At 32.2% G+C, this 72,089-nt stretch overlaps 2 protein-coding genes, 1 non-coding gene and 2 pseudogenes across 3 annotated transcripts; 4 read left to right on the top strand and 1 right to left on the bottom strand.

Annotated features, from left to right (window-relative positions):
- Positions 1-10,384: 10,384 nt before the first annotated feature.
- Positions 10,385-11,338, top strand: LOC101973333 (olfactory receptor 6C6-like; annotated as a pseudogene).
- Positions 11,339-25,555: 14,217 nt separating this feature from the next.
- LOC101973042 (olfactory receptor 6C1) lies at positions 25,556-26,512 on the top strand. The gene has a single exon (XM_021721468.3). The coding sequence runs from the start codon at positions 25,556-25,558 to the stop codon at positions 26,510-26,512; it is 957 nt and encodes a 318-aa protein (XP_021577143.3).
- An 8,153-nt stretch (positions 26,513-34,665) lies between these two features.
- On the bottom strand, positions 34,666-35,430 carry LOC101972754 (ubiquitin carboxyl-terminal hydrolase isozyme L5-like; annotated as a pseudogene).
- An 8,822-nt stretch (positions 35,431-44,252) lies between these two features.
- LOC120888730 (U6 spliceosomal RNA) lies at positions 44,253-44,363 on the top strand. Its single transcript, XR_005732423.2, has one exon. It is a non-coding gene; the product is annotated as a U6 spliceosomal RNA (small nuclear RNA).
- Positions 44,364-45,967: 1,604 nt separating this feature from the next.
- On the top strand, positions 45,968-46,936 carry LOC101971589 (olfactory receptor 9K2). Its single transcript, XM_005342435.3, has one exon. The coding sequence runs from the start codon at positions 45,995-45,997 to the stop codon at positions 46,934-46,936; it is 942 nt and encodes a 313-aa protein (XP_005342492.2). The 5' UTR covers positions 45,968-45,994.
- The last annotated feature ends 25,153 nt before the right edge of the window (positions 46,937-72,089 follow it).

A 72,089-nucleotide genomic window follows, 5' to 3' on the forward strand; every position in this document is an offset into this window, starting at 1 on the left:
TTAATCTCCATTAAAGCTGACTTTTTCTTTTGACTTTATTTCCTCTCTTCTCTTAGTTTCTTTCTATGGACATATGAAAATGTTGAGCTTCCATTTTCAATAAGTCTCTTTTGTCCCTTAAAAATTTCAATAAGGTAAGACTATAAAAGTTTATCTCATTTAAAATTGCATTTGACATATGACCCATCAAACTAATTTAGAATTAATATTTATTTTTATGCTTCCAATTAACTGATGTATATTGTATTTAAGTAAATTAAAAGAAAATTATAGCAGAGCTTTCCATGTTTGCCTTTGAGCACTATTTATCTTTGACATGTATATTCAAATATTTTATATGTGTGTCTCTAAGTGTATATTCACACATATTTATGTATATGTGCATATGCTCTAAAATAACAAATCACTTAATTTTTAGATGAAAGAATTTGCATTTATAAATGATTTTTATCATGGTTAAAAGAAAATGTGATTATATTACTGGTTCATTTTGAAAATCAATAATAAATATAATACTTATTTGATGGTCTCATACTCCCCCAAATTCCTCTGATTAACTTGAAATAATCCTAAAGCAAATTCTAAATGATTTGTGAATCTTTGTGAAATAAGAGAAAAGCTAATTCTATTTTGTTTTCAATTTTATTTGTCTGACCTTTATGTCTTACCTAGGTATATATTAGTAGAGATATGCAGATTAATATAGTTATAGATATACTTCCTACTAGTGATACAAGATAGTAGAAGATTCAATTTCTAGCTTACCGATTTCCTAGCTTATGACTGAATCTATTAGGAGACTCTAAAATTTAAATTTTGTGGAATAAACAGAACTTCAAAAGAATAAAATATAATAGTATTTTTAAAGATACACATCTAATTTCAGGAACATTTTCCTATAAACATCTGTATTAGATTGGATTTCCTTTTTTCATTTCATTTTTTAAAAGTGAGAATCTTAGTTGGAAAAATGCATTTGAAACTATCACCCAATGGGATGGGATTAAATATAACCAGGGAGAAAAAATAAACATAGCATATAATTAGACAATTATATAAGTTTCTGTACAATTTGTAGAATGAATTGAATATAAACATGATTTCAGGAAAAAACCTATTTAAACAATTGATTATAAATTATTTATAGTTTTTCTTTTCATTTATGTATACATTTTTTTCTAAATTGTCCATTTACACCTGATTTTTGTAGAGCATTATCTAAGGTTTAGATATATTAAGAGAACACAAAATTATATGTGTGCACATACATACATATTACATATATACACACACATATGTATAAATATCTTTTGACAATGTAATAAAAGTCAAGCCTAATGAACTCTCAATAGATTCACTGATTTTGATTCTGTTATGTATCAGTGAGGACCGATTTGCTTAAAACAATATCATTCAAGTTAAACGACCTGTCATTTATTCTGAAATACTTCTTATATTAGCTTTTCTGAGCCTTGTAAGTATTCAGCTCAAATATCACTTTTCTTAAGTATCTGTTTTTTCATTTCAATGCAGAGTTATCAATCAGTTCTCTGTGCTACTTATTTCATAACTTTTTTTTAGTAACTCAATGACCTATCCCACAAGTCATTCTAATTTGCCAGTTGATTTACTCATAAAATTAACTATTTTAAATTAACTTCTTTCAACATAGATTCTAATAGTTATATATTCCATTCTGACTATGCATACAGCCATGTTTTTTTACTCATCAACTTAATCTTCCCGAATTGAAATAAAGTATTTAAAGTGAAAGACCTTTATTTATTATTCAAAACAAACTGTCAAATAGAGGTAGCTTGGATTAGGCAGAGTGGGGTAAAGGAGGGTAGGGGGTAGAGGCATAGGCAGGATAGTAGAATGGATTGGATATCCTTTCCCTGTATGCATGTATGACTACATGGCTGATGTAGTTCTACATCATGTACACTCAGAAAAATGAGAAGTTATTCTCCATTAATGTATGATATGTCAAATTTATTTTAATGTAATGTAACTAATGAGAATAAATAAAAAATGTATAAATGAGTGAAAAATGGAAATATAGGTAAAATTTGTAGGAAAGTTTATATAAATATATTTGATGTCACAACATAAAAAAATAAAACTATCAGAATGTTTATTATTATATCAAAATAAAAATCTCAAAATTGTGATCAGTTAAATAGTAATACAAAGTCCCTTATCTTCTAAATAAATAATTTTATCTGTACATTTTAATGTAAATATTTCTTCAATAATTTTAGTAAGTGAATAAGAAATTTAATATTATGTTAGCATTAATCTATGATTAGACTCCTTAAAAGCTCTATGTCATTTACACATGAAATAAATTCTCAGAATTTTGAAGTCTTCTTTTGAATAATACAAAATATAATTTTCTAATTTTTAATTTCTTATCTTTATTGCTCTCTATCTCCAAACATGTCATAATCACCATATTCAGATGTTCTTACAAATTATATTTATTTTCTAAAACTGGTCATAACTTAAAAGTTTTAGTAACAGATTCTCTTGTTTGCTAACTTACTTATTGAGCTAATTTTACATTCCATTCATAATATTTTAAATTTAAAGCTGAGTTGGGATTTTTATTATGATCAAAATACTTGAGATATTCTGGCTTTTGTATCACAGTGATATCTCAGAACATGTATTTTTGAGTATTCCCTGTACTTCTATTTTTTTTCAAAGAATTGAAGAATTGGTCTTAATTCTTCCTTGAAGTTTCGTGGAATTCATCTTTCAAACTATTTTATCTTGGGCTTTACTTTTTGGAGGGAAGTTTGGTTATGATTTCAATTTCTTTATTTTTACTTAGTGTTTTCAGACTATTCATGATTCGGTTTTGGTGGGTATATATTTCTAGGAATCTGTTCATTACCTCTGGTTTATTCAAATTGGGGGGCATAAAATTTTTCATAATAATCCATTATGATTCTTTTATTTTTGAGGCATCTATAGTAATGTTTCTCTTTTTCATTTTTGATTTTACTAATTTTATTTTTCTCTCATTTTATTTTTAATTAGACTGGCCTTTGATTTGTTGATTATTTTCAAGAAAATAACTCTTTTTTAGAAAAAGTAAAACATTATGCACATTTCCTGAAGGTAGAAACAAACAAATCCTTTTTTTGTTATTCAATAGAATAATTATTTACAAAATGATAAAAGTTCTCAATTATTTTACTAAAAGTTCAATAAAAACTCAATAAAAATACCAACAAGATTTTTCTTATGGTTGTAAGTAAAATCAATTATATATGAAAAAAATAGTAAAGCAACTATTGCTTAAAGAATTTGTCAAGAAAAGACAATCTACAAGGAACAACAATTATTAGGTTTTGAATATTTAATAAAATATCAAGTTATAGGATATTAATAAATAGGTAAATTGGAATAGAATGAAAAGATTTATATATACTATTTTATATGTGAAATTTTGCATATAATTAAGATAGAAGATTACAGGAAATGTATGAAATTTTAAATACATATTGTAGGACAAATTGATAAGTTAGTTGGATATAAAAGTCACTCATTTCTTAAAATATAAATAAAAATTGAGTTCAAGTGGCTTAGGGATCTAAATATAAAAAATGAAAATAAACATAATTAAAAGAAAATGTGGGTAAATTTCTTTTTTTAATTTTTAACTGATACATAGAACATAATATTATATTTATGGAATATAATCTGAAGTTTTCATGTTTACCTTATAAATTATTTAAATAAGGGTATACACATACATCTCCCCAAATATTTTTTATTTTTTCATGGTGAAAACATATACTTTTCTTTCTCTTAGCTTTTGAAATATATAGTGTCTTTATATTCACCCTACTGTGCAATAGCAAAGAACTTCTTACTCCTATCTAAAAATTTATTCTGCATAATCAAATATTGTTCATCATAAAGATGAAAAAAATCATTCAACACGTGAATTGATAAATGAGATATACTATGACATCAAAATAAAGGACAAAAAAAATGATAATTTAATACATACATAAGAAGCATTTGATACAATTTATTATCCCTTTGTGATTTAAACTATGAACAAATTAGATTTTGAAAGAAAGTAACCCAACATAATAAATACTACATCATACTGAATGGGGAAAAGCTTAAAGATTTCTAAGATCTGGAACAAAATGATGATGCCTATTTGACTAATTTTATTCAACCTACTACTGGAAGTCCTAGTCAGAGCATTTTGGCAAGAGAATAAGTAAAAGGCATCCAAGTTAAAATTGAGGAAGTCAAATTGTTCATGTTTGCAGATGAAATGATCTTCCTAAAGGTTGTACCAGGAAATAATTAGAAGTAATAAATGAATTCAGCAAAATTACAGGATACAAAATTAATATATAATATCAGCTGCATTTCTATAAGTCACGGGTGAATTATCTAAAAATCAAGAAAGACATCCTTTTATAATAGTTAGAAAAAACATAAACTGTGTAGGAATAATCTCAAAATGAAAAAAAGTATTAATGAAGGAAATCAAAGATGAAAGTCACAAAACATAAGAAGACATTTCATGTCTTTTAATTAAAGGTATCAAAAGTTAAGGTGTTTAAATTACACAAGGTGGTCTACACACTCAATGCAAGCTTTTTCAAAATACCAGTGGCATGCTTCAAAGAACTAGGAAAAAAATCCTAAAACTCATATAAAACTACAGAAGACTCTAAATGAAAGGGTTCTGTGTTTAGGTCTCTGATAACTTCATGACTGTGGCATGCTTGGTGGCTAGGAAGCTTTTGTGCAAAAACACAGAATGCCTAGCTGCTGCAGCAATGCCCTACATGAGGAGGCTCTGTGCTAGAGTATTGTCAGCCTTGACTTTGATCTCAGGCACACAGCTCTGAAACTTTCTTGTTAGACAACAACAATATTTTACCAAGCTCCACTGTGCCTGAATATGCCCACATAACAGTAACTTTAAACTATAGACTTTCTTGAGAGCTAATCAAAGCTTTGATTAACATTGATTAACTTTTGATTAACATTGCATACTGCAACTATAGTATGTAACTGAGGAATAAACTGCATAATGTTGCTAACTCTATAACCTTCCTAATGAAACAATGAACAATAGTGTACTACCAATGCCAGAGACCTAAAGTAACTTATTGATATAATTAAAGCTGGTTACTTGGCCATTCTGCCATTCTGCCATTTTTTTTCTGCCTCTGAATCTTGCATATGTGTCTCTTTTTTATTTTCTTTACAACACCTAAATAACCAAAACACTTTAAAGTAAAAGGAATATAGCAGGAGGCATTATATTTCCTGCCTTCAAAATATACTGAAAAATTATAGCAATCAAAAGAGCGTGGTAGTGAGATAAAAACAGATACATGGACTAGTGGAGCAGAATAGAAAGCCTAGAAGCAACCCTGAGACCTATACCCACTGACTTAAGACAAAGATGTTAACAACAAGCATTGGAGAAAAGATAGTCTTTTCAATAAACAGTGCTGGTAAATTTCAACATACAAATGCTAAGGAATGAAACTAGATCCCATCTCTCGCCAGTTCCAAAAACTAACTCAATGAGAAGGAAATAGTTAAATGTGAAAATTGAAATTATGAAACTACCTGAAGAAAATAGAGAAGGCATTTTTAAGTCCTTGGAATGGACAAAGATTTTTGGATAAGACACCAAAACCACAGACATAAAAGCAAAACAAAACAAAACAACAATAACAACAACAAAAAATGAATGGAATTATATTAAACAAAAAGCTATACAAGAAAGAAAACAATCAATATGATGGATTATTTTACATATTTGATGTAAGAAAAATATTTCTAGCTGTTATAATCAAATACAAGTACAATAAAAATGATTGACACATTTGAAGACACAAAAAATAAAGATCTTTTCCCCTACATCTACTTAGACACAAACTCATAAAAAATCAAGTCATAGTCAAATAGGAGGAAATATCTATCACACAGCAAAGATGAAAATATGATATTTATAATTTATAAACAACTCTTAAAAGGTGTAAGAAAATAAAAACTTGATAGAGAAAATTAGCTAAAGACATATAGACAACTCATAATTATATAGGAAGTGGCTGTTTGATTTGTGAAATGATATTAAATCCAACATATAATTAGAGAAATGCAAAGTAAAATGATTCTCAACTACCATGTCTAAGACATAGGATAGCTAACATTTTGTAACTATATGAATTTACTCTGTTGTTAAGGTTAATGAAAAACAAGAACCCTAATAATACAATATTGATGGGAATTAAAATACTGTGTATAGAAAATGGTTTAACATTGCTAACTGAAAGTGAATGGGGTTTGCTTTTGATTCAGAAATCCAAATTTTAATAATTTATATTAGATTATGTGATTTAAATTTTATTAAAAAAACTTATGAAAATATATATGCACAATTTTATTCATTTGTGGTCTCTACTTGTCAAAATTGTAAACAATCTATTAGCCAAATATGAGAGGAATTAAATCAACTGTGACACATCCTTACAAAGAAGAACTATACACCCATTAACAATTTAAAATATCTCCATGTGTTGATGTATGTATTTGAAAGGATATTCTTGTTTAGTGAATAAACCAAAAGGAAACAGGGTATCCATCATATAACTTATTTAGCTTGAGCTTAATTAGTCTGTAAGAGGCTATATTTTTATATCTTATATTCTCACCTCTCATATCAACCTTAAAATATTATTCTGTCTACTTCTAAACTCCTAACTGTGTATCTGGGACTGGATGTGTGGTAGGCAATCAACTAGTATAGCAACATATACAGCATTCATTGAAAGCATAGTTAGAACATATAAAAATGTGTGCGCGTGTGTGTGTGTGTGTGTGTGTGTGTGTGTGTGTGTGTGTTTGTAGAAAACAATTTGGCCATTTCTTAGGAAATGATATTCTGGAACGTCAGTTATCCAGAGATTTCTTTGTTCTTATTAGATATTTTCCTGTAAAACAGAAGACATAAATCCTTCACAGTATCAAGTGATAACTAATTTTTATATTGTATAGCACATCACATTTAGCAAGTGGTATAATACTTCAGATAAGTGGGTTATAGTAAATTTTAGAAAGAAGTTAGTTTGATAAGTTTTCTAAGAACATATAATAAATTAGTCAAAATTAACAAATTTAATTAAAATAACATTCAAATCAGTCATGTTTATGTAGAATTAAATGCTTAGGGAGAAAAATGAATCCTCAGTGCTTTCTGCTCACCAGGATGATTAGTTAAGTATGGAAGTGCATAAGGTTGGCCCACAGAAGCAGATACAAATCTGTGTTAAACTATTAAAGGTTAGTATTTTAACTATTATCTGTACTTCAGCTTGTAGATATGGGTGAAAGGTAATTGAAAAGATAATATAATGATTTTAAAATAACTAGCATTTTAAGTTTCAATTTTATGTTATATTTACTATTTCAACAAAACTGCATATAAGTGTACTTATTGGCCCATGTCCATATGATGTTGTATTTTTTCCCTCAAAATATGCATTGTAAGATACATGGTATGTGAGATTGTTGAATCAGGAAAAGTCAACCATGAGAAAATTGTAGTTTACTATATAATTAAACATTTATATTAGTGTTGCCTTTGGGATGGTTTGTGTAAATGAGATAAATTTAAAATATACAATTTACATTAATTTTAATGTGGTAAAGAACTCTGGACATGGGCCACTGCTCTTTCCACTGGTTTATACTTTTATTAAATATGATTAAACAGGGGAACTCTAAATACTATTTTCAACCAAACTATGTTGGAGCCATTGATGTTCTTTGGCTTATCCTGCTTCATCTGTCTAGCATATCTTGTCTCATCTTTTTATCTCCTTCTAAGGCCCATCTAAAGATCCAAATACTCAAATATCTACTTCTTTAAATTCCTGTACAGAACACTGGTAAGACCTCTATTTTTTTGGTTCACCTTTGGTTCTTTTATGTTTATTTTTATATGTTTTCTGCTGTCTTAAAGATAAATTATGCATTTTAGATTGAAAGTAATTCTGTTAATATCCTCAATGCAAAACACAAGATTTTACATAGCAACCATTTAAAATAGGTTTAAATATTTTGTGATGATCATAAAACACCTAAGAAAGAATTTTTACATAGGGGTATCACTAATTCTTTTTAGAAGTATTGTACTATAATTCAGCTTCTAGTTAAAACTTTAAAACAAAAAGCTTGTATAAAAGCTTTTAGAAACCTGTGCAGTTTTAAAGCCAGGACTTCTGAAAATAACCTCTATTAATCTGACCCTTTGCTCTAAATGTAAACCTGAGCACATTTCGTTAATATTTAATCTCATTTGTCCCATATAACACATGCAGAGCATTAAGAAAGTAATTGTTTTATATATAGTTCTCAGTGAGCAACAGAGTATAGGCATAGACTTAGTAGCTTGTTTGCCTGACATATGAATATTATTATGTTGGGAAGGCTCTACATGCTATCCAAAATTTGTCTGAACTACAGTCCAACCACCCAGTGTAAGTTTAAAATTTATCACTAACTTTTCTTCTCCTTCTAAATTATGCTGACTTAAAGTATATTTATTATTGTAGTCTACACTTCATGGAATCAACAAAGTGGTATGTTATTATAAAGAAGCATATTCTGTTTTAAATTTTCTTCCCTTATTACATATATATCTTTGTGTATTTTAATCATTCAATTTTTTCTTAAGCTAATTCCCCTAACTTTTTTCTTTAGGTTACTATGACCCTTTCTTTCTCCTCACATTATACTTCCCTTCTCATAGCACATCTCAAACACATTTTTATATTTCTGTGCTTCTGAAAATCATTATAGTACATTTCACATTATTAGATCTTATCAAGTTTCAAATTATAACTAGAAGAAAAACATTTTTTGTTATATATAACAGCATTACCAAATTGTTCATAACGAAAATATTTTGGGAAGTGTGTGTCATCTGGAATAGATGTTATCAGAGACAAGGAGATAGAAATTGTCACAAGAAAAGCAAATAGATTGTACCTTGGTTGTTTGGAAATAGTTGAGGACCAGTGGTATAATTAGCCATAAAAGTCATGCAATATTCAGGTATATTAAACTTTCATACAGCAGAGATGGCCACACTCTGGTTACTTGTCTGGACTAGATTTGTTTCTCTGTGTATGTTAAATGGCAAATATAGATTGCTGTGTAAATGGTTCTACTTTACAAACTACTCAAGAACTGATATGCCATCTCAACTCTTGTGTATTAATCAAAAAGGTGCATTCTCCAAGATTTATGGGTCTTCTAAGTATTCATATAAATAACCAACACTCATTACATTTATAGAATTATAATATTGCTAAAATATATAAAGTTTTAATTTTCTGTCAAAGTATTCTGGAAATTCAAATTATTTTTCTTACTAGCAAATTACCTGTGCATTATGAATGAGCATTGCATAACTCTACCTGAAACATAATTTTGCCAATTGTAACTTAAACACTAGCTATTGCTGTTATTTGATAGAGCTTCTTCCCTAACCCCCACCATTCAGACTTGATAAAAGTCAGAAAATGGTAATGGGAAACCATACAGTAGTGGCTGCATTTATCATAGTGGGTTCAAATGATGACCCATATTTGAAAGTTGTTTTATTTGTTTTCTGCTTCTCAGTTATATGCTAATCACTATTTTGATCTGATCATTTCCACACGGACCCTGATGGATACTCCCTAGACCCTCATATATATTGTCTTCCTAGAAATCCTATACTAGTATATGTATCTTCAAATTTTAGTTATTATGGCTACAGGAAAAAAACAGTATTTCCTATTACCATTGTATCACTTGAATGAAAATTTGTTTAAAATATTAGTTAAATTTAGAAATTTAAAAAAATTAAAAATAACAATCCAGGCATGGTGGTGCGTGCTTGTATTTCTAGGGGCTTCAAGGCTGAGACAAGAGGATCTGGAGTTCAAAACCAGCCTCAGTAACTTAGTGAGACCCTAAGCAACTCGGTGAGACCCTGTTTCTAAATAAAATACAGAAAGGGGTTGGGAACATGGCTCAGTGCCCCTGAATTCAATACTTGGTTCAAAAAATAATCAAATATTTGAATAGTTTATCATAATAGCCTATTTTAGTAAAGCCTTTGAAAGATTGGTCATAGAAGGATCTCTCAGTGTTCTTATAAAGATGATGACTGAAGTGAAAGATATGTTCATTGTGATGAACTCTCAGCTGATTTGAGAAATATTTGTGAATTGGTAAGTTTCTGAAAATGGAACTTTATATAGATGAAAAGGAAGAAATAACTTCTTGTAATATTAATTTTTATTTTATGTCAATTAGATAGAACAAAAGAGAAATGAAGAATCAATCAGTGGAGATAAAGTTAATTTTGCTTGGACTCACAGATGACCCTCTGCTACAAATTGTGACTTTCCTCTTTCTGTTTTTCAATTATATCTTGAGACTGATGGGGAACTTAATTATCATCATCCTCACCCTGCTGGATCCCCACCTCAAGACTCCAATGTATTTCTTCCTCCAAAATTTTTCCGTCATGGAAATTTTGTTCACAACAGTCTGCATTCCATGGTTCCTGATAAGCATTCTCAGTGGAAACAAAACAATTTCCTACAATGGTTGTACAATTCAGTTACTCTTTTTTTTTTCCTAGTAGGGCCTACAGAGTTTTACCTCCTGGCTGCCATGTCCTATGACCAGTATATCGCCATCTGCAAACCTCTGCATTACCCAGTCATTATGAACAGCAGAGTGTGCTACCTACTGGTGCTCAGCTCCTGGGCAGCTGGATTCTCAATCATCTTTCCCCCTTTGCTTTTGCTACTCAAGCTGGATTTCTGTTCTTCCAAAGTGATTGATCACTTCCTGTGTGAATCTTCTGTCCTGTAGATCTCTTGCACAGATACACTTTTCATAGAATTGATGGCTTTTGTCTTAGCTGTGATGACACTTGACATTGTTATTAGTGATCCTCTCCTACACATTCATCATCATAACTATTCTCAAATTCCCTTCTGGTCAACAATGAAGGAAGGCCTTTTCCGCCTGCTCCTCACACTTGGTAGTTGTCTCTATTACTTATGAAAGTTGTATCTTTATGTATATGAAGCCATCAGCAAAAGAAAGGGTGACTTTAATTAACGATGTAGCTGTGCTCAATACCTCTGTTGCCCCTTTGCTCAACCCTTTCATTTATACCCTGAGGAACCAGCAGGTGAAAGAAGCTCTTAAGCATATGCTCCAAAGGTTTTGTTCTTTTAAAAAGGAAAAGTCAGTGGTTATACATAAATAATATGCTGTTGGAACTTGAATAAGAAAATTCAATATGATTATTTATTACATTAGTTTGTATGTATAATATTTCACCCCTTGAATATTTATGTCTTATTAGGTTTCATGTGTCTATCTACTCTTCTCTGTTCTTCTTTTTGAGTGAATTTTCTTAATTTCTATTTTTCTATTTTATTCATTCATAAAATGAATAGATTGTCTTCTTTAATCCAGAATATTAAATTCTATCTTGACCTAGAAATGTGTATTCTCTTAAAAGGTAGTTATATACATTGAAATTTTTTGCAAGAGAATCTTACTAGACATACTTAGTTCAATATTTTGATATATGTGTTACTTGCTAAGCATTGCATCTGCTCTTAAGTATTTTGCATTGCTAAAATTGTCAGAGACACAAAACATGATCATTTATTATGTAATATAATTGCTGTTGTGATAGAAAAGTAGTAAAAAAAAATCTAAAAAATTTTAAAGTTCAAGGTAAACTTCCTAGAAGAATCAATATTTATGTTGAACATTGAAAGATGGATAAGGAAAATAAAAATGTAAGGATGTTGTGATGAGAGCTATAACATATGAAAGGAATGGATATTCTACTGAAAACTTTTCTTCTGTGGAATTGTAATAGTTAAGAATAAGTTAAACATAAAGATGAATAGTTGTCATTTGAGGTAAAAAAAATTAAACTCTAGGCATTGGTTCTAACTTTACAGTTTCTGAACACTACAGGTGATACTATTCATGAAAGAAATTCAACCTACAATTCATTTATATATTGGTTTGGAAAAATATTTATGTATTTAAAGCATGTGTATAAAATCACCTCCATCAGCCACTGAAAGAAACGATACACTGATGATTTTTAGTCACTGTAGATTAGGACCTATTCTGAATTTCATATAAATGAAACTATGGTTTGAATTTCATGTCTGACTTCTTTTGTTCAATATAACAAAGTTCACCCATGCTATTGGATGCATTCATATCTTCTTCTTTATGCTAATGTAATTTAGCAACATGTCTTCTGTTCTTTTGAAATTGCCAGTTTTTCCTCACTTGATCCAATAGTTTGGTGTTTCATTGTCTGAGGAATCTCTCCACAAAAGTAAATTATTTCCTTGATTAGTGTGAAAAGTGAGTAAATTGAAATGCCAATCCCTGAAAATTTCTATCCTTACATATGTCCTTTTGAAATAAAATCTCTCAAAATGAAATTAATAAGAATGGACTTCTTATTTTTTGATGATTCCATTCTCCAATTCCCATCATGGAGGCAGAGAAGCTTTAAAAATTGTCTCTCAAGGAAAAGAAGAAGTAACCTTAACCCTAACCCTAACCCTAACCCTAACCCTAACCCTAACCCTAACCCTAACCCTAACCTAACCTTACTGGGCCACGGGCCCACTTCACCTTAAAATAAACTTGATAACTTGTTTTTATAATTAAACAGACTCCAAGACTCAACTTGGTTTTGAAGACCTGAGGGAACCAAAAGCCAAAGTATGAGTATTGATGACAGGATGTTGAGCAAACTAATACTTAAGATTTCAGGATGAAGGTCTGCAAAGAAGGTGAGGCAGGTGTGAATGGGAAATGGCAATGCATTTCAGTAATTTCTGAGACTGTGTTTATCGAAAGCCTTAGCAGTACAGTAGGTAATTCCCAAACACTTAGTGAGAAGATACTCTGGATGTCACATTGGCTCAGCTGCCTGACTACAAACACCTCTGGGGAACAATAAACTTTGCAAGTTTTTCACAAAGTCCTCTCCTGGTTTTAACTTACCATAGTGAGAAGGAAACACTGGGAAATGGCCTCCCAGTTGGTCCTCTGATCTTAGAGAATAGCTAGAAAAGTCATGTGTGATGTTGACTCAGCAATATATATATAGTTCAATGGAGATCCTATAAAACCAAAGCTATGGTATTAGAGAGTGCAAATCATTGCTTTTATTGCTGACTCTATTCAAAGAATGATGTTAGTGTTGTGGGCAGGCTGGAAGGATTGAGATGCATTTTTCATCTTCTTGTTCAATTTAAACCAATTATAAGGACTGTTTGAAGTTTCTGTCAATTATGAATGCTTACATCCATGAAATCTACTCATGCTATTTCAGATGCCTTTGAAGTCCTGGTTGGTGAGAGTAGTTTTAGAGGGCATAGAAGATGATTTCTGATGCAAGGAAGAATCAGAAAAAAGAGCAACAATCATAAGCACATATATATTACTATTAAAGCAGTTTAATTTTTCCAAGCCAAAACAGGTCTAGATTTTAAGATCTATATGTGTCCCTTGTAGAACAATATCTCAACTCCAAGCTCTTCTGGGACAAATTCTTCTGAGTCATCAAATCACAAATCCTGGAACAAACCTATGCTCATTCTTTCATTCATAACCTCACCAAACAGCTATCTAGGAACTTGTATCATACTAGATAAAATAGGCATGCTCCTGGAAATTGAATGTTGGTAGTTTCATTGACAGTAGATTGAGATCCATAAGATAAAATGCTAAAACACATGATAGAGAATTCTAAGCAGTTAGAGCATCAGGAGTGTTTTCTTTTTTTTAAATAAATTTTCCTCTGCTTATTCCTTACCTATAGAAGTCACAGTCCTCTAACCATAAGGAATTTACCTTTCAATACCAGACAGTTAAAGATGCTCTCTAGTCCAGTAAGGCTTAGTCAGTGATGGATAGGATAAATAGGGATAAGCAGGAATAATGGGAGGTCACAGGGACATAGTCACAGAGGGAGATAAAATCAGCTTTCTCAGGCAGACAGTAGGTTCAGTCAGCTCTTTCTAGAGAACAAAATATCTTAGCCCTGATTACAAGGTAGGATTACAAACCACAAGGGCAGAACAAGGACTTCCCCCCTTACCAGATGGAATTCAGGCGTTGAAACATAAACCAATTAGTAAATATACCCATGCAACCTGAGCACTTAAAAAGGGACCTAGCAACATACCACCATGGTTGTTCTTTGTTAGGTATGACAAAACCAGGAATTAAATATGTATGTGGACAGGACTTCCAGGGAACACTGGGGCTATTCTCTGTCTACAGATGGACCATTCAGTGTCTACACTGCATATACGTTTGCTTTCAATAAACCTTAAATGTGTGCAGTCATGTGAGAGAGAAAGTTCAGGCCATCACTAATCTTGCCTGGTCAGGACACAGGAAACAAGGAACCCACTTCCTTCTGTGATATTCCTGGCCTTCCTATGACATTAGGACCATGGACTCAGGCAAATGCTTCTTGTCTGTGCTCTTTGGTTCATAAACTCTAGATAGACATCTGCAATATTCTCTGTAGTGACACTAATTTCAATATTTACACTTATAAATGAATGAAATGGGCCAACTCAGTGTTATTTTGAAATGCTCTTCATAATAATCTTGTTTTCTGGGAAATCAAAGTAACCAAAGAGGAACCTTTCAGAAGAAATTGAAAATAAAACTCCAGGAGTAGGTGAATTGTACTCAAAATTTAGCAGTTTGAGAAGATTCTCAGAATTATTTAATGATAATAATGTTAATCAGATTTTACTAATAAATAAAACTTTACAAATTTGAATACTAAATAGGAACTTCCTGTTTCTCCAGAGTTTTTAAAGGGTCCAAAATAAAGAGCATAACTTCTCAGATTCTAAAAGTTGTCATCAAAGAGGTAGAAGTATTGACCTTATAAACAACAACAACAAAAAAGAAGTGGGTTGAAAAATTTATGAGGTTTTATTACTTTCCTGAAGGCAAGTTAAAAGCCAAGTTAATGAATAAAGTATCTGTACAAAAAATATGTGTGTTTTCTGGCTGGAATCTGGCTGAAATATTGAATATTCAGACCTACAGTCATGCTACCTGAGGAGAGTCTGTGTGTTATATTCCCAGGGTAAACTTACTGAACACAGCTTTTTTTTTAATGTATTTTTTTTTTTTTTTTAGTTTTAGGTGGACACAATACCTTTATTTTATTTTTTATGTGATGCTGAGTCTCGAACCCAGTGCCTCACGTGTGCCAGGGGAGCATTCTACCACTGAGCCACAGGCCCAGCCCCACTTTTTTTTTTTTATACAAAAGGGACCATGACTGAGAAGATCACTTTGTATTTTAAGAAATAAACTTGTATCTGCTAATTGACACTGTCCTGATGTGAAATATTAGATTTTTTTTTGTTAATAGTAAGATTTTAGAAAAGTGGATAGATTGTATGGGCAAAAGTCATATACTTATATGCAGTATTCTTTCAACATGATGGTTCAGTTTTTGTCAATACATTTTTTTAAAAGATTTATCAAGGTATACTGCACAGTAAAGCACCTAGGTTTACAGTGTTAGGTAATCTTTGTTGTATAAAATATTTCATATTTTCTAAGAATTCTATAAAGTTAAATCATTACCACATCAAGATAATGAAGATAGCAATTGAAGCCAAAAGATCCCCAATTCAACACTGTAATCCCTGTTTCCATGTCTAAGCATCCTTCTGAAATAGTTTGTACATTTTATGTCTCTATAAATTTTTTTCCAATTTCTAGAATACTGTAGGAAGGAAATAATAGAGTATTCCTTTTAACTATGTTTTTTTCAGTCTGATTATTTTGATATTTATCCATACTGCTGCATATATAGACAAGTTTATCCTGATTGCTCACCAGGATTTCATTTCATTGTCATAACTTATTTATTTATAACATCTCTTGATCGGTGTTAGGGTTGTGTCCTGTTGTTGGTTACAGTAAAGCTGCTATGAACATTTGACTACAAAATTTTATGGGGCAAAACCCACATACATATGTGCAGCATTTTTTCAGCATGAGGGTTCAATTTGGGTCAATGCATTTTTAAAAGCTTATCAAGTTATATTTTATTTTTCCAGATTAAATATCCAGAACTATAATAGCTTAGTTAAATGGTAGGTAAATGTTCGAGTATTTGAGAAAATGAGAAATTATTTTCAGAATGGTGATATAATTTTATATTCCATCAGCAGTGTGTGAAGTTTTCAGTGAGTGGTTCCACATTCTTACCAACAGTTGTTTTGATAAATAAATATATATATATATATATAATATTTAATAATTCCAAAGTATATATAGTTGTATCTCACTGTAATTATAATTACAATTCTACAGAGGTTAGTGATGCTGATCATTCTTTTTATGCTTACCTGCCATTGCATAATTCCTTTGATAAAATGAGTGCTTAAATATATGCCCATTTTATTTTTATCACTCTTATTATTATTTGGGATTTTTTGTGTATTGCAGATACAAGTTCTTTTTCAGATATGCAATTTTCATATATATTTTTTACATTGTGACTTGTACTTCCATTCACAAATAATGTGTTTTGAAGAGCATAATATTGATTATTTATATTTATCAATTATTTTTCTTTATAGCTCATGTTTCAATTTAGCCCAAGATAACATCTACTGTCAGTTTTGTGTTTATCTGGAAGTTTTATAACTTTATTTTTATAGCTATGATTTATTTGAGTTTTATATATGGTATGAGTTACTGATCATGTGAATAGCCATTTTTTCAGATATTTGTTTAAAGATACCCATAGAGAAAAATATTTACCATGTTGGCAATGTTAATAGTTCCAAGATTAAAATCGCTAATCTATACAAACTCACATGATTGAGAGAAAATTACAAGACATAATTTATCAAATGCCATCTTATACATGCCTCGTTATCATAAATATTGTTTCATAAAGTGCTAAAAATTTAGCTTAAAACTGAGCATTATGACATTGAACATAAACTAAAATTTAATGAAGTACTATGGTAAATAATTAGAGGATTTTTTCTGCTATGTCCATATTTCGTAAAACAAGAGAATGAACAGAGAGAGGTGATGATAATCTTTGTGTGTCAATAAAAACTCACATCAGTTTTGTTATGCATACATTTGTCTTTGAAATGTGATCATGATAATGAAGAAGATAAACATGATGATAAAAATAAAGATATGTAGATGGTCCCAATAATACAAATACACTTACAAAGGGTGAAGAAATTTAAGAGATCATGGAACATGAGCAAAGACAAACACATTAAAGAGTATTTTCGTAGTGAAAATCAAATGATGTTATAATTTAAATTAGGAATGTGTAATATAGTTATACCAGACAAAAGCACCAAAATCACACACAGGAGAAAAGATAGCCTCTTCAACAAATGGCTGGGTAAACTGGAAATCCATATGTAATAGAATGAAAATTAACTCCCATCTCTCACCCTGAACAAAAATCATCTCTAAGTGGATCAAGGACCCAGGAATCAGAACAGAAAGATTGCACATACTAGAGGAAAATGTAGGCCCAACAGTTCAACATTTTGGCATAGGAACTGACTTCTTTGACAAGAGTCCTAAAGCACAATAAATAAAGAATCAATACATGGGTTGGCATCAAACTAACAAACTTCTTTATAGCAAAGGAAACAAGAGCATGAAGAGAGAGCCTATAGAGTGAGAGAACATCTTTGCTACCTGCACCTCACATACAGTATTAATTCCTAGGATATGTAAAAAAACTCAAAAAGCTTAACACCAAATAAACAACAAAACAAAACAAAACCAGAAAGGAAAAAAAATCAAATAACCCAATTAACAAATGGGCAAAAGAACTAAGCAGACGCTTCTCAAAAGAAGAAATGTGAATGATCAACAAATATATAAAACATGTATAACATCTCTATCAATTAGAAAAGTGCAAGTGAAAATTACAGAGATTCCATCACACTCCAGAAAGAATGGCAATTATCAAGAATATGAGTAACAACAAATGATTGTGAGGATGTGGGAAAAAGGGAACTGTCATGCATTGTTGTTGGGACTGAAAATTGGTGCAACCTTTCTGGAGAGCAGTATGGAGATTCCTCCAAAAACTAGAAATACAACCACCATTGACCCACTCCATGGCATATATCCAAAATATTTTAAACCATGGTACTACAATAAAACAGCCACATCAATGTTTATAGCAGCACAATTCACAATAGCTAAGTTATGTAAGCAACCCAGATGCCCATCAACAGATGAATCAATAAAGGAAATAATGGAGTATTACTCAGCTGTAAAGAAAGAATGACTTTATGGCTGGGGTTGTGGCTCAAGTGGTAACATGCTCACCTGGCATGCACGGGGTGCTGGGTTCATCCTCAGCACCACATAAAATAAAATATAAAGATTTTGTGTCCACTGAAAACTGAAAAATTAATATTAAAAACTTCTGTCTCTCTTCTCTCTCTCTCTCTCTTTAAAAAAAAAAGAATGACTTTATGTCTTTTGCTGGTAAATGTATGGATCTGGAGACTATCATGCTAAGTGAAATAATCCAATCCCCCCAAAACGAAGTTTTAATGTTTTTGCTGATATGTAGAAGCTAAATCACAATAAATGTGTGAGAAGGGAATCAGAGAAGCTCAGTAGATTATACCAAGGAGAATGAAAGGAAGGGAGTTGGGAAAGGAATAAGGAAGAAGGTAGAATCAATCTAACATAATTTTTCTAAGTACACATATTAAAATACCTAAGTGAACCACACCATTGTCCCCCTACACAAGAATGGGGTCTTAATTAAAATAAGATACATTCCATCCTTATATAATTTTATCAAAATAGAGTCTACTCTCATTTTTAACTAAGAAGACCCAATTTAAAACAGGTGTATAGTGGGCTTTTAGAAAGTGGAGAGGAGATTTATATAAAATTAGAATTTGAAGACAAATAACTTTTCTAGATGACATGAAAAAATTGTCATAATTTAAAAATGAAATAGTCCTTGTCAGAATTGCTGTGTACTATGGAGTAAAAGGACTGAGGCACAAGTAATTATTGATCTAAGTTCACATACACTTCTACTTTCACACTTGGAGACCCAATTGAAAATGCACAATACGAAGTAAATTTACCAAGGACACAGGAATATAATTCTCAAATTTTCTGGGGCTATTCCTGATGCAGTTACAGGGAATGTGAGTGAGTTATGCCCCAGGGCCTGATAAGTGAGCACAGTGGCACATTTATTCCTGCATCACTCTCTCTAAACAGAGTGAGGATTCTGTCCTGTGGAGAGAAACTTTCAAAGTCTAGGGATACTAGGACAGAAAGCTTTGTGATTTTATTGTAGACATAAGTTAATAAAATATTCCAAATTAATAAACTAGACTTTTTGTAATTAGTTATGATTTTAAATCTGTAGCATAATTCCTAAAGCTCAGCTAAAAGTTGTTTTTTTGTTTGTTTATTTTTTGCTTTATGAGACATGTACTATAACTGTCTCATATAAATTTATACATGTGTTTAAATATATACATGCTTAAATATATACATGTGTTTAAAATTAGACAAATTTCTAAAGTATTGCTTCCATAGTTTTATATTACAGTAAATCATGACCCCCTTATTGCCTTTCATTTCAAACTTCAGTAGTAATGTGTATTGTGTTTATATTCCTTTGAGTTTTGTTTACATTCTTCTTCTGGCAGTCTTCACTGAATTGGTCCCTTGAGTCAGTGACAGAAAAAAATGGATAAAAATATTAAGTAGCTCATGATATATAAAATTTTTATAGAAACCACATCAAACCATTTTAAAGCACTTCTGATACTGTTTCTATTTATATTTTTGCTTCTTTCTCATGATTTATAGTCAAAGAGTTATATCTGCTCTGGATAAAATGGAAAAAATAAGGCAAAATTTTTGACAATATAAAAATTGACTTGTATTTTAAGTGGTACATAACCTGCAACAATTAAAATCAGCATACTAGTTCAGTAGAAGAAAGATGGAATGTTTTTAGGGATACTGGCTTCCCCGGATTACAACAAAGCCATTGTCTATTTTTTTTATTATTCCAGTCATTCTGGTTAGTAGTGAAACTGGATGAAAACCAGAGGTAAGTTGGATACACAGACAGTGGAGGAAGACTGTCAAATCTCAGCATTGATTCAATCCTTAACAGTCAACTTTTAATCAAGGTTAAATAGAATATACTCAGGTATATTTTGAAACTTGACATATTAAAAGTCATAAAATGGTTAGCATGTTTTGCTTTACTTAATCTATTCATTTTCTATTGATTTAAAGCAGAAAATCACTATTTGTATCTCTGTATTTTAAACTGAATACCGACCTGTAGTACTGTGTTAAAGGAATAGACTTGAGTTGTACATAGTCTGAGAGTGTATTCCACATTTTCTAGCTGTGTGGATTAATGGAAATTTTACAATTTTGAGTCTCAATGTTTCTTTAGGAATAGGTGGAACAATTTCACATTTGTGTTATGATAACTGAGATAAAATAAAAATGTTTTCAGTCACTGGAATAAACTTTTGTTTAGTAAGCCACAATTACTATTAGTACCCTTCCAAGAGTTGAGAATTAATTCCAACCAAAAGAAAAATCATCAACACAGCTATTTTTAGAACCTAAGAGCCGCATGATTTATGGAGTACATTTGTTTACATGATTATATTTAATTATCAAAAACAGTCTTGAAATTCCATTTGCATTTTAAGCAGAGACTGAAGCTTAATGAATTTAAGTAATGCGTCCAAAGTCACCAATCCATTGCATGACACATCTGTATTTTTGATCTACATCTAAAACCTAAGCTCATGCCTAATGTAATAAAGAATAATCTAATCATGTTTTGAGATGATTATTTCCTCCTCCTTTCTTGTTTAAATTATAGATAACTAGGTAATGAAATGAAAATATAAACACTGACATGAGTGTTAGTATTTATGAAATGATCATCAATTGTAATTCTATGATCTCTCTTTTCCCTTGATTTCTTTCTCTGTAAGCTGATATGATTACAGAGAATTGAATCTGCCCATCATTACTGAAATTAATAAATATAAATTATTCTTATTTCTATTACTTTTTAGGCAAAAATTTTCTAAAATAATTGAAAGAAACAGTAAAAATAAATTCTCATAAACAAGTGTTTTAACCACTTATTTGGTGTTCCTAAGGAGTCTTTGTTTTCTTCATGCTGACAGACTTTTTCAGGAACCATCATCTCCCATGTCCTGGATCAGAGGCTGAAATGCCTAAGAAGTGTAAAAGTGCATTTTAGTGTGGTTACAGAGCTGAGCTAGAGATTGCCCACATGTCAAATTCAATAATTAGCTTGTTCTGTAATGTACTAACCTAGACACTGAACAGATCCTGAAATTTATAAAGTAGAAAGAAAGAGTGTAACAGGATCAGATGCTCTATGAAACTTTACTAATGATTTCCACTGGGGTTTAAGCAAAAAAAAAGAGAATTGAGCAAACAAAATATTGAAAAACTAGAGTCCCAAAGTTATTGCATTATTAAAGAAGATTTTAACCCAGTGCAATATATATATATATATATATATATATATATATATATATATATATATATATATATTTAACAAACAACCAAAAGAGAGAAAGGGGGTGGAGATCAGAAATCAAATGGAACCAAAGTCTTTTATCTCATTCTCTAAAGAACATCCTTTGATCCTTCACACCTAATATATATTTTAGTATAGTGTTTCTAATTAAATAATATTGCCCCTATCATATTGGCTTTATTTATATGGTCATTATTAATATTCATTTGATAGTAGAGATTTGGAAAGTGCAAATTTTATTTAACAAGTTATAAATATCACTATTAAATTTCATTTTGAATGATTCAAAGAATCTATCTCAGATTCTTTGGAAAGAATATAAGAAGAAATTTTGATGTAATATGTAAAATGAAATGAGAACTAAATAACTAAAGACATATATTTTCAGGAGAAAATATAGAGTTTACATTCATAAATAATAAACTAAAATGATGAGTTAGATCTCTGCAGATACTCATCATCCTCCATATAAACACATCCTTAGTTTAAGGATCAGGAATCATATATATTTTATTTAGTATTTAATTAATTTTCTTTCAAAGGAATAAAAATACTCATAATTTTTCATGCTCATTTTATATTAACAAATGAAAACAATCCATTGAGTATTTACAAATTTTTATAGAAAATCACAGTATACCTCACTTAATTATTGATGTTCAATCTCCTACTGCTAGAGTTTCTATAAGTCTATTTCTTTGGTCTTTGGAAACTTTCTATACAAATGTTCATTTTTGTGTGATGTGCTCATAAAACCTTCTTCTGTTTATTTATATCATCCTTCACAGCTCCTTCTACATTTCCACAGAACTTTAAATAGTAGAAAAAAAATAGTGACTCATATTATTAATATTCACAAAAATGTTAAAATTAACAACAATTAGAAAGATATATAGATATTCAATAAAGTTCGAAACAAGGATAAATAGAGTGCATTCATACATTTTACTATGGAATAGCAATAATGTAAATATACTTTTAAAAGTATGAGTTCCCCATATCAGTAAGTTATTATAAGAACTTTAAAATTGAGACTGTCACCAAATCTGGTCTATTTGATGGGAAGGTAGTTTATTACTTCAAGGTATTATGAAAAACTCTCGATTTCAATAAAAAGAAACACAAAGGAAAAGTAATATTACTGGAGGAGGCATAAAGAGAATTGAAAGAAATGTTACAAAAGTAATTTAGAAATAATGTCTAATGAAGATTTAAAAATTTATGTATCAATAAAATGTGATTTCCCTTACTTGTTTTGTTTTAAATTCATTCCATATAGGGAAATTGGGCTAAGTGTTTAAGTATATCTTGTAAGGTAATGTGTGAAAATACATCTTATAAGAGAAAAATAAGACATAAGTACTGCCCAGGCTAGAATAGAACATAAAATAGGGAACTGAGCCTGATAGCAGCATTTGTTTCAACAATAAACTCAGCATTAACTGGATGAATCTTTCTTTTAGCTTTGAAGATAAGATCCTGTCCTTTCAAGAATGAGTAGGGTAAGGACAGAGTTCACAGGAGACTACAGCATAGTAAAGGTGTGGTGCGTTGGGAGGAAGGACTAGGGGTTCTTATAACATTATACAATGGATATTACCTCCTGTGATGGAAAGAGGTGATTTAGGATGTCATTACAATGAGCCACTCACAATGCTAGGTATAGCTTACTGAAATCTTCACAATAACTTCCAGAAAGATTATTACTAATGAGTATCAGAAAAACAAACTAGCCATGGATAATGTTAATATGCTGTGAATACATAATTTTTTTCAGGTACAATGATCAAATCCTTCTAGGGATGTGAGTAGAGTGTGTGTAAAATCAGATAATTCCTAGTCTATTGTTGTTGTTACTCTTGTGTAATTCTCTTGGGATAAAATGTATTTGTTCCTATTTATCTAAGATAGCCTTTGACTCAGAACATCATTCTAATCCCAAGGTATTCTTCTCAGTGGTTAGAGAATATTTTATGCATAGAAAATGTCTATACAACTTCCATTAAATGTTAAGCATATTTCCAAATGCTTCACATATATTAACTTATTTAAATCTTACAATTATCACATGAGATTGATTTGTATTGTAGATAAGGAAACTGAGCACAGAGAAGTGATTTTAAGACCTAAAGAGTAAATTGGATTTACAACCAGACATTCCCATTCTTTCATATAGAAATATCTTTGGTAATAACATTAAACTTTACCTCTAAAAAAGCATGAGAACTTATTATTTTTAAATAAAAATAAAAATGTTAAAGCAAATTTCCTTGGCCATCCTCAAATATTAATAATAATAATAATAAGGATATATTGCTTCAATTAGAAAACAAAATAAGTTGACTAGTAATAAACAACATAAAAGTGACACAAGCAGACTAAAATGTCATAAAATCTTGCAAGGGGTTTACATTCAATAAACCTAAGATTCAAACCTTCCAGTGTTCATTGTTTCCTGCTCCTTTCTCCCCTTTATCCTTCATTTCTAGGCTGCTTATGGCAATGGCATTAGGATTTCTAACTTCCAATGAGATAGGAGGAAGAATTGGAAAGTTTATTAGCATTAGTAAATGTTAGTAGATGGCTAAGGATAAAAAAATCACTTTAAATAATTATATGTCTTTTCCATTTTTGGTAATTTTCAATGAAACTAAACTATTACATAAGGGGAAATGTCTATAGAGAATAGAGCATTGTCCTAAAAGGAAGATATTTTGCAGACCCAGGTATGAAAGATAAGACATAACATTTGGAATCAGAAAAGTCTGGCTGAAACCTTAGTTAGCCCTACCATTTCAAGCTGTATATTACCAAATTATTTTCTTTTTATACTTAAACTTATTTTATGCACACATATTAATTATACATGTTAATTAAATTCAATGTGATATTTCTGTAGATATATACAACATTCATTGATCATATTCAACGACCCTTCTTCCACTGTCCCATCAACCCATCCCTGCATCCTTCCTAATTGCTACTAATCACTATTCTACTTGGTTGTTTTTTTAATTTTGTTTTGTTTTTTAGATTCCACATATGAGAGAGTACAGTGATACTTGTCTTCCTGGGTCTAGCATATTTCACTAAAAATAATGCACTTCATTCCATCCATTTTGCTGCAAACGATTTCATTCCTCTTTGTGGTTGTATAATACTACTTTGAGTATACATACTACATTTTATACATCCATTCCTCTGTTGAAGAGCACCTAGGCCCTTAATATTTTACAACTGTGAGTTGTGCCACAATAAACATGGGCATGCAGGAATATCATTAGTATAATGACTTCATTTCTTTTTTATATATACCCTGTAGTAGCATGACTGGATCATTTGGTAGTTCTATTTTTATTTTTTTAGCACCTATGTGCTATCCTTCATAGTGGCTATACTAATTTACATTCTTACCAACAGTTTATAAGAATTCTTTCTCCACATATTATCCTCAGTATTTCCTCCTGTGTGTGTGTGCTTGTGTGTGTGTGTGTGTGTGTTTGTGTGTGTGTATTTGACAATAACCATTCTAACGTGGTGAAAGGACACCTCACTGCAATATTGATACTAAAGCAGTTTTTAATCTACCTTAACTAAAGAGTTTTTCACTGTAAAAGAGTGGAAATTAAAGGGTCGTTGTCATTGTCAGGTAGCTTTCCAATTCCTTTGAAAGTGGAAATGGCATAATATTTCAGCAAAATTCCAGCTTCACACTGGGATACTTATTAATCATCAACCCAAGTTTTTTGTTTGTGCTTTCTCCTATAGGTTTGACAAGAGCAAACATAAACAACTGAAAGCCAGATGAGAAACCACACAGAAATAAGAGCGTTTATCCTCCTGGGCCTGTCAGATGATCCCAGGCTCCAGGTGGTAATATTCATCTTTCTCTTCCTCACCTACATGCTCAGCATCACTGGGAACCTGACCATCATCACCCTTACTCTGCTGGATCCTCATCTTCAGACTCCCATGTATTTCTTCCTCAGGAATTTCTCTCTATTGGAAGTTTCATTCACAACCGTCAGTATACCCAAGTTCCTAAGTACCATTATTTCAGGAGATAAAACCATTTCTTTTAGCAACTGTATAGCTCAGTTATTTTTTTTCATTCTCTTGGGAGTCACTGAATTTTACCTTCTGGCTGCCATGTCCTATGATCGTTACATTGCCATCTGCAAACCTCTGCACTACATGACTATCATGAATCGCAAAGTCTGCACAATGCTTGTCTTTGCTTCCTGGCTGGCCTCGTTTTTAATCATCTTCCCTTTGCTCATGATGCTGCTACACCTTGATTACTGTAGGTCCAATATCATTGACCATTTTACCTGTGATTACTTCCCCCTACTCCATCTTTCTTGTTCCGACACTAAATTCCTGGAGATAATGGGGTTTTCCTGTGCTGTGTTTACTCTGATGGTCACTTTGGCCTTAATAATTCTGTCCTACGTATATATCATCAGAACAATTTTGAAGATTCCTTCTACTAGTCAGAGGACAAAGGCCTTTTCCACGTGTTCTTCCCACATGATTGTCATCTCCATCTCTTATGGCAGCTGCATTTTTATGTACATTAAACCCTCAGCAAGAGAGAGAGTGTCTCTGAGCAAGGGAGTGGCTGTGCTAAACACCTCAGTGGCTCCTATGCTCAACCCCTTTATTTACAGCCTGAGGAATCAGCAGGTCAAGCAAGCCTTCATGAACACGGCAAGGAAGATTGTGTTTTTTACAAGTACACGGAAAGACGTGGTGTCTTGAGGTAAAGGCACATTAATGTGTAATTAAAAGCACAAAAGAATGAAATTCCAGTAGCCAATTCAAATCAGCATTTCCCTCTCTGTCCTTCTTGTTCATTCACTCTTTTTTCTTAATAAGTTTACTGTCACATTTGTTTAATATATGTCTCACAAAATTTAAATTATTTTTGTATACCTTTCTGACACCATGTTTTTCTGGTGCTTGTTTATTACAACTTCTCAATTAATAATTATTTTACAAAGAAAACTGCAATTTGAGTTGTGGTCAGGACAAGAAGATATACATATACAAGTGACACAAATTACAAATATTTATACATTTTATTTAATACACACCAAAATATAAATTGTAATTTTATTTATATTCTACAGAAATTTCCTTGCACTTTTTTTTCTAGGAAACATCTTAAATGTTACATAAGTGAATAAAAACTGTAAATTTTACTCATTTAAAAACCAAGAAATGGTCTAGGGTTGGAGCTTGATGGTAAAGGACTTGCCTGGCATGTGCAAGTTTCAACTTTAGTCCCTAGCACCACAAAAATAATGATAATAATAACAATAGTTCATAAGTTAAAAACTAAAATAAACCAAGAAAAATACTTCTTGTCTATTCACCAAATAGCATTGACCATTAATAATGCATCTCTAGATTTAGATGCTAAATAGACTTTTATATTTCCAAACACTACAATCTCTCAGTAGATGCATACGTAGACACACATAAAAATATATGCATCCATACATATATATACACATACAAGGACATAATGAACAGATGCTATAGAAAATAGTGAAGAAATAAGCATTGGATACATGGGATAAATTTATTTTCTGAAATTCGATTGTGATTAAGCTCTTTTCTGAATATGAACATGCCTGTGTTTACATTTACATATGTGTATATATATATGTGTGTGTGTTCATATATATGTATATATAAATAGATTCATATGCTCCTTGAAAATAATAAAAACATGGTATATAAGTGTACATATGCATATATATGAAATCTCTTAACATATAGATCTTTTGAACATGTTATATATGTGAAAAAAATATATATGGGTATATAGGTATCCTCATGTTTTGGACTCAGAAACAGGTCATATAATCAGATTAGCAGATATTTAAGTAAAATTTAGAAAATTTCTGTCTTGTAAAAAATAAAAGCTTCATTGCAAAGAAAAATATTCCATTATATATAAAGTCATTATTTCATTTGTTAAAATTTCTCTTCCATACATTATGCTTAAAATACTTAAAACGTTTTTAATAAATATGTGGCTTTGTCTGTGTGTATGAAAAACTTTAGAATATGGATGCTGAGAAGTATTCTAACATGTGAGAAAACCTACTGTAATTCTCTTCAATGAGGTACATTTTTAATGTTATAATCAATTGAGAGATTGAGTACAAAATTTGCTGAAAGAGATAAAAAGGGATACCAAATTTTGGAGGAAAATTTTACATGATATGTAAATTACATTTCTTCCAAATGAATTTCAATTTTTATGTTAGGAAGTAAATATTTGAAAAACCTATCTTTCTATAACCTCAAAGTACATAGTTCCCCACAAATAAATAAGGAATATTATCAAGTAAATGAAGCATAAATAACATTATAAGGATGAAAACAAATCTGTATGTAGATCACATAGAATAATTACCTATATTAATGACTACCAGCAATTATTATAATTTTCTCTAGACACAGTGAGGTAATTTTGAACAGTTTCAGATAAAATTTGTTATTGGAATAAGAAAACTTAATGTAAGATCTAATCACATTGGCAAATTTTAAAATCACAATACAGCATGATTAAATAGAGGCACAATATTGTACAGCAGATCTCTAGAATTTATTCATTTTGGAAATTCTATACACCCCTTGAATAGAAACTCCTATTTCCTTTTCTGCCAGTCCTGTAGCATTCTATTTTATGCTTCTATGAGTTTGCTTTAGATACTTCATATAGGTAAAATCATTCAGTGTTTGTACTACAATGATTGGCTTATGTAACTAAGTATATTGTCCTTCAGGTCCATTCTCATTAAACATTATGGTAAGATTAAGTTTTCAAAAAATAGTGTGTGTATGTGTGTGTGTGTGTGTGTGTGTGTGTGTGTGTGTGTGTGTGTGCGTGTATATATATATATCTATATATATGCATATATATCTACATATATGCATATATACACATATATAACATATATATGAAAAATTGTATGTCAATTATCTTGGGTTCCCCACCACACCCTTTCTCCCAATTATTTTGCTTTTTCTGCTGTATAAGATAACAATATTTTGACCATTGACTTTCTGAATATGGACTATTTCACTAAGCATGATGTTCTCCAATTCTACCCATTTACCAGCAAATCCATCCTTCTTTCTGACTGGGTAACAACACAAATGTGCCTATATATCACATTTTCTTAATCCATTCATCTGTTGACAGGCACCTAGGCTTGTTTTATAACTTGGGTAATGTGATTTGCACCACTATTAACATTGGTATGCATACATTACTCTCTTGGGCTGATTTTAGTTCTTTAAGATAAATTCTGCAGAGTGGAAGAGCTGGGTCTTATAGGTCCCATTCTTAAGCATTTTAGGAATCTGCATACTACTTTACAGAGTCCTTGTATAAATTTGCAGTCCCACCTACAACCAAAGAGTGTACCTTTTTCTGCACATCCTCACCAGAATTATTATTATTTGTACTCTTGATGATTTCCATTCTAGTAGAAGTGAGATGAAATCTCAATATACTTTGATTGTGTTTCTGTCATCTCTAGAGATGTTCATTTTTGTGTGTGTATTTGTTGACTATTTGTATTTCATCTTTTGAAAAGTATATGTTTACTTCTTTTGCCCATTTATTAATTAAGGTATTTGTTTTAATGGTGCTAAGTGTTTGAGTTCTTTGTATATTCTTGGTATTAATCCCCCGTCAGAGGAGTTACAGGCGACAATTTTCTCCCATTCTGTGGGTTCTTCTCTTCATGCTCTTAACTGTTCCCTTTGTTATGTGGAAGCTTTCAGTTTTCATTCCTTCTTGCTCATTTATCTGGGTTTTATTTTGTGAGTTTTATAGGCCTTCTTAAGGAAGTTGGTGCCTGCACCAATATATTGAGTTATTGATCTTATGTTTTCTTCTAACAGTTGAAAAGTTTATGGTCTAATTCCTAGGCCTTTGGTTCACTTTGAGATGACTTTTTTGTGCAAGAGGAGAGATCAGGATCTCATTTCATTATTCTACATATGGCTGAGCAGTTTTCCTACCACCATTTTTTAAAGAGGCTATCTTTTCTCCAACATATATTTTTGACGCCTTTGTTAAGTATCAGATGATTCTGTCTTTGTGGGTTTGTCTCTGTGCATTTTATTCTATTCCATTGGTATTGGTCTTTATGTCAATTTTCATGTTAACAACATGTTGTTTCTGTTACTATAAGTCCACAGTATAATTTGAGTTCAGGTATTATGATTTGTTCACCCATGCTCTTCTTTGCTCAGGATTGCCTTTGCTATTCTGGGTCTCTTAGTCTTCCAAATGAATTTCTGGAATGTTTTTTTTCTAGTTCTGTGAGTAATGTTATTGGTATTCTGATGGAGATTGCATTAAGTCTGTATGTTGCTTTTGATAGCATGGGCACTTTGACAATATTAATTAGCCTATCCAAGAACATAGGGGGCCTTTCTATCTTCTAAGATCTTCATTTTTTTCACACAGTTCTATAATTTTCATCATAGAGCTCCTTCTTTCTCAACAACATCACCATTGGAGTATAGAAAAGCTATTGATTTATTAATGTTGGTCTTCAATTCTGATATTTTGCTGAATTATTTTTCAGCTCTCTGAGTTTTCTGGTGGAGTTTTCTTTCTTTCTTTCTTTCTTTCTTTCTTTCTTTCTTTCTTTCTTTCTTTCTTTCTTTCTTTCTTTCTTTCTTTCTTTTTCTTTCTTTCTTTCTTTCTTTTCCAGGGCAAGTCTTATAAATTTAGGATCATATCATCAGCAAATAGAAATAATTAGACTTCTTCCTATATGTATTCTTTTAATTTCCTTCTCTTACCTGATTGTTCTGGTTGGCTCAACATATATAAAACAACAAATGTAATTTTCCACATAAATAGATTTATAATATCATTTCAATAGATGTAGAAAAAGCCTTGGACAAAATCCAGCACCTATTCATGGTAAAAATGCTGAAGCAACTAGGGACAGAAGAAATTTACCTTAACATTTTAAAGGATGTATATGACAAAATTAAGGACAGAGTTTTATCTTAGATTACCATTCCTCATTGTGAAGGAAGACTGGGGAAATTACTAATTAAAGGCATAATGCAGGAAAGTGCTCTATTATGAAACTGGAAAATGTAGTAGATAAGAAGAAAGCCATCAAAATTTAAAATGTATGTTCAAAAAACATCAAAAAACAAAACAAAAGCAAAACAAACAAACAAACAAACAAAAAAAAAACAACACTTTACTCAAAATTGAAGCATTCCAAAGAGGTCAGATTGTTAATTTTCTGTGATATGTTTATGTCAAATACTAATGTGATCTAAAAGAAATTTCAACATTATAAATTCATATGTCCATATGATTCAACATAATATACATGAAACCAACTCAGAATACTGAATAGACAACAGAGAAAGCATTTATCTAATCTTTTCTCTAGGATTTGTAATAATAATAAGCAAATGGTAAATGATACATTGGAAATATTACAATTTTGTAGCATATAATGAACTAATGGAGTCAACTGTTCATCACAAATGGGCTGCTCAGAAAATTTTGAAAACTTTGTTAAGCATGTATTCCCTTTCTGAAACAGTTTTAAAAGAACAAAGGGAAAAATGCTATTAACCCGAATTAAATATATAAATCTAAATATTTACTATGGGAGATTTATACATATTGAATAATTTTTATTACATAATATATTATTAGTTTGTGTAATTATATATTAAATATACGTGCTATTATTTAATGTTATGATTTGAATATGAAGGGATCCATTAAATTCATATAAAATAAAATAAAGGAATGTTCAGAGGTTAAATGATTAGATGATGATAGCTGGAAAGTCATCAGTGGATTAATACATTTGATGAATGAATAATTTGAATATAATTCTGAATGGTCACTACAGGCTGGTAGGATTGGAGTGGAAGAAGTATATCACAGGGGTAATGTCCTTGAGGACTTTATCTTGCTTCCTCAGATCCTCTCCTGCCCCTTCTCTGTCTCCTTTCTCTCTCGCTCTTTTTTCTCCTCCTCCTCTGTCTTGGCTTCCATGAGGTGAGAGGTTCTGCTCCACCATGGCTCTTTCACCATGACATTCTGCCTCACTGGGGCCCAGAGCAATGAAGTTTGCAGACCATGAACTGAACTTCTAAAACCATGAACCCCAAGTCACATTCCTCCTTTAAGTTAGTGTTGTCAGGTATATGAACCACAGCAATGAAAAATTAACACATCTGATATTATATTTTCATTGTTGAAATATTTGAGAAGCATGAAGAATGTGAAAGAGAATAATATGTGTGATACACTACCCAGAATGTCATATAAATGAAGTTTAAACATTTTGTGGTTATTTCCTATTAAAATATTGAAGTGATGATAAATAAAGGTAAAGCCAAGATGAGTAGAAAGATGAGCAAATTTGACAAAGCAATTAAATATTGCAGTCTGCAATGAGGATGAAATTAGTTAAAGTATTTAATAACATTTTGTTAATTATGAAAAAAATATGTACTTCATAATAGTTATTTTTAAACTGACCATTATAGAATAACCTTTAGTTTACATGGGACCAACATCTAACAAAGACAAAAGTATTAACAATCAAAAAGGATTATGTAGAAATTTTTTATATTTAAAAATATGATGAAATATTTAGATTTAGAATTCAGGTTTTGTAATAAAGTATGGTTCATAGTTATTTTTATTGTGATAAAATATTACATAATAATAAAATATTAAGTAATCACAATTAATGGAAATACATGATTTGTCGAAGACAACATTGTAGATTCTCTGTGGGAAAAATACCATTTCAAGGGAGATCCACAATAGAGAAGAGTTAAGAGGCTTCTGAGAAACTGAAGGATGGCTAACAAAAATCCCTTGAGGTTGATAAGATAGCAGAGATGTGGCCTGGCCTTTTGCCTAAGAACATCCTTAGGAAACGATTTTTAAAAATTGTTTCACAGTTTTGAAATCTCCATAATTATTACCAATGAAGAGCAAAATATATTTATCCACAAATAAATAAAAAGTACATATTTTTAGTACCTTCAACTGAAATTTTAGATGAAAACTATTTTATTAATTTTTCTACTTAATTTTACAAGTCTCCCCACATTTGTTATGTCATTTAATAATATCACAATTATTAAGCTTTAAAAAAAATCATCAAAACATCATGTGTTGAAGCTGAATTATAAGTACACATTCTCCCTAATAAAATAAATGATGTTAAATTTATTTTACAATAAATAATATAATGCTAAAAAGTCACAAATCAATTTTTAAAAGTGTACTTGGTAAAGAAAATAGTACATTATTTCTTTTACAAAAAAATCTTTATAAAATTTCCTTTAGCATTTATCTTGGAAAAGAAAATTGTAAGCTTGAATACAGTTCAGTAGTATTTTATAAAATAAAAACCAAAATAAACCCCTTCCCCCCAAAAAGATCCTTTGTGAGCAAATCGTACATTACATGGCTCTTGGAAACTAATCTATACTAATTTTGTTCATATTGGTGTAGAAGGACTCTCTATAATCACTACCATCATTTCTTAAAACACACAAGCCTCAAATTTTCCATAAAAACACACCTGAACAGCTTGAAAAGTTTGTCAAATTGAGAGTAACATCAAAACTCTTTAAGCATTACAATTTGTTCTTAATTTAAAATTTTGTTTTGAGGCATATTATTAAGATCTTCCTATAATAATTCTATAATATGTTTTAAAAAATAATCCAAACACTAAGAGAATAAAAGGAGACACAGAGACAAGATGCAGAGACCGGAAAAGAAGTGGCAAAATGGCAGAGAGGCCAAGCTGTCAAGCTTTATTTATATCAACAGGTTACTTTAGGTCATTGGCATCATTAGTACATATTTTTCATTGTGTCATTAGCCAGGTTATAGAGTTAGCAACATTATGCAGTTTATTTCTCAGTTACATATTGTAATGTGCAATATTAGAAGATTTGTGTAGCTCTCAAGAAAATCCATTGTATAAAGTTTCTCTTATGAGGACAGGTTTAGGCTCAGTAAAATATTGTGGTTGTCTAACAAGAGAGTTCCTTTATTCCCAGGAGCTGTGTGCCTGAGATCAAGGGCAAGGCTGATAAGACTCTAGTGGCATTGCCACAGCAGCTAGACATAGCACATGTATTAGTTATCTTCTGCAGGGCTTTCTAAAGTGTGGGAAACAGAGCCAGTTGCCCAGCAGGAGTTTGCTCACCAGTGGAAGACTTCCCTGTATATTCCCATGGTCAGATTCCCTACAAAACACTTGAAGAAAGTTTGCTAAAATAAAATTACAATGCATAACCATATTTTTTCTACTGACAGCAATGGAAATTACTAGAAACTTCAGTCATCCTCTTTTCAAATGACCTCCATTAAAATCAAATAAGTGGTATAAGAGAAAAAAGTTCAGTTTTAAGAGCCTCAAAATATATACAAAAGATGGAAATATTAATTTTTTTAAATTAATGATAAGAAGTGAAGATCTGACATTTAAAAATCAAAAGTATTTTTGCTAAAAAAAGATGAGTTAGAACAATTACAGGTAAAAAATATCATTTGTGCATTTTTTAGTTTCATTAGTGTAGTTCTATATTCAGAATACCAACAACAGTTCTCAGATCCAATGGCTAAAAGAATGGAATCTGGGCAAGCATTCTCAATAACACTTATATTTAATACTCACTGTATACATATGATTCAAGTAAGGAAAACATTTATTAATCATGCATTAAAGACAAGGCAGACTGGTACTATTGGCAAACATGCACTGAGTCAAATAGGATGTTGCTCAAAGTTCCTCATACTTTGTGTTGCCATGAAAATAAGTGTAAAAGCAGAAATTTGTGCACATCCCAAAGTATTCTCTTCATTTGCTTTCCTGAGCTTTCTCTGCATTCTATTTTTCTTTTGCCTTTTCTATAAGAGGTTTTAACTGCTGGTGTTCTGCTAATGTCTTGAACAATTCCATTATGCAAGGCAGATAATTATTCTTTCTTCTGATTTTTCAATCTTCTATCTTTTCAAATTTTGTACTGGGGCTGGGGATGTGGCTCAAGTGGTAGCGTGCTCGCCTGGCCTGCGTGCGGCCTGGGTTTCATCCTCAGCACATATAAAGATGTTGTGTCCGCAGAAAACTAAAAAAAAAAATAAATATTAAAATTCTCCCTCTCTCAAAAAAATTGTACTTCTTCTTCAATAATCATCTGATTTTTGGCAACTTCTGATTGAATAGCATTTAACATATTACTACCCTGATCTGTGACCATAGGTTCCTCTGCAAGTTTACTTTGTAACTTTGCTACCTTAAGCTGATGCATCATTTTTCTGTCAGACACATGACCATTAAGTTAAATCCAATTTCATCTTCACTGTACTTTTGTGTTCTTTTTTCTCTGACTGGTGATATTGCTCTGATCCGATCATCTTGATTGTATGCAACTAAATCAATTGGTTCTTCTCTTAGTCCATCCAATTCATACAGTCTTCCATTAACAGGAATATAACTAAAAAAGTGAAAAGCATCTTCTTCTTTGGCTGATGTATTTGCATCAAATTCAAACGTTTGCTGTCTAAAAATACTGTGATGTATCTGTGGAATCACATCCAAATTGCTGAGGGCCAAACCTTTCATAACTGCATCAAAACTTTGTGAAAATTCTTTAAACTCTGATAATGCCTCTCCTAAATGGGCATATTGATGGGTACGGTTCAATACACACTGACAATAGCTTGAGTTGCACATGCATTTTTAATTACTGGGTTTATGAAATATATCTTGTAAGTCTGAACTCCTTAATACAGTGTATCCTGGTTCTTCTAGCTGCCACTTGAGAAGAAAAATTAAGCCATGAACTGGTTTTAATTATTAAAAATTCTCAGGTTCTAAACTCCATATTTCTTCTACCTGGGCCCCTTGGCAACCGAATCCTTGAATGAGTTCAGTAAAGACCCAGGAGAGTCTTTCCATGAGGCACCACTCCCGGGGCTTGCAGGGTTCACTGGCTTTCTCCGCTGCCCCCAGAACCAGGTGCAGTGGGTCATGGATCTCAGCAAACCTGCAGGGGAGCACTAATTCTTGAAACAGTTTCCATTACCTACGAATCTAGAGTGTAGTTTTTGATACAACTTTTTTCAATAAAACCTAGGGGCTCATTTAATTCTTTCAACAATTTTATGAGGTATATATAATTAATATTTTTCATTACTGCAAGGTATTTTTCTTTAGGTATATTAAATAACTCCAAAATTATATACATATGAGAGTGAGAGAACATAAAATGTAAAACTTAACAAGAAAAATAAAATCAATTAGATTAAATCATGTTATAAGCATGTACAAAATACCATAATGAATCCCATCATTCTGTATAATTAATATGCACTAATAAAAAAAGTGCACATGAAAAAAATGACTGAATTATGATAAATTGGTGAGAGTTTAACTTAACTTTCTGGAGAACTCAAATTGAGAGTCTAGAAATGACTTTAGAGTTTATAATAGTAAGGGTAAGAAATGACATCTCTTGTGATAATATTCTACTTACTTTATTTTTGTATTAAGCAAATCATATGCATGATTTATTTTATAAATTCCCTTAGAAAATAAGTAGTGCTATTTGTAATTTATAGTGAATGAACTAAGTGAAGTAGATGTTGAGAATTCAATATTTCAGAGATTACACCTTGAAATTACAGGATAAGTCTACTTCTCTAATATCACAAACCAGATTCATAAATTTCCAACACTGACATTCATTTGGGATGTTGTATTAAAAGTTTCTGATAAGTACCGGAATTGTTAGAGAAATTTCCATTACTTCTATCATTATTATACAGGTTATCATTAATTATATTATGACAGGTTTGGTGGATATTGTGAGTAAAAAGGCTGATTCTGCATGAAATGTTCTAAAATTTTTATGATGAGAAATTGTCCGGGCAATGTTATCATTGATGATGATAGGAGGTTGGATTTTCACCTGTTTACCCTACCAGAGTTATGATCAATTCTATATAATTGCTAAATGTGAGCATGTTTTTGTCCTAAGCCTATGATAAATCTTCTCTTCTTTTGTTGTCTCTTTAGTTTTTATTCTTATCATATTATATTTTGTGTTCTAAAATATCACATAATTTCTTTATTAAAATATTTACCAGAAATTATCTCACATTATTTAACATGCATGAATTGTACTGTTTTCCTGATTGCTTTGTGCATGGACTTAAATCAGAAAGTAAACCCCAGTGTTTCCTGCATTTAAAATGAGAATCTGATATTTATTAAGATGAGGCTTAAAAAGTTCACAGAAACATGCCACTCTCTTTCCAAGTGCTTAATAAAGTGTCATTATTAACATTATCTTAAACACCATAACATACAATCATTTACATACAATTTGCTCAAAAATAATTCACTTGTATGAAGCTTTTATATTAAATTTTATTTATATTAAATATAAATTTATTTTTATATGTATAATAATAAATTTTATTCAATTTAATTATGTGAATTACATTTCTTTTTATTTATTTATTTTTATTTATATATAACAGTTAACACATTACAATTATTATTACATATATAGACCTCAATTTTTCATATCTCTGGTTGTACTCATAGTATACTCACACAAACTCGTGTCTTCATACAAGTACTACAGATAATGATTATCACATTCCACCATCATTAATTACCCCATAACCCTTCCCTTCCCCTCCAAATACTCTGCCCTATCTAGAGTTTGTCTATTCCTCCCATGCTCCCTCTCCCTATCCCACTATGAATCAGCCTCCTTATATCAAAGGAAAAATTGGCATTTGTTTTTTTGGGATTGGCTAACTTCACATAGCATTATCTTCTCTAACTCCATCCATTTACCTGGAAATGACATTATTTTATTCTCTTTTATTGCCAAGTAATATTCCATTGTGTATATATGTCACATTTTTTTATGCATTCATCTATTGAAGAGCATCTATGTCGGTTTCACAATTTAGCTATTATGAATTGTGCTGCTATAAACATTGATGTATCTGTATCCCTGTATTATGCTGTTTTTAAGCCATTTGAATATAGATCGAGGAGTGGGGTAGATGGGTTGAAGGGTGGCTCCATTCCCAATTTTCTAAGAAATCTCCATACTGCTTTCCATATTGGCTGCAGTCCCACCAGCAATGTATGTGTGTGCTTTTTACCCACATCCTCACCACTTATTGTTGTCCATCTTTATAATAGCTGCCATTCTGACTGGAGTGAGATGAAATCTTAGTTTTGATTTGCATTTCTCTAATTGCTAGCGATGATGAGCATTTTTTTTATATATTTGTTGATTGATTATATACCATCTTCTGAGAACTGTCTCTTCAGGTCCTTGGCCTATTTATTGATTGGGTTATTTGTTGTTTTGCTGCTTAGCTTTGTGAGTTCTTTATATACTCTACTGATTAGTGCTCTATCTGTTGTGTGAGTGGTAAATATTTGCTCCCAAGATGTAGGCTCTCTATTCACCTCACAGATTGTTTCTTTTGCTGAGAAGCTTTTTAGTTTGAATCCACCATAGTCATTGATTCTTGATTTTAATTCTTATGCCAAAAGAGTTTATTGGGGCCTAACCCCACATGATACAGATTAGGGCCTACTTTTTCTTCTATTAGACTCTGGGTACTTGGTTTTATTCCTAGGTCCTTGATACATTTTGAGATAATTTTTTGACATGGTGAGAGATCAGGATTTAATTTCATTTTTTTGCATATGGATTTCCAGTTTTCCCAGCTCCATTTGTTGAAGAAGCTATTTTTGCTCCAATGCATTTTTTGACACCTTTGTCTAATATAAGATAATTGTAATTTTGTGGGTTAGTCTCTGTGTCCTCTATTCTGTACTATTGGTCTACCAGTCTGTTTTTGGGCCAAAACCATGCTGTTTTTGTTACTATTGCTCTATAGTATAGTTTAAGATCTGGTATAGTGATGCTTCACTCTTTCTGCTAAGGATTGCTTTAGCTATTCTGGGTCTTTTATTTTTTCAGATGAATTTTATGACTGTTTTTTCTATTTCTATAAGAAATGTCATTGAGATAATGATTGGAATTACATTAAATCTGTATAATGTTTTTGGTGGTATGGTCATTTTGATAATACTAATTCTGCTTTTCCACGAGCAAGTTAGATCTTTCCATCTTCTAAGCTCTTCTTTGACTTCTTTCTTTAGTTTCTGTAATTTTCATTATATAGATTTTTCACCTATTTCATTAAGTTGATTCCCAAGTTTTTTGTTTGTTTGGGTTTTTTTTTTTTTTAGACTACTGAGAATGGGGTAGTTTTTCTCATTTCCCTTTCAGAGAATTTGTCACTGATATACAGAAATGCCTTTGATTTGTGGGTATTGATTTTATATCTTGCTACTTTGCTGAATTCATTTACTAGTTTTAGAAGTTTTCTGGTGGAACTTTTAGATTCGTCTAGTGTTGGGGATGTAAATAAAGTCTAGATGGCGCCTGACACTTTGCCAGGAGGAATGGTTTGTGATGTAATGCCAGCAAGTCATTAAGATGATGAGGATTCCTTAATGACTGACTGCTGTATCTAGATGATGTTACTTAAGTTAAGCTATGTGTAATTATTTGTTTATATGTACCTCTGCTGTCTTGCAGAGAAGTGGCTCCTGCTATCTTGGTTCCCCGCTATTTTGAGTTCTTTCTCAGTTAATGCTGAGTTCACTCGCAATAAAGTAGTTCCCGCTTCAACCTTCAAGTTGCTTGTCACCTCTAGGTTATTTAGCCCAGCTGGTCTAAGGCATTCTAGGTATAGAATCATGTCATCAGCAAATTTAGTGCCATTTTTTTTCTATGTGTATTCGTTTAATTTCTTTTGTCTGTCTAATTTCCCTGGCATGGCCAGTATTTCAAAAATATGTTACATACAAGTTGTAAAAGAGAGCATCTCTGTCTTATTCCAATTTTTAGAGGGAATGCTTTCAATTTTTCTACATTTAGAATGATGTTGTCCTGGGGAATTTCATTCCACTTATTATGTTGAGGTATGTTCCTGTTATCCCTAAATTTTCTAGGTTTGAACATGATGGGGTACTGTATTTTGTCCAATGCTTTTTCTGCATCTATTGTGATGATCATATGATTCTTATCTTTAAGTATATTGATGTGATAAATTACATTTATTGATTTCCATATGTTAAACAACCTTGCCTCCATGGGATAAATCCCACTTGATCATGATGCACAATCTTTTTGATATGTCTTTGTATTCATTTTGCCAGGATTTTATTCAGAATTTTTGCATCTATGTGCATTAGAGATATTGGTCTGAAGTTTTGTTTCTTTGATGTGTCTTTGCCTGGCTTGGTAATCAGAGTGATATTGGCCTCATAGAATGAGTTTGGCATGCTGCCTCTTTTTTCTATTTCCTGAAACAAATTGAAGAGTATTGGAATTAATTCTTCTTTAAGGGTTTTGTAGAACTTGGTTGCATTTCCATCGGTCCTGGGCTTTTCTTGGTTGGTAGATTTTTGATGTTGTCTTCTATTTCATTGCTTGAAATTTGTCTGTTTAAATTCTGGATATCATTGTGTTTCAATTTGGGAAAATTATATGACTCTAAAAATTTGTCAATGCCTTTGATATTTTCTATTTTATTAAAGTACAAATTTTCAAAATACTTTCTAATTGTGTTCTGTATTTCTGTAGTTTCTGTTGTGATATTTACTTTTTCATCATGTATCTTAGTAATTTGAGTTTTCTCTCTCCTTCTCTAAGGATCTGTCAATTTTATTATTTTTGCAAAGAACCAACTTTTTGTTCTGTCAATTTTTTCAATTGTTTGTTTTGTTTCAATTTTGTTGGTCTCAGCTCTAATTTTAATTATTTACTCTGTTCTACTGCGTTTGGAGTTGATTTGTTCTTCCTTTTATGTGGCTTTGAGATTTAATGTTAACTCATTCATTTTGACTTTTTCTTCTTTTAAGGAATGAATTCCATGCAATGAACTTTTCTCTTAGAACTGCTTTCATAGTGTCCCAGATATTTTGATATGTTGTATCAGTGTTCTCATTCACCTCTAATTTTTTTTAATCTCCTCTTTGATGTCTTTTGCAACCTATTGTTCATTCAGTAGTATTTTATTTAGTCTCCAGGTGTTGGAATAGCTTTTGTTTCTTATTTTATAATTGATTTCTAATTTCATTCCATTATGATCTGATAGAATTCAGGGTAGTATCTCTACCTTTTTATATTAGCTAAGAGTTGCTCTATGGCATAATATATGGTCTGTTTTAGAGATGGATCCATGTGATACTGAGAAGAAAATGTATTCTCTCACTGAAGAATGAAATATTCTATATATGTCAGGTAAGTCTAAGTTATTATTTTTATTATTGAGTGTGGTGAGCCGTTTCTGTGAACTGTGGCCGCCATTACAAGATGGCACTGATAAGCGCCGTGGCCTGTGATAAACAACTCCTTATTTTGGGAGAGTTGGCACGTAGCTGTAAAACACCCTATGAAAAAGATCCACGTGGTAGTTGTGCATTGGGGCTTGATGTGCTTTATCAAGGCTGGGGTGCTCGGGTGAGGTAGTAGAAGTAGAAGTAGAAGGGTAGAAGTAGAAGTAGTAGAAGTAGAAGTAGTAGTAGTAGTAGTAGTAGTAGTAGTAATAGTAAAGAGAAGCTTCCAGAGACACATAATTAAAGGCCTGAATAAACTGCTGAAAGAAGAATCCTGTGTCGTGTCCTCCTTGCTGGTGAGGGGTCGCGGCAATTGAGTTCTACAGTTTCTTTGTTCAGCTTTTGTTGTGAAGATCTATCTACTGATAGAAGAGGTGTGTTAAAGTCACCCAAAATTATTGTGTTGTTTTCTATTTTACTCTTGAACTTGAGAAAAGTTTGATGAATGTAGATGCTCCATTGTTTGGGGCATACATATTTACAATTAGACTTGTAATTGTTTAATCTTGTTGGTATATGGTTCCCTTGAGCAATTTGTGGTGTCCTTCTTTATACTTTTTGATTGACTTTAGTTTGAAGACTACTTTATTTGATATGAGGATGGAAACACCTGCTTGCTTTCACAGTCCATGTGAATGGTATGATTTTTTTCATTGCTTCACTTTCAGTCTGTGGATGTCTTTTCTTATGAGATGAGTCTTGTGGAGGCAGCATATAATTGGGTATTTTTTTGGATCAAATCTGCTAGTCTGTGTCTTTTGATTGGTGAGTTTAGGCATTAACATTGAAGTTTATTATTGAGATATGATTTGTATTCCCAGCCATTTTTGTTTATTTTTCATATTTAATATGACTTGTTTTTTTTCTATGATTAGATTTTCCTTTAGTGTAATATCTACTTCTACTGATTTTCACTTTTCTTTATTTCCTATTCATGAAATATTTTGCTGAGGATGTTCTGTAGTATAGGCTTTCTAGTTGTAAATTCTTTTAACTTTTGTTTATCAGGGAAGGTTTTTATTTAATCATCAAAGCTAAAGATTAGTTTTGCTGGATATAAGATTCTTGGTCAGCATCCATTTTATTTCAGAGCTTGGTATATGTTGTTCCATGATCTCCTGGCTTTGAGGGTCTGGGTTGAAAAATCTGCTGAGATATAAATTGCTCTCTTCCTATGTGTGTTCTGATTCCTCTCTCTTGCAGCTGTTAATATTCTATACTTATTCTATATGCTAGACATTTTCATTATAATGTACCTTGGTGTAGATCTGTTGTAATTTTGTACATTTGGTGTCCTGCAAGCCTCTGGTATTTGGTTTTCCAATTTGTTCTTCATGCTTGGGAAATTTTCTGATATTATCTCATTGAAGAGATTGTTTATTCCTTTGGTTTAAAACTCTGTGCTTTCTCTATTCCAATAACTCTTAGATTTGGCCTTTTGATGCTGTCCCATAAGTCTTGGATGTTCAGTTCATGGTTTCTTACTATCTTCACTGTGTGATCCACTTTATTTTCCAGATTAGATACTTTGTCTTCATTATCTGATATTCTTTCTTTCACATGATCTAGTCTGTTGGTTATGCATTCTATTGAGTTTTTTATTTGGTTTATTGTATTCTTCATTTCAAGAATTTCTGACTGTTTTTTCCAGATTCTTTATCTGTCTCTTAAAGTAATCTTTTGCTACCTGTATTTGCTATCTTATCTCTTTGTTGGAGTGATCAATTTTTGCTCATTTAGATCATTCTTTAATTCACAGATTATTTGAATTATGAATCTTCTGAACTCCTTCTCTGACATTTCATCAACTTCACTGTCCATGGGTTCTGTTATTATAGTGTCCTGTTTTGTTTGAGACACTTTCCTCCCTTGTTTTTTCATGTTGTCTATGTATCTTCCTTTTTTGCAGTGTGGATCTGACATATTACTATTTCTTCTCTATATTCTTATAATACCCATGCAGATTGTCTGTACCTCACCTTGATGTTGGGCTTCCAGACCCTGTTGGTGTCTCTCAATATATGTTACTGCATCTAAAATTGGTGGTGGCAATAGCAGAGATAACTCGAGATAGTAGTTAAGGTGCCCCAAGATGGAAGCAATTCTTACAGAGATAGGGCTGAAAGGGTGGGCCTCACACTCTCTTTGGGTTGCCTGCTCTGAGATGCAGCTGCTTCTAGGCCCTTTCTGCTGTCAAAAGTTAGGAGTTTCTATGTGGGGAAGGTTATGGCAATTACTGCAGTGTCTCAAGATGGAAGTGAGTTAGGCTTAGGCTCCCAGGTGTAGGGGAGAAACTCAGACCTACTCTGGACTTGGGTTCTGCACAAGTTGGTGTGGGTGGATGTGGGCTGGGTCTAGCCTCCAGCAGTAGTCTGCTGATCAGAAGAGGTGATCCTGTGCTGGAGACTGGTCTCAGATGGGTGTCTGTCCACCAGTGGAGGGGATGGACCTGAGCCTATTGTGAGCCTGGATCCCACCAGGGTGTGGGAAGATCTGGGCTGGGCCTGGGCTCCTGCAGTAGTCTGATGGTTAAAAGGGGACAATCCTGTGCAGAGGCTGGACTCCTGTGGGTCAATATCCTTCTCATTATACTGAAAATTTTTCAGAGAACTTGAAGAAATATTTTTTTAATTAAAAATAATTTTCTAAAATAGCCTTGTGATTAACTTATGGGAATACTTATGGGGAAAAGATATACTTAGCACATTGAACTCATTAAAACTAATATGACATGATTTTAATCCAGGTCTCAGTCACACAGTATTTTCTAAGGAATTTTTACCCATAGATTCTGATCTCTTAGAAACATTTTTACTGGGGAATATTTTTTATGACTATATTGATTGCTATCATATCTTTCATTATATTTTTTGAATTATTTAGTATTTAAGTAAGGAAAAGCATGAATTAGCAAAACATCATCTGATTTTGAGTTTGTGATTTAAAAGGCATTTGCCATATTATGAAATAAATGGGTCAATAAGAAATATTAAAGAGTTCTGTTTGGGCAGCACATATACTAAAATTGGAATGATACAGAGAATGTTGTCATGGCCCCTGTGGAAGGATAACACACAAATCTGTGAAGAATTCAATTAAAAATATTTCAAAAATTCAGGGAGAATAATGGGCTTTTAAATTTTATTCAAAAGTAGGTTGCCATAAAATTTAAATAATTTTTAAATAATACAGAATCATTAATCTATTTCTCTTTCTTTATCAAATACTTGCTGTGATAATAACCAGAAAGATTTTCTTTTCAATAAAATCCAGAGAGAATTCTCAAAGGGTGCATGCAACCAGAGATTGAAAAAAAAACTATTTATTTTCACTATTATTAGACTCTTTGTTTATATCTGAGACTTCTGCAGTCCTCATGGACAATAGCCCAAGAGCCTGCACATAATTGACTTTATGATCATTTCTCTCTCAGTGGACTCCATCAGAGATGAGCAAATCCTATATGATGAAATACTCTGTATAAAGGTTTTACAGAATAAAAATAACTAAAGCCATCAAAGACAACTTCTATTCTGGCAGATAATCATGGAACCTGGATGACAGAAGATTGCAAAGGTCATTAAATATCCATGGTTATTCCATTTTCTTCATTTTAAGATGCATAAATATACCAGAATTTAAAAAATATTTAGATTTTTTTTAATTTAAAGACAGAGTGAAAGGGAGGGAGGGAGGGAGGGAGGGAGGGAGAGAGAGAGAGAGAGAGAGAGAGAGAGAGAGAGAGAGAGAGAGAAAGAGAGAGAGAGAGAGAGAATAATTTTTAATATTTATTTTTTAGTTTTTGGCGGATGCAACATCTTTGTATGTGGTGCTGAGGATCGAACCCAGGCCGCATGCATGCCAGAGGAGCACACTACCGCTTGATCCACATCCCCAGTCCAATTTTTAGATTTTTGACTTAAGTTTACCTGCCCTGACTACAGAGTGAGATCCCTTTAACTTAATAGACTCAGTCTTATTAGAATTACATCTCTTCCAGTGGAAGAACTGAATTGTTTGCCAGTTTATTCACCCACTTCAAAAAGAGAGCCAATAGATTTTTAAATTCTTAAATTAATCAAATACTAATGAAAATGAATACTTCATAAAGAGAAAATAAAATACATTTATTTAGGAAATTCATTCATTTATGTTTGAAAATAGCTTTACATAAATTAGCTTTACTAGCTTTAAAGTTTGTTTGATGCAACAAATTTTAACATGCAATAAATCATGTTTTTTTATACTTCCAAAGATTGCTGCATGAACAAGGAAACTAGGTAGATCAAAGTAGAACAAGGTAAAAATATTTTTTTAAATTGTTTGTTACTATCATGTAATGATTCAAATACTGACATTGTTATAAAATAATGGCTACAGACAACATGGTATGATTATATATAATATTCCTATATTAGAATATATGTAATACTGCTATGTTAGATAGAGATAATTCTTTAGCTGAAAATTATGGCCAAAATTAAGGAAGTACAAAAATAAATGATTAAAATTCGCTTCTTCCTAAAATGCCTTATACATTTTGATTTAAATACAAAGACAAATGGGCTTGATTGAATTACAGTTTCAGCAGCCTAGGGATATTGAATGCAAACTCTTGCTTGTTGATATGAAAATGCTTTCATGAGCAGTATTTTACCTGTAAATATTCTATTTCTACACTTAAAATACTAGAATCAAAAAAAGAGTTTTGCCTTATGCCTCTCCTTAGGTTTCTGGCATGATTGACCAGGGAAGAAACAACCGCACAGAAGTTAGTGACTTCATTCTCATAGGCTTTGAGGTCAGCCCAGAACTCCATCTTCTCCTCTTCCTGATATTTCTGCTTGTCTATGTCATGATCCTTCTAGGGAATATTGGGATGATGGCCATTATCATGACTGACCCCAGGCTGAACACACCAATGTATTTCTTCCTAGGCAACCTGTCTTTTGTTGATCTCTTCTATTCATCTGTTATTGCACCCAAGGCCATGAGCAACTTCTGGTCTGAAAGCAAGTCCATCTCCTTTGCAGGCTGTGTGGCCCAGGTCTTTCTGTTTGCACTATTTATTGTGACCGAGGGATTTCTCCTGGCAGCCATGGCTTATGATCGCTTCATTGCCATCTGCAACCCACTCCTCTATTCTGTTCAGATGTCAGCACGTCTTTGCATGCAGTTGGTGGCTGGGTGCTATTTTTTTGGCTGTGTAAGCTCAGTTCTTCAAACTAGTGCAACATTCAGTTTATCCTTTTGTGCTTCTAGGGCCATTGACCACTTTTACTGTGATAGTCGCCCACTTCAGAGATTATCTTGTTCTGACCTCTTTGTCCACAATATGGTATCTTTTACCTTATCCACCATCATTATCTTGCCAACCATTATAGTCATTGTTGTTTCTTACATGTATATTGTGTCCACAGTTCTAAAGATTCGCTCCACCGAGGGCCGCAAGAAAGCCTTCTCCACTTGCAGCTCCCACCTGGGAGTCGTGAGTGTGCTGTACGGGGCTGTCTTCTTCATGTACCTCACCCCTGACAGGTTTCCTGAACTGAGCAAAATGGCCTCCTTATGTTACTCCCTAATCACACCTATGTTGAACCCTTTGATTTACTCCCTGAGAAACAAAGATGTCAAAGATGCTCTTAAAAAACTTCTAGAGAAGAAAAATGGTATCCTATGATTATTATTTCTGTTCCTACAGTTGTATTGTGGCATTTATTTTATAACTCTTGTGACCACTAATGATATTATTCTTAATATGAAAAAAGTACTGTTAGTAGAATTTTCCAGGTGATGTTCCCTTGCCCAAGGTTCCTTTTCCCATTCTTAGACATCATTAAGTCTGAAAGTCCTGGATATTAGAGATGTTCTGGAGATTAGGGAATTATTTTCAGGATAAACCCTCTCACTGATTCCTAATTACATTTTATTTCACAGAATCAATGTGTATGCCATACTGTTGAACAATGTTTTCATATTTTATTATACTGTTCAAACAAATCTTTAACTAGTATGAGTCTTTGGGCTTGTCCTTCCCTCATACCTACAATTATGGATAATTCACAGATGCCTATTTTTTAAATACTATATTTTTCAACTATATAGCTAGTTCCATTAGTATATGTAGTGGTAATTAAATTTTCACCTTGATTAAATATTTTATATGTGTTGAACACCAAGGAAATAATAATAGTAATGATCTAACTATAAATAGCTACACTATGTACATTAACTTGGAAAGTTTGATTTCTAGCATGCCAGGAATTTTGAATACTCTGAAGCACTTAGTTACTGGATCCTAATTCAAAAACTGGAAGGGAAATAGAAACTGAAAATACTTTTGAGTAGTCATTCCCTTAATTAAGATTTTCATAATTTTGTCTTGTATTAATTATTGCCAAGGAACAATTAAAAGAGTAATGAAGGGAGTCATCAAAACAGAGTGTGGCCTCCATATTGTATATGCTGATCATTCCCACATTAATCTTTTTATTTACTCTGTAAGAAATAAAGATACTAAAAAAGCTCTAAGAAACATCCTGGGGAAAATGTTTATCCACTAGTGCATATTAATTTTACAGAAGAGTATGTTTCAGTGTGGCACATCTGTACATACATACAATATCATTTTATCAAATTTATTATACAGTATTTTCTTTAACTTACCCTGATTCAATTCTTTCCTCTTTCCTAATAGTCTTCTTATGTCCTTTTATTTCCTTCTATCATCTGTGTGATAAAAATATTTGATACTTGTCTTTCTGAGTTTGGCCTATTTTGCTTAATATTATGTTCTCCAATTTCATCTATTTTCCTGAAAATGAGTTCATTTCAATCTTTCTGGTTGATTAAAACCTCATTGTGCATATATACCACATTTTATTTATGTATTCAAGCATAGATGGATACCTAGGGAACATTTTTGTGTGTGATAAACTCATTGATCTCCAATAACATTTTATGTCAAAAAATCAGTGTGTATGTCATAGTATTAAACAATGTTTTTATATTTTATTTTATTTTTTTTAAAGAGAGAGTGAGAGAGGAGAGAGAGAGGGAGAATTTTTAATATTTATTTTTTATTCTCGGCGGACACAACATCTTTGTTTGTATGTGGTGCTGAGGATCGAACCCGGGCCGCATGCATACCAGGTGAGTGCACTACCGCTTGAGCCACATCCCCAGCCCCTATATTTTATTATACTATTCTAACAAATATTTTTCTAGTGTTTAAGTTAGCTATTTAGAATTATACTGTTATAAATATGTTAAAAGTACACTGACTTTAATTCTTTGCATAAATATTGAGCACTGAAACAGCTGGATCTTGGGTACTTTAATCTTTCATTTTTAGGAACTTCCATACTTATTTCCATAGTGACTGTACTTATTTACATTCAAACCAACCTTTTGTAGTTTCCTTTTCCCTGTATCCTCACCAGCATTTATTATTATTTGTATTCTATTTAAAAAATTTACTTATTTATTCTAATTTGTTATACATGACAGAAGAATGCATTTAAATTCATAAAATACATATAGAGCACAATTTTCCATTTCTCTGGTTGTAGACAAAGTAGAGTCACACCATTCATGTTTTCATACATGTACTTAGGGTAATGGTGTCCATGTCATTCCACCATCTTTCCTACCCTCATACCCCCTTTCTTCCTCTGCATCCCCTTTTCCCTAGTCAAAGTTCCTGTATCATCCCATTCTCCCACCCACTCTCATTATGGATTGGCATCCATATATCAGAGAAAACATCTAGCCTTTGGTTTTGGGGGACTGGCTTACTTCAGTCAGCATGATATTCTCCAACTCCCTCCATTTACCTGCAAATGCCATGATTTTATATTCTTTTAATGCTGAGTAATATTCCATTGTGTATATATTCTACAGTTTCTTTATCCATTCAGCTATTGAAGGGCATCTAGGTTGGTTCCACAATTTAGCTATTGTGAATTGTGCTGCAATAAACATTGATGTGGCTATGTCACTATAGTATGCTGTTTTTAAGTCCTCTGGGTTTAAAGTGAGGCGTGGGATAGCTGGGTCAACTGGTGGCTTCATTATAAGTTTTCCAAGGAATCTCCATACTGCTTTTCAGATTTGTTGGACTAATCTGCCATCCCACCAGCAATATATGAGTGTGCCTTTTCCCCCACATCCTGGCCAAAACTTATTGTTTTTTGTATTCTTAATAGCTGCCATTCTGACAAGACTGAGATGAAATCTTATAGTAGTTTTGGTTTGTATTTTTCTATTTGCTAGAATGTTGAATATTTTTTTCATGTATTTGTTCATCAATTGTATATCATCTTCAGAGAAGTGTCTGTTCGGTTCTTTGGCCCATTTATTGATTGGGTTATTTATTTATTTATTTTTTTAGTGTCAGATTTTTTGAGTTCTTCATATATCCTAGAGATTAGTGGTCTATCTGTTGTACTTGTGGTAAAGATTTGCTCTCATTCTGTAGGCTCTCTTTCACCTTACTGATTGTTTGTTTGTTTGTTTGTTTGTTTGTTTGTTTTTTACTGAGAAGAAGATTTTTATTTTGAATCTATCCCATTTATTGATTCTTAGTTTTAATGGTAAAGATTTGCTCCCATTCTGTAGGCTCTCTCTTCACCTCACTGATTGTTTCTTTTGCTGAGAAGAAGCTTTTTATTTTGAATCTATCCCATTTATTGATTCTTGGTTTTAATTCTTGTGCTGTAGATTCTTATTAATAAAGTCAGAACCTAATCCCACATGATGAAGATTTGGGCCTACTTTTTCTTCTATTAGGCACAGGGTCTCTGGTCTAAATCCTAGGTACTTGATCCACTTTGAGTTGAGTTTTTTGTGTGCATATGAATTTCCAGTATTATCAGCATCATTTATTGAAGAGGCTATCTTTTCTCCAATATATGTTTTTGGCACCATTGTCTAGTCTGAGATTACTGTATTTCTGTGGGTTTGTCTCTGTGTCTTCTATTTTGTATCATTGGTCTACATATCTATTTTGGTGATAATACTATGCAATTTTTGTTTCTATTGTTCTACAGTATAGTTTAAGGCCTGGTATAGTGATGCTACCTGCTTCACTCTTCTTGCTAAGAATTACTTTGACTATTTTGGGTGATGTTTGTATTCTTGATGATTCCAATTCAGATTGAAGTGAGATCAAATCTTGATGTAATTTTGATTTTTATTTTCCTAATGGATAAAAATGTTGAAAATTTTTTATAAAATTATTGGTCATTTGTACTATTTTTTTGAAAAATGTCTCTGTAGTTAATTTGCTCACTTAATAGGTGATTTGTAATTTTTTGTTGTTTCTATTGTATTTTTTGAGTCATATATTTATTCTTGGTATGAATACTCTTCCCAGAGATTAGTGAGCAAATTTTTTCTCAATTGCATAGGCTGTCTCTTCACCCTGATGTTTCATTTGATGTGCAGAAGATTTTTAATTTGGTGTCACTGCATTTATAAATCTTCAACAGTTTCTGAGCTATAGGAGTTCTATTCAGGAAGTCTTGCCTTTGCCTATAATTTGGAGCTTTCCCCTATTTTTTAAAAACAACATTTGCACATTTGGGAGTCATACACCATAGACCTATGTCTTTGATCCACTTGGAGATGATTGTCTTCTGTGTGTATGCAGGTGACTAGTAAGGGTCTAGTTTCATTCTTCTGCATGAGGATATCCATTTTTTCCAGCCCCATTTGCTAAAGAGTCTGTCTTTTCCCTAATGTATATTTTTGGCATCTTCTTCAAGAGTCAAATTACTATAGTTTTGTGGTTTTGTCTCTCTGTGTTGTACTCTATTCCATTGGTCTATGTCTGTTTTTTTTTTATTTCAGTTTCAGGTTCATAGTTATTTTTATTATTACTATGTCCCTAGAGTATTTAATCATTTTAAAAGAGAAATTAGAGATGAGAAAGAAATAAAAGGAAAACAGATAAGAAAGAAAGAATTTGAATTTTTCCTATTTTCAGATGATATATCTATATTCACTTTTTTCAGCACCAGTTGTTTAAAAGGCTAACTTGTCTCCAACATATGTTTTGACAACTTTGCCAAATATTAGATAACTATATCTGTGTAGGTTTATCTATGTTATATTATATTTTTTCACTATTTGTCTTTATGTTCACTGTCAATACCATAATGTTTTTGTTTTTGTAAGTCTGTAGTATAATATTTGACCAGGTATTGTGATGAATCCATCACCACTGTTCTTTGTCAACATTTCTTTAGCTATTCTGGATCTTTTATTTTTCCAAATAAATTTTAGGAATGTTTGTTCTAGGTCTATGAAGAATTTCAATGGTATTTTAATAGGTATTGCATTTAATATGTCCAGTGATTTTGGTAATATGGCCATTTTTAAAATATTAATTCTGCCTATCCAAAAACATGGAAGGTGTTTCATGAGATCTTCTTCAATTTCTTTCTTCACTGTTCTATAGTTTTTATTGTAAAGTTTGGTCTTTAATCTCCTCCATTTGATTTATTCCCAAGTATTTTTTTTTTGTGTGTGTGTGTGGTTATTTTTAGTGAGATAGTTTCCCTAATTATTTTTTTCACATCAGATTCACTGTTGGAAAATAAGAAAACTATTGATTTTTGTATGTTGACTATGTATCATGCTACTTTGCTGACTTTATGTATCAATTATGTAAATCTGCTGGGTTTTTAGAGTCTTCTACATATAGGATTGTGTCATTAATAAACAAATAATTTGACTTTGTTTTTTCTGTTTATATCCCCTTAGTTTCCTTCTCACACATGATTGCCTAGATTAGAATTTCAACAATTATATTGAAGAGCAGTGTTGAGAGTGAAAATCCTTGTCTTGTTTCTGATTTTAGATGAAATGCATTGTTTTCTTATGTTCAGTATGATATTGGCTTTGGGTTGGTAATATATAGCCTTTATAATGTTGAGGTAAGTCTCTTCTATCACTAGTTTCTCCAAAATTTTTAGCATGAGTCAATACTGGATTTTGTCTGAAATGTTTTCTATTTCTATTGAGATTGTTCTGTAATTCTTGTCCTCAATTCTATTTATGTGGTGAATTACATTTATTGATTTGCATATGTTGAACAAAATTTGCATCCCAGGAATGAAAACTTTTTGATAATTGTATTCTATATTCTTAATGCATTTTTTAATTTATGTGCTAATATTTTATTAAGAATTTTTACAGGGCTGGATGTGGCTCAAGTGGTAACGCACTCGCCTGGCATGTGTAGGGCGCCTGGTTCGATCCCCAACACCACATAAAACAAAGATGTTGTGTCCACCAAAAAGCTGTAAAATAAATATTAAAAAATCAAACTCTCTCTCTCTCTCTTAAAAAAAAAAGAATTTTTACATTGTTTTCCAGCAAGAATTTGGCCTGTGATTTTCATTCCTTGAGGTGTTTTTGTCTGGTTTTGGTATCAGAGTGATACTGTTATCATAGAATAAATTTGGAAGTGTTCCGTCCATTTCTATTTCTTGCAAAATTTTGAAAAACATTATCATCCGTTTCTCTTCAGAGGTCTGGCAAAAGTCAGCTGAGAATCTATCTGGTTCTGTGCTTTTCTGTTTTTGTTGTTGAAAGGGTTTTAAATGCTGCTCAATGTCATTCCTTAATATTGGTCTGTTTAGGTTTTCTATATCCTCATGTATTAATTTGGGCATGTCATGCATCTAGAAATTCCCATATCTACTACATATTCTAGTTTTTAAATTTTAAAATAGTTTATAAATTTTAAATAAATTTTAAAATAGTTTATATTTTAAAATAGTATAAATTTTAAAATAGTTTCTAAAAATCCTCTAGATTTCTGAAGTATCTTTGGTGTTACCTCCTTTTTCTTATCTAATTTCATTAGATTTGAATCTTTTCTGCCTTTCTTTTGGTAAGTTTATCTAAGGCTTTTTCAATTACATTTATCTTTTCAAATAACCAACACTTTTTGCACCTATATTTTGTATTTTTTCTAAATTTTATTAATTTCAGATCTGACAATTATTTCCTCTCTTCTACTGATTTTGGAATGAGTATCTTCTTGCTTTTCTAGGGATTTGAGGTTTTTCCACACAGTTATTTAGTGGAATCTTTCTGTTTTTTATCTAAAAACTCAGTGGTGTAACTTTATTCTTAAAACTTCTTGCACACTATCTCTGAGATTTTGATATGCTGTATCTATGTTCTCATTTGTTACCAAGAATCTCTTTTTCTTATCTCATTGCTTTTATATATGTTTTATCACTTAAAGGAATATAGTTTAATCTCAATGTGTTTATGTAGTGTGTGTGTGTATGTGTATATCTATCTATCTATCTATCTATATATATATATAAACAGCTATGAACTAGATCTAAAATTCAACAGAAATTGTCAACTACGAGGTTCACCATATAAATAACCTCCACAAACATGAATGATGAGAGACAGGAATTATAAAAATTAAATAATTTAAACAGACAGTAAAATTATGGTCCCTTAAGTGCAGAGAAAATGAGGTAGGAAGGCAAAATAAAATTTGAAAAGTTAACAGAAGTTTAAAAGGATACTGAAAATTGAGTTTTACCTGGATAAAATATATCAACAAACTTCTAGATCATGAATCATTTATGGCTCCAAATGGGAAATTCCACTAAGTGGGATTTAATTCTGGCCAGCGTTTGGAACTTTGTCTGAAGATATATGAGATAGATTCACATGCACTATTGCTGGGCAGAGAACAATCTTTGCCAGATGTCTGGGGCTCAGGAATCTTGTAAAATGCCACTCTCAGAGAAACTGTTCACAAATCTCATTTACTCCACTGCCATGAATGTTAATTTTCCCAAGATCAGGCCTGGAGTGCAAGTATAGTTGCTTGTCCAGTTTTCTGGTCTCTTCCCAGCTGATTGCATTGGCCTCCAGCAACAACAGAAACTCAGCTTCTGTCTCCTCCGTATCTCAAGCCTGAATTTCTCTGGGTATAATCCTCTTGTAAAGTGTTTTAGTCACACTGGTCCAGGCACATTCTGGATCCTACAACAGAGTGTGCTGTGACATTCTCTTGACACCCTTTATGAACTCCTATTCTCCCACCTCTGCAAACTCCTGCCTGGCCACTTGTAGATGGTTCTCAACATGACTCTCCACTCAAAAGTCAAGACATTCTGATCACTTTTGTATTATCAATTTGACAACTATCTCTGGGTTGGTTAAGATCCCTCTCTATTCCAAAGGTTCTCCTCTTTTTATGACTGGGTTATCCCTCCCTTCTGCAGTGAACTATGGCACTGATGCTAATGCTAACACAGCTAGCATAGCTCTAACGTATTATTTATTTCTCTACATTCAAAACTTCTGAATGTCTTTGTCCCTATGATTGTTTCCCTGTCCAAGGTTGAATTTCAGTAAATTCCCTTTGGCATTTACCTCACCAAAAAGCAATACTGCTGCTAGAATCTCAAATTGAGGAGAAGCTGGAGAGTGCACCCTTACTCTAATCCACCATCAGTCCTCTCTTCAGTTATATCTTATTGTAAATTGTCTACTTAATCTCAATTTACTACATTAAATTACTTATATTATGCATGTTCCTATAATCCATTATGGAAAATGTCAAAATAAAGGAAGATTCTGCCAAAAATTTAGAAAGCACATAAATTGTTATATTCTCAAGAGATATAAGTTTTTGCTTAAAATTTTTATGATATGCATGATATTGAAATCTGAACTAGTTTAGTAATACCCTTTGACAGTCAGGCCCTCCTGGAAACTAGGGAGATGATCTTTGAACTTTGCAGATAAAAATCAAGTTAAGATATAAACAGTCATATACATTATAGCAAGTTTTCTACTTGTCTTCATTTAAGAGGTCCTCTATACTGTATGATTACAAATGATTCAGGCCTATGGACAAGCATCACCTATTCTTGCAATAATAATTACAATTAAATATCAGCATTTTTGTGGCATATTACTGAAGTTCTGGATTTTTATCTTTGATAAATTATTTTGATGTAATAGAATTTAATATAGGTTTTGTGATGATTCTTTTTTTTACTGTGCACTCTGTATTTCTTTACTTTTTATTATCATAGTAATCTTATGTTTTGAATAAGAAACAATAATCAATCTGAATTTTCATTGAGTTTGAAAGATATGGGGCTCTGAGTTAAATATCAACTAAATAAAAGTCTCAAAATAATAATGTGAATGGATACTTTTCAGGTCAAACCAATGAATAATAGATAACCTGTGGAGAAATATTATATGCATTGAAGTTAGGGAAGTCAATCTGAGATTTAAAAATAATGTAAAATTCTCACTACTTTTCATAAGAGTAAAAAGTTACAAACTAAGATTAAATTCAACACATAAGAAATATTCCAAAAGAATGATTAAATGTATAAATGGTAGTTATTATAATCATAACCAAGTTTTCTATGTTATCAGTCAGAGGAAATATAAAACCTTAAAGATAAACCTTACATCTTTTATAATGTAGACTAAGGGAGATTGTTTTAAGCCATTCTAAACAATCAGAATGAATTCTTAATTTTTCCATAAAATAGAAAAACTTTGCCCATTCATAGTTTTGTGTGTTGCTCTTTAGAGATTGTTAATCCCCTTTACTTTGTACTTTTATTTCTTCTTCTTGTGAAGTCATAGATCATAATGAAACATACAATTTTTAAGGCAATATGAGCACTTGCAGTTTACAAAAATAAAATTAGGAATCATTAATGTAAAGATTGCTGCATATTTTGGCATATTACCTCGTGATAGGTAGGGAGAAAGAAAAAGTAGATTCAGGAAGAGTATATTTGCAGCTTTACAAAAGGCAGTTTTAGGGGCTGGGACTGGGCTCAGTGATAGAGCTCTCTCCTGACACATGTGAGACACTGGTTTTGATCCTCATCACCACCTAAAACCAAAATAAAAGTATTATGTCCACCTACAACAAAAAACATATTTTTTTAAAAAAGGCAATTATAACAGAAATGGTCTGAAATGATAAGAGGCAAAAGCCTTTGCAAAAAAGAAACTTTTTTCCAGAAAAATGATAAAGATAAATGTCTCAGCTCAAAGTTATATTTTAATAAATTCAGTTCCATCTCCAGCTATAAGACTGCATATGGATTTTATTGTGAAAATCCTGGGATAGAGCATAACATGACACTGGTGCTTGTGCAGCTCACTCTCCAGTCTCTACCATTGTCTCAAGCCTAACAGTGTTAGGAAAATTGGTTATCCATTGGAAAAGCTAAAAAGAAAATAGAAATATATCTCACATACAAATGTGTACTGAGTTCTATGGCTGGATATTTAAATCAACCAATGGACGATTGCTTAGCATGTGTGAAGATCTATCTGTGGGTTCTATGTAATTGTTCATTTATAATTCTGAATAGAATACCACCGACTGTAGAATTTAAATAACTTTGCTAGTTATTCTTTTTTTGTATTTTTATTAGTTATTGATGGACCTTTATTTATTTACTTGTTTATATGTGGTGGTGAGAATCAAACTCAGTGCCTCACACATGCTAGTCAAGTGCTCTATCACTGAGCTACAGCCCCAGCCCCACTAGTTATTCTTATACTGATAATATTTTATATTTCAATGGTGTTTTAATAATCTTAAAGATTCTTTTTTTCTGTCACTAGCATACAGTTTCCTTTTTAAATTTACATGAACTATGAAATTAATGTCTGCCACAAACTATTTCCATGCTGTTTTCTGCATCTGTCCAATTCTTTCCAGACACTGATGGACTTGGGCATTTGTTTTTCCCCTTAGAAGTAATTGGAAAATATTCCGTATTTCCTAGGTATGCTGATAGTACATGTTCTATGCAGTTTTTTATATTCTCTTATATATTTGTTCTTCAAAACTGTATATAAAAAATGAATGTTTAGGTTGCCACCATTGCACTTATGAAACATGAAAATCTGATAGAAATTTATTTTTTTATTATTGTTCCTTTTAGATAAGATAGAAATTCCTTTATAAAATAATTGCTATTTTACAAAACACACTATTTCATATTTTTTTGGATTATGTTGTTCTATATCATACCTTACTCAATCATCACAGTTATGTGGCAATTTAGAAGAAGTTATGTCCTTTTTATAAATATGTATATTGATGATTTAAGAATTAAGTTACTTAAGATTATTGAGCAATAATAAATAATAGCCAATAAAATAACCTGATTTAAAAACAAACAAATAAAAAGAGTCTTTGCCATTTTTTTTATATTGTGCACTGTTATTTTTTGCTTTTATTCTACCATTTTATTTCTTTTAAATATGACTATTATTTCTTTTAAGCATGACTATATTACAGTTGTTTCAGAGGATACTAGCTTAAAATATTATACTTAACATATAAATTACAGCATTAATCAATCAAAAAATCTTTAGTGTTGAGAGCAATTGGATAAGCAAGAAAATATATAAATTATGAACATTATTAGGATAGCTAAAATTATTAAATGAAGACATTAAAAATAATGAATATAATAAATATAATAAATATAGCAGTTATATATAATAAATATAGTAAAATATAGCAGTTCCTCAATTTGAAAAGTGGGAATTGGACTGACATTGCTGCCTAATTGGGCTGTGTGACCTATGTGTGCCATTTCTCTCTGCCTTTGATCCCACACAACACCTGAGATGGGTGTGGCCTTCGAAGATGTCAGTCAAACTGCTGACCACAAGACATCACCAAGCAAGACTTCTTGCTTTGAAACCTTGCCTTATTTGGATGTAGCATTTTGAATATCTTTTCCCCAATAAATAGAAGGTTTCAGGTGTGCTTGCTGTCTTGCTTCTTCCAGCACTGGAGCTGACCCTTGGGGTCACTTAGCAGAGCTGAGTCATCCTGCCTTAGAAACTTAGGTTGGTGTGCTGTTGTGGTTTCTTCACCCTTTTATTAGTTATTGATACAGCCAGCCCCTTTGAACCCAGGTCATGTCGCCATTCAATATTTCCTCCCCTTTTCCTATCACTCCTCTCCCTCCCTCCCTCTCCCTCTCCCTCTCCCTCCCCCCTCTCTCTCATCTTCCTCTCCTCCACTAAATTTTTCCCATACCTTTATGACCCCTTACATTTTTCTCTTATTTTGCTCTAGCTTCTGCATATGAAAAAAATAAAAATCCAACCTTGATTGTCTGAGTCTGGCTTATTCACTTAGTATGATGTTATATAGCTACATTAGTGTACTAGAAAATGCCATAATTTCATTCTTTATTTATGGCTCAGTAAAAATTTATCATGTATATATACCATATTTTCTTAGCATATTCATTTGTTGACCTGCACTGCTTCTGTAACTTGGATATTGTAAATTGTATGCTATAAAAGTGATGAAACTATATCATTATCATATGCTGATTTTAGTTATTTTGAATAAATACCAAGAAGTGGAATAGCTGGGTCATATGGTGGCCCACTCCTGATTTTTTGAAGAATCTCATACTGCTTTCCAAAGTGGTTGTACTATTTTACAGTTCCACCAATAATATATGATTGTACCTTTTTCACCATATCCTCTCTAGCGTTTATATTATTTCACTTCTTGATATTGCCGTCACAAGAGTAAGATGAAATCTTCTGGTAGTTTTGCTTTGCATTTTACTGATCACTAGAGTTTTAAAATAGTTTTTCATAAGTTTATCATTGTGTTTTTTCTTTTGAGAAATTTATGTCTAGTTCTTTTGCCCACTTATTGATTGGTTATTTTGTTTTGGTGTTAAACGTTTTGAGTTCTTTATGTATTCTAGATATTAATCTCTTATCAGAGGAGAAGCTGACAATGACTTTTTCCCTTTATTTAGATTCTCTGTTCATGCTCTTAATCATTTCCTTTGTTATGTAGAAGCTTTTAATTTGAGGCCATTTCCACATATTGATTCTTGGTTTTATTTTTTGAGGTCTGGTGGTTTTGTTAAGGAAATTGGAGGCTGTACCAATATGTTGGAGTGTTAACCCTTTGTTCTATTCTAGCAGTTGCAGAAATTTGAATTTAATTCCAGAATTAGGTATTTGATCCACTTTGATTTCACTTTTGTGCAGGGTGAGAGATTGAAATCTAATTTTATTCTTGACCATATAGATGCACAGTTTTCCCAGAACCATTTGTGAAACAGTCTATCTTTTCTTCAACATGTATATTTGGGCACCTTTTTCAAGTATCAGACAACTCTAAGTATGTGGAATTTTTACTGTGTCTTATGTTTTGCTGTGTACTATGCTTTAGGACATAGAAATTAACATGAAACCATACTATTTAGAAAAATAGAAAAAAATGCAAAACATGAGTTTTTTTATTTTAAACATCAGAAATTTATTAGTTGCTCAAAACATTACATTGATCTTGACATATCATATATCATACATTTGTTTCAAATGGGGTATGAATTCTTTTTATTCCCATGTGTACAGATTGCAGGATCACATAGATTATACAGCCACATTTATACATACTGCCATACTAGTGTCTGTTGTATTCTGCTGCTCTTCCTATCCCCTTTCTATCCCCCCTCCCCTCCCCACCACTCCCTTCCCCTCCCTCTACCCTATCTACCATAACTCATCTCTCTCTCTCTCTCTCTCTTATTTTTTTTCTCCCGTTTGCCTCACATCCTCTTATATTTTTTTTTTTATAACAACGTGGGTCCCTTTCCCTCTTCCATGCAATTCTCCCTCTCTCTCCCATTCCCTCCCACCTCTCATTCCTGTTTAATAGTAATCTTCTTCTCATGTTCTACCTCTCTGCTTTATTTTGAGTTGCCCACCCCCCTTATATCAAAGAGGACGTTCGGCATTTGTTTTTTAGGGATTGGCTTACTTCACTTAGCATAATCTGCTCTAATGCCAACCATTTCCTTGCAAATGCCATGATTTTGTTATTTTTTAGTGATGAGTAATATTCCATTGTGTATATATGCCACATATTTTTTTTATCCATTCATCTATTGAAAGGCATCTAGTTTGGTTCCACAGTCTGGCTATTGAGAATTGTGCTGCTATGAATGTTGATGATGCTGTATCCCTGTAGTATGCTCTTTTTAGGTCTTTTGGGAATAGTTCGAGAAGAGGAATGGCTGGGTTGAATGATGGTTTCATTCCCAGCTTTCCAAGGAATATCCATGTTGCTTTCCAAATTGGCCACACCAATTTGCAGTCCCACCAGCAATGTATAAGTGTACCCCTTTCCCCACATCTTTGCCAGCACTTGTTGTTGTTTGACGTCATAATGGCTGCCATTCTTACAGGGGTGAGATGGTACCTTAGAGTGGTTTTAAGTTTTTATTTCGCTGATTGGTAGAGATGGTGAGCATTTTTTCTTGTATTTGTTGATTGATTGTATATCTTTCTCTGAGAAGTGTCTGTTCAGATCCCTGGCCCATTTGTTGATTGGGTTATTTGTTTTCTTATTGTTTAATTTTTTGAGTTCTTTGTATACTCTGGATATTAAGGCTCTATCTGAAGTGTGAGGGGTAAAAATTTGTTCCCAGGATGTAGGCTCCCTATTTACCTCTCTTATTGTTTCTCTTGCTGAGAAAAAAAAAAACTGTTTAGTTTGAATAAGTCCCATTTGTTGATTCTTGATTTTAACTCTTGAGCTACAGGTGTCCTATTAAGGAATTTGGAGCCCGACCCCATGAGGTGGAGATTAGAGCCAACTTTTTCTTCTATTAGACACAGAGTTTCTGGTTTGATTTCTAGCTCCTTAATCCATTTTGAGTTAACCTTTGTGCATGATGAGAGACAGGGATTCAATTTCATTTTGTTGCATATGGCTTTCCAGAACTCCAAGTACCATTTGTTGAAGATGCTATCCTTCCTCCATTGCATGCTTTTATCACCTTTGTCTAATATAAGGTAGCTATAATTTTGAGGATTTGTTTCTGTGTCCTCTATTCTGTACCATTGGTCAACCTGCCTGTTTTGGTACCAGTAGCATTCTGTTTTTGTTACTATTGCTCTGTAGTATAGTTGTAAATCTGGTATTGCTATACAGCCTGTTTCACTCTTCCTGCTTAGGATTGCTTTTGCTATTCTGGGTCTCCTATTCTTCCAGATGAATTTCATTATTGCTTTTACCATTTCTGTCAGAAATACTGTTTGGATTTTAATTGACATTGCATTAAATAGAGTACTTTTGGTAATATCGCCATTTTAATGATGTTAGTTCTGCCTATCCATGAACAAGGTGCATGTTTCCATCTTCTAAGGTCTTCTTCTATCTCTCTCTTTAGGGTTCTATAGTTTTCATTGTATAGGTCCTTCACCTCTTTTGTTAGGTTGATTCCCAAGTTTTTTTTTTTTTTGAGGATATTGTGAATGGGGTGGTTGTCCTCATTTCCATTTCATTGGATTTGTCACTGATATACAGGAATGCCTTTGATTTGTGCCTGTTGATTTTATATCCTGCCACTTTGCTGAATTCATTTACTAGCTCTAGAAGTTTCTGGGTAGAACCTTTTGGGTCTGCTAGGTATAGGATCATGTCATCCACAAACAGTGCTAATTTAAGTTTCTCTTTTCCTGTCTTTATGCCTTTAATTTCTTTTGTCTGTCTAATTGTTCCGGCCAGTGTTTCCAGAACTATGTTAAATAGAAGTGGTGAGAGAGGGCATCCCTGTCTTGTTCAAGATTTTAGAGGGAATGCTTTCAATTTTTCTCCGTTTAGAATGATGTTAGCCTGAGGCTTAGCATAGATAGCTTTTACAATGTTAAGGTAAGTTCCTGTTATCCCTAATTTTTCTAGTTTTTGAACATAAAGAAATGCTGTACTTTGTCAATGCTTTCTCTGCATCTATGGAGATGATCATATGGTTCTTATCTTTAAGTCTGTTGATGTGGTGAATAACCTTTATTGATTTTCGTATGTTGAACCAGCCTTGCATCCCAGGTATGAATCCTACTTGATCATGGTGCACAATCTTTTTGATATGTTTTTGTACCTAATTTGCCAGAATTTTATTGAGAATTTTTGCATCTATGTTCATTAGAGATATTGGTCTGTAGTTTTCTTTCTTTGAAGTGTCTTTGTCTGGTTTCGGAATCAGGGTGATACTGGCTTCGTAGAATGAATTTGGAAAAGCTCCCTCTTTTTCTATATCCTGCAATAGCTTGAAAAGAATTGGTGTTAGTTCTTCTTTAAAGGTTTTGTAAGACTCTGCTCTATATCCCATCCTGGGCTTTTCTTGGTTGTAGTCTTTGATGGCTTCTATTTCCTCCTTGATATTGGTCTGTTTAAGTTGTGTATATCCTCCTGACTTAACCTGGGCATATCATATGACCTAAGAAATTTATTGATGTCTTCACTATTCTCTATTTTATTGGAATATAAGGTTTCAAAATAATTTCTGATTATCTTCTGTATTTCTGTGATATCTGTTGTGATATTGCCTTTTTCATCCCATATGCTGGTAATTTGAGTTTTCTCACATCTTCTCTTCATTAGTCTGGCTAAGGGTCTGTCGATCTTATTTATTTTTTCAAAGAACCAACTTTTAGTTTTGTCAATTTTTTCAATTGTTTCTTTTGTTTCAATTTCATTGATTTCTGATTTTAATTATTTCTTGTCTTCTAATACATTTGCTGTTGTTTTGTTCTTTTTCTAGGGTTTTGAGATGTAGTGTGAGATCATTTATTTGTTGTTGTTTTTTTTCTTATTTTTTTTTTTGGAATGAACTCCAAGCAATGAATTTTTCTCTTAAAACTTCTTTCATTGTGACCCATAGATTTCAATATGATGTGTCTGTATTTCTTACACCCAGAAAAAATAGTCTCCATCACATAAATTCACTTCTTTAGTCTCACTTCAAACAAACCTTTTTCAAGCTAAGTTCCCAATCTAAAGAAGTGATAATGTTTTTGTAGTTAATGTAAACCTTGCTCATTACTTTTAATCTACCCCCAAAAAACAAATAAAATAAAGAAGAAAGAAAATAAAGCAAAATAAAACAAAAGCAAAACCCAGCAAGGAAATAAATAGCTTAGCTTGTATGTACTTGTACTTCTAAGAAAATAATTCACATAAATTTCTCAGTACCTCTTCCACTCTAAATGATGCTATATGGTTTAAAAAAGTTTTTTTGAGCACCTAACTCCTGGCAAAAAGAAAAAAATATATATATATAATATTCTTCAATTTATTTAGGTCACTAATAATCCTCTATAACTAAAGATTTTATTTAATTACCATTATCAATAAGGGACATGATATAATTAAAAAATAAAGAAAATTAAAATAAATGCACATCCAAATAAATGTATTTTAAATAAAAGTAGATTTGATATTTAGGATCCTAAAGTTTATTGCTAAGTATGTAATATTAGCGTAAATAGAAAATGCTAATATTTTAAAATTAAAAGGTTCATAAATTATACAAACTAATAATGCTAGGTGTGCTAATAGACACCATTGTGTTGCTTCTTCACATGGTCACTCCTTTATGGTAGCATATCCCTGGTAGTGTCTCTCATTGTAAATTAAAACAACATTGAGACCTTGGGTCTGCAGCATATTGGAGTATACAGAAACTGAAACCCAGATATGTGGTTTAGCAGCTAAGTCAATGTGGACCTAGCAATACTGAAGAAAGGTAGATGCATTTTACCCAGGGGAACACAGGTTAGAAAGGCTAAATACAGCAAGATTCTCCCCAGTAGCATAAGTCATAAGGTGCAAGGGGATAGACAGGCTGCCTGTAGAGGGTTGAAAGGTTAGAAGAGGCTCTCGGCTCACCCATTAAGCTGGTTAAGTACCAACTGGTTTCCTGGGGCCCACTTAGGGCAGCACTCAATGGACCCTGACATTAGCCCAGTCCCCATCTTCCTCCCCAGCCCAACATCCACCAATCCCTTGGTCCTGCCAGGTTCATCATCAGTCTGGCAACCAATCCTCAGTCTTCCTAACCCTCCCTAGCCACCACCCCAGCCCAGTGCTTGCAGCTACATGGCCAGCCTGCAGATTTCATCACCTCGTCTTTATCCACCCAATACTGACCAGCTCTCTGAGACAGGCACAGAAGTCTCAGTGCTCAGCCATCAGGACCACCTGGGAGAGTAGTGCCTAACTGAAAATTCAAAAGGGTGGGAGGAGGAAAGATCAAGTTTGTAGACTAAATCAGGCACCAGGAATTGTGGGGTCCACAGATGACGTAAGGGCTAAGGTCAGGCTCTTACATCACCCAAGTGGAAAACAAAGGAGATTCCTGGGGAGCAGTCTTCTAACATGAAATGGCAAATGCTATTCCCTACCTCCAGAAGTTCCACTTCCAGGACTAACCCTTCAACCCTAGCAACCCCCACCATCCTGAGGGTGGATCTACCAGCAAACTACAGACAACCCCACCTATTGGCTGAGAAGGGAAGCTGAGAAACTTGAACTCCAATGGAAACAATTGTTTAATTTTCCATTGAGATCCTGTTTTTCCCTTTTTATCTCTCTCACATTTCAACTATTTTTGCAACCAAGTATTTTCATGCATAAGTTATTGAAGATGAGCATGTCTGAATAATATATTACAATTTTGTTATGTATTCTTTTATTTTTATTTTTTCTTTTCTTTTTTTTTTATATTTCTCATCTCACTTATCTGTCTCCCTGGATTCTGTTTCTCTCTTTTCTCCTGCTAGCTAGCAGCCAATCTCTATTAATTCCTCTTCACTCTTCCTATAATTATTTACTTCTATCTTACCTTCTCCTTCTTAATACATCACAGCCTACACCACTTCTATTCTCTCTTTGTTCATCATTTGAAATCATATACCCACTTGCAAACTTATCATTTATATTGTAGAAAATAATTGAACATATTATTTCTGCTAATTATGACAAAACTGTAGATGTCTTAATATGATCTATTTGGTTTAAGGCTGTATGATTTTATTATTGGGTGTAGTTAATATTGGTCTCCCCCTTAAAGATGAGGCACTGGAAACTTTCAGGGACACTGCAAGTCATAGAGTAAAAATCATAATACGTTAGATTCACAAGGCCAAATGGGAAGACTCACACACACACAAAAATAAACATGAAAAAACAAGGGAACTAAGTGGCCCAAATAAACCAAGATGCTCTAATCATAGAATCCATTAACAACATAGTAGAAGAAATGTTATTTTACAATGTTCATAGTTAAACTGATCCATGACATAAAGGACAATGTAAGGAGTAAAATCAGAAATAAATTTCAGAAGGTGAAAGATCATTTCAATAAACAGAAAGATAATAAAAAGAAATCAAGCAGAAATCCTTGAAATGAAGGAATCAATAAACCAAATTAAAAATTCAATAGAAAGTATCACCACTTAGAAGACAGAAGCCCAGACAATGAAGAAAAACTTCACAGTCTTGAAAATAAAGTTGACCACACAAAGATGATGGTAAGAAATCATAAACAAAAATTCCAAGAATTATGAGGTAGCATAAAAAGGTCAAATTTAATATTTATCAGGATAGAGGAATCTGTAGAGATACAAATAAAAGAATGCACAATATTTTTAATAAAATAATATCAGAAAATTTCCCAAACCTGAAAAATTACATGGAAAATCAAATATAAGAGGCTTACAAAGCCCAAATGTACAAAATTACAACAGACCCACACAAAAGCATACTATAATGGGAATGATTAACATACAGAATAAGGATAGAGTTTTAAATGCTGCTAGACGGAACAATAGGTCACATTTAGAGGTATACCAATCTTGATTTTAGCTGATTTCTCAACCCAGAAACTCAAGCTAGGAGATCTTGGAATAATATGTACCAAGCTCTGAAAGAAAATGGATGCCAGCCAAGAGCACTACACCGAGCAAAATTAAGCTTCACATTTGTAGATGAAATACAAAACTTCCATAATAAACAAAAGCTAAAAGTATTCACAACTATAAAGTCTGCACTACAAAACATACACAATGAATTATTTCAAAAAGAAGAAACAACAAATAAAAATGAAAAACAACATTTGGAAAAACTATACTAGAAGAGTAGTTTATCAAGGGAAAAACTATTGCAAATTAAAAACAAGAAATAAATCAAAAGATAGGGAATAAAAGACATCTCCATAATGAAATTGAATGTAAACAGCCTAAACTCATCTATCAAAAGACTTGGCTTGGAATATTTGATTAAAAAATAAGACTCAGCAATATGTTGTATACAAGAAACTCATCTCATAGGCAAAGACATCCACAAACTGAAGGTAAAAATTGGGTGAAAAAAACCCAAATATATCATTCAGAACAAGCAGGGTTTCTATTCCCATATAAAATGAAATAGACTTCAAGTTCAGTTAATCAGAAGAGACAAATAAGGTCATTTCATAACACTTAAGGGAATTATATGTCAAAAAGATATAATAATTGTAAATATTTATACCCCAAACTGTGGCGCACCTATGTACATCAAACAAAACCTTATTGATATCAAGGATCAAATAGATCACAAAACAATTATACTGGGTGACTATGTGCTTCTCTCAACACAGGTCAGATCTTCCAAAAACAAAAAAAAAAAACTAAGAAGCTATAGCTATAACACTAAAAAATACAATTTGTAATTTAGACCTAACAGACACTATATAATATTTCATCCATCAATGGTGCTACACTTTCTTCCCAGCAGCATATGTATTATTTTCTAAAATAGATTATATGTTAGACCACAAAATAACTCTTAACAAATACAAAAAAGAAGATACAGATAATACCTTGCATTCTGTGAGATTAAATAGAATAAAATTTGAAGTCAATGGTAAAATTAAAAAAATAGAAGCTACTGTAAAACCTGGAGACTAAAAAAATGCTATTATAGATTTATAATGATAAATGCATAGCAGAAGAAGTCTTGGGCAAAATAAAAATACTTAGGTAAATAAGAATAGTGATACAACATATCAAAATCTCTGGGACACTATGATGGTGGTTCTAAGAGAAAAGTTTATTTGTTGCATTGAGCTCATTCATTAAAAGAATAGAAAGACAGTATATAAACAATCCAATGTTACATATAAAGCCACTAGAAAAAGAAATATTTCACTAAATCAGTAGAAAACAGGAAATAATTAAAATCAGAGCCAAAATCAATATAATTTGAATAAAAAAATTCAAAAATGCTATGAAACAAATATTAGCTTTTTGAAAGCATAAATAAAATTCATAAACACTAGACAAGCTAAAAAAAGAAAGCAGGGAAAAATTCATTATTAAAATCAGTAATGAAAAAGGAAATATAACCACAGAAATTACTGAAATACAGAAGATACTCAGAAGAAAGTTTGAAAATTTATACTCTAATAAATTAGAAAATCATTAAGACATTGATAAATTTCCAAAGACATATGACCTACCTAAATTGAACCAGGATGATGTAGAAAACTTAGACATCAATTTTAAGTAATGAAATTAAAGATAGCATCAAAAGTCCATCACTCCACCAACAACAAAAAAGCCTGCAATCAGAATGGAATCTCAGGTGAGTTCTACAAGACCTTGAAAGAAATTCGACCAGCACTCCTCATATTAATCCATGAAATAGAAAAGGAGGAAACTCTTTCAAAATCTTTCTATGAAGATAGTATCACCCTCACACCCAAACCAAAAACACATCCAGGAAATAACACTTCACAACAATATACCTCCATGATGAACATAGATGCAAAAATTCTTAATAAAATACTGGCAAATCACATATGAAAATACATTAAAAAGATACTACACAATGATCAAGTGAGGTTCGTCTCAGAAATGAAAGGTTATTTCAACATACAAAATTCAATGAAATTTACCACATATATAGACTTAAAGACAAGAATCGTAATTATCTCAATAGATGCAGATAAAAAAAATTGACAAAATACAGCATCCATTTATGTTTAAAACACTAGAAAGACTAGGGTAAAAAAAAATCTACCTCAACACATTGTGAAAGCTATGCACATCAAACCCAAAGCCAACATCATTCTAAAATACAACAAAACCAACCAAACAAACAAAACTGAATGCATTCCCTCTAAAAACAGCAAAAATACAGGGATGCCTTCTATGATCACTTGTATTCAAACATAGTCCTTGAAACTATAGTCATAGCAATTAGTCAAAGGAAAGAAATTATAGGGACACAAATAGTAAAAGATGAACACAAACTATCTCTAAAGCCAACATTTCATCCTGCATTTAGAAAACCCTAAGAACTCTACCAGAACACTTCTAGAATTCATAAATAAATTCACCAAACTATAAAGACACAAAATTAACACACATAAATCAATTGCATTCCTATATTCCAAAGATGAGTCAACTGAAAGAGAAATTGGGTAAACTATCTCATTCTTAATAGTCACAAAAATAAAATAAAATATTTGGAACTCATCTAGCAAAAGAGGAGAAAGACCTCTACAATAAAAACTACAAAATATTAAAGAATAAAATTGAAGAAGACCTTAGAAGATGGAAAGATCTTCCATATTTTTGGATCAGCAGAATTAATATTGGCAAAATGGTTATACTGGGTCAGGGTTGTGGCTCAGTGGTAGAGCACTTGCTTAGCATGCATGAAGCACTGAGTTCAATCCTCAGCACCACATACAAATTAACAAATAAAATAAAGGTACTGTGTCAAAAATATATATTAAAAAAATGGCCATGCTACCAAAAGTGCTACACAGATTCAATGCAATTCCCATTAAAATTCCAAAGATAATTTTAATGTAAATAGAAGAGGTAGTTACAAAATTTATTTGGAACAATTAGAGTCCCAGAATAGCCAAAGCAATCCTTATTGTGAATGGTGAATCAGGAAGTATCACAATATCAGACCTTAAATTATACTACAGTGCTATTGTAACAAAATCAGCAAGCTATTGGCACCAAAATAGGTGTGAAGACCAGTGGAACTGAATAGATAACACAAAGACAAACCCACATGAATACAATTATCTGATACTAGACAAAGGCAACATAAACATACATTGGAGAAAAGACAGCCTGATCAACAAATGGTGCTATGAAAACTGGAAATCCATATATAACAGAATAAAATTTAATCCCTGTCTCTCACCCTGAACAAAAATCAACTCTAAGTGAATCAAAGACCTAGGAATTAGACAATAAACCCTGAACTTACTAGAAGAACGTGCAGGCCCAACACTGTAACATTTCATCAAAGGAACCAACTTACTTAACAAGATACCCAAAGTACAAGAAGTAAAATAAAAAATCAACACATGGGATTGTTTCAAACTAAAAACTTCTTTAAAACAAAGGAAACAATCAAGAACATGAAGAGCTGCTGAGGGCCATTGCCAAGAAGGAATGACGCATCAAAATCTCCTTGCCAGTGTACCCCATGCTGCTTAGAGGACATTCGATGGGACATTGCATGTATGCTTTAGTAAGGTGACCTTGCTCAAAGACCAGGGTGGATCTGGGTTTAGAGCTGATCAGGTTTGAGGAAGTTTCCCGCTCCTTGAGTTTAAGGCATTCCCGGTTTAAGACAATAGGGGTTTTAGGGAAGTTGGAGGTTGAAGATTATTGCTGCTGGGATTAGGGTGTTCTTGCTGCTTGTTCCCACTGAATTCTAGTGAGATTCAAATGGGATTTGGAAAAAGCCTCGTGGAGTAGGTAAATTGGGCAGAGAGATTTTAGATTGCCGCTGAACCTGTGTGGAGGCGGTGTGAGTTCGGGAATAAAGAATTGCTGTTTGAATCTACAAGTGTGTGGTGGTTCGTTATTCTGTGCCAAGCCGAGACTTTGGCAAAGAGCCTACAGAATTAGAGAAAAATCTTAGAAACTTCATCTCAAATAAGGTATTAATCTCCATGATATACAAAGAACTCAAAAACTTAACACACACACACAAATAGTAATAATAATAATAACCCTATCAATAAATGGACAATGGAACAAAACAGACACTTCTTAAAAGAAGAAATGTAAACAGTCACCAAATATATGAAAAAAAGGTAAACATCTCTAGCAATCAGAGAAATGTAAATTAAAACTGAAATCTCACCTCACTCCAATAAGACTGACAATTATCAAGAGTATAAGTACCAATAAATGTTAGTGAGGATGTCGGGGAAAGAGTCCATTAAGACATTGTTAGTGGGTACTGACAATTTGTGCAACCATTCTGGAAAGCAGTTTGGAGATTCCTCAAAAAGATAGAATGTTTATATAATTTGACCCAATTATATGACTCCTCAGTATATATCCAAAGGAATTAAAAGTCAGCATACTACAGTGACATCACCACATCAATACAATTCACAATAGCTAAGCTATGGAACCAATCCTACATGCCCATCAACAGATGAATGCATAAATAAAATGTGGCTTATATACATAATGGGATATTACTCACCCATAGGAATCATAAAGAAAGAATGACTTTATGACATTGCCAGTAAATGGATGGATCTAGAGACTATCATGCTAAGTGAAATAAGCCAAAGCCAAAAAACTAAAAGTCAATGTTTTATCTGATAAGTGGAAGCTAACCCACAATAGAGGGGGAGAGGAGGAATGGAAGTTCAGTGGATTAGATAAAAGGTAATGAAGAAAGGGAGGGAAGAATAGGGAGACAGTGGAATGAATCTGATATAACTTTCCTATGTACATATATAGATACATTGCAGTGACTCTCATCATCATGTAAACCCACAAGACCGAGGTTCTAATTAGAATAAGATATATTGCATGTTTCTACATGTGTCAAAATAGATTGTATTGTCATGTATAACTAAAATCAGCAAATTATGAAAGAAAAAAATCATTCAGATTCCATCTTACTCTATTTAGAATGGCAATAATCAAAAATACCAATAATAATAAATAATGGCCAGGATATAGGAAAAGGTACACTCAAAATTGTTGGTGGGAATGAAAATTTATACTATCACTGTGGAAAATATATATGATTCCTCAAAAAACAAACAAACAAAAAAACCAACTAGAACCAGTTCCCTATGACTCAGGTTTCCTACTCTTTGGTATTTTCCTGAAAAAATAAAAATCAGCATTACTCTTGTGATACAGGGACATCATTGTTTATAGCAACAGAATCCACAATAATGGAGTTCAGGAATCAAACCAGGAGCCTATCAACAGATGAACAGATTATGAAAATGTGGTATGTGTATACAAGAGGGTTTTACTTAGAAATAAAGAGAAATGAAATTATGACATTTATGTAAATGGATGAAAATGAAGAACAACATTCTTACAGATATGAGCCAGACACAGAAAATTAAGGATCAAATGGTTTCTCTCAAATATGAAAGTTAGATCAAACAGAAGGGAAAAGTTTGGTTCCATTAAAATAGGATGGACATCAGTGGAATAGAGAAAGGGGATTGAGGCCGGAGAAGATAAATAGGAAAGGGGAGGAACTGAAGAATGAAACTTTTCAAATTGTGCTTTATACATATATGAACATTCCACAGTGAATTTCACCTTTATGTATATCTATGAAGCACCAATTAAAATCATAAATTAATAGAGGACAAATAAAGTAAAAAAGGGAACTAGGGAGGGGAGAGGAAAGAAGAAGAGGCAATAAACTGTACTGAAGACTAAAATGGAGCAAAATGTATTCATGCATGTATGATCAGGTTAGAATGAGCACCACTATTATGTATAACCCTATGCTTTAATAAAAATATTATTACTATAAAGAGGCTTTTCATGTTTCATTTTTTACTATTGCCATGTTCACAGCATCAGTTCCCACAAGGTTTTTACCCTCTTAGTGATGCTCAGTGTCGGCTCCCTCTTGGGTCTGTTTGGAACATCTTCCCTTGATTCCTGTT

The sequence above is a fragment of the Ictidomys tridecemlineatus genome, chromosome 6 (genome assembly GCF_052094955.1).
Source record: "Ictidomys tridecemlineatus isolate mIctTri1 chromosome 6, mIctTri1.hap1, whole genome shotgun sequence".
Lineage (NCBI taxonomy): Eukaryota > Metazoa > Chordata > Mammalia > Rodentia > Sciuridae > Ictidomys > Ictidomys tridecemlineatus.

Coding starts and splice junctions, on each gene's coding strand:
- LOC101973042 (XM_021721468.3), top strand. CDS start 25,556: ATGAGAAACCACACAGAAATAAGAGCGTTTATCCTCCTGGGCCTGTCA.
- LOC101971589 (XM_005342435.3), top strand. CDS start 45,995: ATGATTGACCAGGGAAGAAACAACCGCACAGAAGTTAGTGACTTCATT.